This window comes from Thermobia domestica, chromosome 10 (genome assembly GCF_964235325.1).
Source record: "Thermobia domestica chromosome 10, izTheDome1.hap1.1, whole genome shotgun sequence".
Lineage (NCBI taxonomy): Eukaryota > Metazoa > Arthropoda > Insecta > Zygentoma > Lepismatidae > Thermobia > Thermobia domestica.
This window is the reverse complement of record NC_137463.1, coordinates 15,487,608-15,545,602: the sequence shown is the minus strand read 5'-3', so window position 1 is coordinate 15,545,602 and position 57,995 is coordinate 15,487,608. Positions and strand designations below refer to the sequence as shown.

The window sequence follows — 57,995 nt, the reverse complement described above, 5'->3', positions numbered from 1 at the left end:
AACAGATTGGGAAACACTGATTTTTTAAAATTTAATTTCAAAATGAAATGAAATCTTTGAGTTTAACGTTCCACGATTATGCCCTTTAGGTTAAGGGAAAGGATGATTACGGCAAGCGAATGATGACGCAAGAATTAGTGGAATGAGAAAGTGGGAGGAAATGGAGTACTCTGAGAAAACCCAAAGACACGATGTTGTCCACCACAAACTTACTTGGCCAGGAATCGAAACACGAACCTCACGCACCAGAGGTAAGCGCTCAAACACTAAGTCACCAAGTTATTTAATTTGATTAGAAATTATATTTCTGGGCTTTCGGCATCTAAGGCCATGTTAGCCCGTCACGTTTTGAGGCACGACGTCCTTCGGCGAGCACATTATCCAGGGAAAGGGAAGGAAGCGGCATGGGACCCATTCTGGCATTTCCCTGGTGTGAGTGAGGAAAACCCAGGAAAACCTCATTCAGGATGGCTGGCCGGAAAAAGCGTTTTACAGTTTTTCGACCGAGTGCCCCCACCGGTAATCGAGCCCGGGACCACTCACACCGAAGGTGAGAGCGTTATTTAATTTGAGATTAGGGTCCCGTTCAGTAGCGAGGCTATATTAAACGTGGACCTATAGCTTAATGGGATCGGAACCACATGAGCTTCCGCTGGGAACCAAACCCAAATATCTCGCGCCAAACGCATGTTCGGTCTCCACATAGCCATGAGGGAGCTCTTGGAAACCAGTGGACTAGATAACTGCCAACGTTGGCACTTGCGTTGCCGAACATTTGTCAACTCGAAAATTCTATATCAACCAAATAAAAATTGATAGGCAAGGGAAAAGAGTTAAAAGAAAAATAATTAATCTTATCACAGTTTATGCTTGTAAACTTTCTACCAGCAACCATTGCTGTTAGCTGTAATCGTCGAACAGATTGCAGGGACCTATTTAAGGGTCAGTGTGCGCGCTCCCTGAGTTATATATATATATATATATATATATATATATATATATATATATATATATATATATATATATATATATATATATATATATGTATGTATGTATGTATGTATACTGGTGTGTAGAACTTCGGAGGACAGATAAAGATAACAAAATATTATGTAATCGACCAAAATGAAAGAAAGCGCGGCACCATCTTGCCAGAGGTCTCCTATACATACGATGCATAACTTTACTATAGCGCCAACAGGGATAAAAGTGCGGGAGAACGCCGTCTCCCCACTTCGAAAATTTATGTACGGCGTCCCCCTAGTTCCTAAAAAAATACAATGGGCAAAGATAGACAGGGGGAACGCCGTGGCTTCATGCCGCTACATACCATCCCCCCACCTTTTCAGATCCATTTTTACCCCTGGGCCCGAACACACAGGATTTGGGTGACTTCACATGAGGAAGAATCGTCAGGAAACAGGAAGAAGAATGAATTATGATGAATGTGGCCTACGAGTTTGGTATTTCCCATAGTATTGCTTCACGTGCATGAGGAGCATTCCTAACCGCAAGCAATACTATGCAAAGGAGAGGTGGTGTTCAGCCACAATCAACTACAGCAGAGGTTAATTGCTACATTGTGAAACAGGCAAGAAGGGATAGACATCAAACAGCAGGTGCAATTACAAAGACATCTGAGAGGACTGCAAGTCGCCCAATCTTACGCTTCTCAGTGACACGTCGACTACAGGGGGAGGGTCTCTTTGCCGATAGCAATTACGTTGCATTCTGTTGACACCAACACATCGGCTGCACTGTTTGCCTTGGTGCTAAGAACATCAGGATTAAACCAAGAAGGAATGAGGTCGCATTCTCTTCTCCGATAAGAGCAGATTCAGTTTGAGTAGCGATTCTGGACGTAGGCTGATCTAGCGAGAGGTAGCGAAATGCAATAAACACAGACGTATTGTCAAACCTAATCATTTTGGTCGTCCTGTGTTCTGCGTAGAGACGTATTGTTGCATGGGCATACAAACTTCCCAATTTTTAAACGCAGTATACTCACCAGGCATCATTATTGTGGCATACTGTACTCCTCCTTCACGTCTTTTCAGAGGTGCAGTCGGCCTAAACTTCTTTATGGATGATGATGTGCGACATCTTCGAACATAGCAGGTAGCGGAGCTCTTGTACGAGAGGATATTGGCGAGTAGACTAGTCTGCCTCTTCGACCAACTTGAATCTTATCGAGCACGTTTGGGATGAGGAGACGTCTTGCAGCACGTCCAGATATTCCAAGGACTACCTAGCAGCTGTTAATAGCGCTGATGGAGTAATGGAACTTCATATCACAACTCGTGAGGAGAATGGGAGCACGACGAGAATACCATCGTAATCACTCATCCTTTAAAGGACCATTTCACTCCGGCAATGGTAAGGCGTACATCATGAGTCACAGTGCTTTCAATGTAAGTTAGGGTCCTTAAAAAAGTACAATTTTTGTTCTAATCACGTTTTTATTGTTGTTGTTTCCAGTATTATACTGTAGTACTACTTCCAATGTATGGTTCAAGTTTTACCAATCTATGACATTTGGGTGTGACAGCATGCAAAACTTACTTTCGTTGTTAAGTTTTGCATATATATATATATATCAGTGGCGTATTTAGGGGAATGGCTTCCGGGCTTAAGCCCCTCCCGAAATATTATTTAGTATAGTAAAGTAAATGAAATATCTTGCAGAATTTTCACATTTCCAGGCAAAGCCCCTCCCGAAACAAAATCGTAAATACGCCACTGATATATATATATATATATATATATATATATATATATATATATATATATATATATATATATATGTCTTACTACCCTTTTAACAATCTACACGGATGCACTTTCATTAAATGTGAGATGGGCGATGCACATTAGATAGGGAGACACTGTTGGGAGTGACATACGGACGGTCGCCATCTTGGATTCGAAATTTTTATTATGACCGATATATGGGTAACGTGATAGACGTCCATGGGCTAGAATTTTCTCAGGATGTCAAATGTACCCTTATTACTACCCACTGTACTATGTACTTCACTATATATAACTTTTGTTGACTGGACTTCCTTAGGTTCTCAGTATCTCATACTCTGCAGTCTTGCTTGTTTACAAATCAACGAAGGGACGTCAGAAAGTGTTTCCCCTCCTCCCTCCGTTAAATCCTAAAGCAATGAGGCACACAAGATATCAGTTTAATGCGAGAACCATCTATACGTCAATTGGTAACGTACGACCTGTAGATGATACCAACATAATGCTAGTAGTAGTTTCGGATGAGCAGCCCATTCTGTGCAGGGCAAGTATGGAAGTTGGAACAGACAATACTCAGCGTTATTCTCAAACACTGACAAGACGAGTGTGTTATTTGCAGTAAGCGGCCTGGCCTTCTTTCGGAAGACAATGCAAGACAACACTCGTCGGCAGCAACACACAATCACCTTGTCACCCTTGGTTGATAGTACCTTGCAAAATCCGCCGTATAGTCCCGACCTTGCGCCCAATGGCTTCCAGCTCTTCCCGGCACTGAAGAAAAGTTTCAGGTGGGAGGTACTTAGTAACCAATGACGAAGTGAAGGCATCTGTTAAGGATTTTTCCGTATGCGAGACGTGCAAATGCACCATCCCTGCTTCTTAGTGGAAAAATAAAGTAAGTTGTGTTTTATTTTCGCTAAATATTCTTGCATGAACATCTCTAGCCGCCACGAGAAACTTATTTCCCTACTTATCTTCGTATTTAAATTAAAATGAGCTTATTGCTCATCAGGTATTCCTCGAAATTGTTTTTTAGAGGTCATTTCTTGAAGGCAAACAGCTACGTTGCACATTGTTACTTATCTAATTCTTTGAATTCATGCATGGATTACATATCGTATCTATACATGTATAAATACTTTAAAACTTGAAGGACTTCGAAGATATTCCAACACTAGAAGAACAGCTTCGAGTTGATGTTAGGTTCTCGCAATGACCTGAACATGTTGAACACTAAATTATATTGAACATGTTGTTCGGGGAGAACCGGTCGTCCAGATCTTGCACGATGTCTCACAGATGATCTTTTGTCGAAAACATCCTACATTAAAATGATGCTAATAAGCCTGTTGTATCTAGATTATTGAGCGATGTTCTGTTTATTTACTTTTTAATTAATAATATGAAAAAACAAAACTAATGATGCTTATTAATAAGGCTCGGATTTCTATGACCTAAAAACTTTGAAAATATGTATGTATTTATGCCCTGAAAAATGGCAAATCATTACCTAAATACGAGGGGAGTGCGAAAATGTTTCCCCATATGACTGTGGACAGAGTTGAGGATGCAAGGAGAAAAAAAAAAAAAAAAAGATGTGACTTTAAAGAACAGACGTACCTTTATTTTCCCACATAAGTACCGCGTACATCGAGACATTTGTCATAGCGGTCTATAAGCTTCAGAAACTCTTCCAAGAAAAAATCAGAAGAAGCGTCAAACAGCTTCTGTGACTTCAACATAGCTTCCAAACTGCTTTAATCGCTTGCGAGGATCGCGGGCGAACTATACCCACTTGTGTCTGGGTGTTCTGCGTACAACTGCTGCCTTGTTTCTCTCATTGCTGTTCGCTTTTCTGGGGAAAACGAGAGGGGAAATTTTCGGACTCTACTTCGTATAACCTAAAAAAAAAAAAACAAAGTCTTCTTTGGGGTTGCAGTCGTGGGGGAGGGGAAAAATGTGAAACTAAATTATATTGAAGTCTTCCCCTCCCTTCATCCAAATGTTGAAATGACGCTACTGCTAAAAAGGACTCAACTTCACACTACTAGAGCACTTGACTTGGTAGTGAAACTACTTCGTAATGCCAGATTCTATCACAGAAATCCCTTCAACATTTACCAAATATTTGTCATATTCAAATATATATACATACACTCAGTGTAAAAGGGTCTTAACATAAATAGCAGTGATAATATCAGGAAGTATTCCAGGGAAAAGTTTTTCATGTGCCATATCTCCGATCTTGCTCAATGTGGATTACCAGTACTGCGAAAATGCTACTACTTTTATCTCCCAAGTGTTTAAGGATGTGTATGGAAATATTTCCCACTAATATGCAACGAAGAAACTGACTTCGGGTATTTTTGCAGTTGAGAAGAAAGATAGGAAACATGGACAGATAGAGGTTGAGGTGGCGTTTTCTCTTTTCAAAGTGATTGGAGCTATGGCAAGGTCAATCATTTTGACCGTGTTACACTGTACGGTATTCCTTAAAATCCTGTTACACGAGGTCAAATATTTCTAAGAAAGAAGTACTAAATATTTTCAGCAATAAGTGAAATTCTCCTAAAACCTCTCATTCTCACTTCAGGCTCTAACGTGACCTACAGCTAGAATATGGTTCAAATATACATTTGTATGATGAATAAAAACCGTATCTGCGTGTTCATAAGAGTCAGGAATGTGCTTATACGAGGCCTAGAAAGAAATATGTGCCACAATGTTTTATCCTTGCGTAGGGATTTTTGTTCGACTTGCTGTTACCAACACATGTAGAGCTATACAACGCGGGTGGCTGAGCTGCAGTAATAGTAGTGGAGTATGTTGAATGTAGGTTGTCAAATTGCACCGCTCTAAAGGAGATGTTTTCTAATTTAGAACAACGTGCATGGATAAAGATCGAAGTCGCCTGTGAAGAAAACATCAGGAAATGTCAATCTGGAGTGCGTGAATCATGCGGTAATGACGCATTGTCGTATGGGACTGTGGCACTTCGTGCAGGACGTGACAGTGTGCAACAGAACTAGGTGGAGGTCGACATGGAATCGAAAACTAAGTCATTGAATTGATTCAATCTTTGCTACATGTGGATAGGAGGTGGACTGCCAAGGAATTGGCTAACGAGGTAGGAACATCCCACACTACAGTGTTGAATGTGTTGCACAATGTCTTTAGTTACCGAAAAATTGCATCCCGGTGGGTACCGCACTACCTTAAAGACGTTCAAAAATGACACAGATACGCCCTTGCTGGTGATAATTTGGCAGGTTACAGACCGGAAGGTCACATGTTCCTGGACAGGATCATCGCACTTGATGAAACATGGGTCCGCTCTTATGAGCCAGAACTTAAGTGCCAATTAAATAAATGGCACAACCCATCATCTCCCCGACCCAAGAAGCTGCATCAAGAACCTAGGAATGTGAAGATGATGCTGTTAGTGGCATACGATGTAGTAGTGTTGTATTACAGCATGCAGTTCCTCCGAATCAGACCGTAAATGCAGTGTACTATCGCAGGTTTCTGGAACATCTTCGCCCTGCATTACGCAGGGAACGACCCAACTTCATAAAGGATCCACCAGTGCAGTTGGCATACATGACAACGCCCGTTGTCACAATGCAGTTGCTGTGAGACCTGTTTGCACAATGGGAGTGGAAGATTCTACAGCACCCACTCTACTCCACGGACTTTCATCTGTTCACTAGGATGAAAGAACCACTGCGAGGGATGAGTTTCCGCACCAGAGATGCCACACTTCGAGTATAGGGCGCTTTCTTGCAGACATCAACAAAGATGGCACTGTTGCTGGTATCTCACAACAGGTGCAACATGCTGCAGGGGATTACGTTGAAGGCCTGTAGAAGTGTCATGATTGTAGAATAAATGATTCACAAAAGATTTATACGTTGCCACTTGTTTCTTTTAAGCCCTCGTATATAATTCGACACGTAAAAAAATGCAGATAAAAAAAAAAAAAAAAAAAAAAACCGACGTCATGGAAACACAACCCTTACTCTTTAATGTACTACACTTTCGATGACTCAACATGTTATAATTACAATAATTCTTTTAATATTGACGGCCAGGTTATGTGTTTGGAAAATGTATTCAAAAGAAAGAAAAAAAAAAAAAAAAACTAAAAAGATCCGAGAAGCATTTCCTAACAAGTTCATATCTGTAACGAGAACTGTACAAAGCAAAAATAAGTTTGAAACATAATATTTCCATTTTTTTAAAAAAAAATCATTATACGAGGATTAGGGTTATCATTTGGAGGATATCAGTGAGTACACAAGATGTTTTGTATATTAAATATTTTATATTTACAATAATATTGTAAAAAAGCACTTGAATCTTATTATCTGAGCAAATATGAAAGTATCTACACTTTTCGAAACTAAAAGATAGCTAAGAAATCGATATTAATAAAAATAATGGTAAAGTAACATCTCTGTTAAAGCACTAAGATTAATACATTGGCTGCCGGACATGAATCACTCAAAGTTATGTACCGAGGCTTTTTCCAGGTATATCTGGAATATGTGTATCAATTTGATACATATGGCAGCCAATGTGTTTAAAAAAATCTGATGTGTGTAATACAAAATATATGAAATATGCGATATAGAAAATAAATACATATAATGGTTTCTCATTTTTATTACATTTCAGTAAAAAATAGTCGTGCCAACTATTTTCTACATGTATGTATGAATGCCTCTTTGTGTAACACAAATACACGTACAAACATTCATTACGGTCTACTCAGCTTATAAATTTATTACTATTTCAGCATCAAATTTCCAAGTTTATACACATATAATTGATATATATATATATATAAAAAAACAAGACATTACAAATACCTGACAGTACCAATTAACTGTTTTCATTGGAATGTGTTAAGCTTTTAGCAACTATAAATTTCTCTGTTGCCAAATGTTTTCCTTTTCGTTATTGATTTATTTTACAATCAAAAAAAAGTACATAAAAAATAAAGTAATATTATTTAAAAAAATAGTCAACTCCTAATGTTACTTCTCCAGCTTTTTCTTTCCGGCTGATATTTCGTAAATAGCCTCTCGTATTCTTTGTAGTGATCGAAGTTCCTCCTGTACTTCTTTGATATGGTTCTCCTTATCCTCGATCGTTTTCTCATGACTTCGACACAGTAGCTCCAATGTATTATATTCCTGCAAAACAAAATGAAAGCATTGGTATATTGTAAAACCTTAACAATGGTACATATTGGGCTTTAATATGCATCAATCTGGTAATAACTGTGCAATATTACGAGGGTGGATTGGAAAGTTCGTGGCCTGACTAGGAAGGAAGCAATTATTCTATGTTTGTATACATTAGCTGCGTAGTTATATCCATTGAAAGTCACTCTGTAAAATTTCATCTTTCTATTGTTTCAGGTGAGGAGTTTATAAGGTGACGAGTCGGTGGAAGTAACAGAAATTTGTGACAAGGAGAAAATCGAGCATTGAGCTGCATACAAAGGGCTTAAATACCACAGGAAATTCATATGAACAAAGTACAGACACTAGGAAACTCTGCGCCCTCGTATTTCATGATGAAAAAGTGAGTAGCTGAATTTAAGCGTGGCAGAAACAACATTGAAGATAACCCCTGCATTGGCAGACCTTCAACGTCGACCACTACAGAAAATGTCAAGATGGGTGGTCTGATTTTGAATGACCGCAGGATCAAAATCCGAGAGATAACTGAGACTGTGGATATTTCCTGTGAGTGAGCAAAAAAACGTTATGGAAAACGAATTAGGGTTTTCTAAGGCGTCCATGAAATGGGTACCCAATTTGCTTTTAGCTGAACACATACATAATCGACTCATCTTTTCCAGTGATTGTTTGGAACTGTTTGAAAATGATCCGGAGGAGTTTATTGGCAGATTTGTGACTATGGACGAGACGGGTGCGCCATCATACACCGAAATCAAAACAACAATCGAAGCAATGGAAACAACCTGAATCACTTGTCCCAAGGTATGACGTCAATTTTGGGGTATGGTAGGGGCATTTTCCTGACTGATTTCTTGAGAAAGGGAAAGACTATCACTTCTGAATGCCACTGCACCCTTCTGCAACGTCTGCGTGACGAAATCAGAATTAAAAGGCTAAGAATGTTGCGAAAAAAGGTGTTTCACTAGGACAATGCGCGCGTTTACACGTTCCTTGCATCCATGACAGAAATCCATTCCTGCGGGTTAAAACTGTTGCCGCACCCGCCCTATTCGCATGATCTGACCCCCACGTACTTTCACTTCTTTAGAAACTTGAAAAAGTTTTTAGGGTTTCAGCGATTTTCTTCGGATGCAGAGGTGAAAAGTCCTGTTCTGGGAAATTTTGAAGGGCTCGAGGAATCAATTTTTAAAAAACGGTATAGAAGCGTTACCGGAGAGGTACGTAAATGTATCTCGGACAAGGGAGGATTACGTGAAGAAATAAAACATAACTTACCCAAATATTTTCTAATTCTGTAGGTCAGGCGACGAACTTTCCAATTCACCCTCGTATTAGCGCTTAACGGAAACAAAAATGTTGGAAAACGTGACATATACTATTCGATAGATCTCATCCAGCTGAACACAATCAAATAAGTGAATGTAAATCTTCATGTGTAGTTTGCGAAAGAAAAAAGAACTTTTCATAAACCTAAAAATTGAAGCTGTACGATACCGTCTCTATCTATTAAGTTTAAACTAATACTGAAGTACACCTTCATTAAGCCATCCATTATGACACTAGGAAGACGACAGTATGCAGTATGGCTAATGAACTAAAGTCAAAAACTGTAACTACCTCTTGAACTTAAATTTTTGTTTATCTATAATACTGTTTAAAAGCAAGACAAAATATCAATTAATAGACGCAAATTTGACTTAAAGTACTCAGCGATTAAAATAATACGTTTATTGAAAAAAATATTGACGTGTGACAGTTTCGCCAACTATCCACTTTGGTTTCATCAGACACTATCGAGACAAATGGAAGCAGGGGAGGAGGATGGAGATATCTAAGAGACAGCAAGTGTGGTTCCTGAGGCAGGAGTGGTAAATGAACGCGCCATACTCCGTGAAATTTCGTGCCGGTGACAATACTGAAAAATTGTATACTACCAACACGTTTTGATGAGCTCTTCATAGAAAGTATATAAAAGACGGCAGTGTGGCCAGCCATGATGTATTCACTAGAAACAGTGGCGCTAAAGAAAAAGAATATAACTAGGATGGAGGTGGCAGAAATGAGAATGCTGAGGCGATATATGGAGGAAAGGGTCTCATCAGGAACGAATACATCAGGGGATCGGACCACGAAGAAAGAGGACGGAATGCAGTGGAGAACCTGAGACAAAAGGTCTGACGCCGAAATGACATTCAATAGATCACTATGGCGAATTCTCATCAAAAACTGCGACCCCGTGTAAGTGAGAAAAGCTGAGAAAGACGAAGTACAGTTTAATGACAGATGTGACACGAAAAACTTTATATTGCCTCTCCTTCTGTAAAGGTTTCTTATGGATACGGACTCTGATCACTCATTATATTCATTGTCAATTGTACCATGAGAATTTCTTTTTCTTTTAAAGGAATCAGAATAAATATTTCACAGTAGCAAGAATTTATATGGTTTAAGGGAGAGTGATTTCCAATCGAAAGTAGATATTTTCTATTTAGAAATTCTATATGTTATTTTAATTCTATTCTGCGTATTAAACTCAAATTAAAACTACAATTGAATTTGCATTCTTCTTGATCTACACGATTCTGTATATTAATCTCAAGTTTAAAAAAAGAACCAAAAATAATTCTCCAAAAGGAAGAAACAAACAAAGAAAGGTAAACATTTACAATCACACTAACATCTTTAACTCCAACTGTTTTTTTAAAGGGTTTTAAAACGGACTGAGAGCCCAGGGGCTATGCCTGGTAGCACAGGGATAGCATAAAAGATTTATTCATTTTGAAAAGTCTATATTTGCTATAGTATTACACGTACACACATAGAAGATACATGAAAAGAACCACAAACTTACCAAGTTTATTCTCTCTCTACAAATGTTCAATAAGTGCTCCTTTGGTGACATGACACACGTCCAGACAATACTCGAGTTCATTCCATACATTTTGTAGCATAGTCCTGTCAATTGTCCATACTGCAGCACTGATGTGTTCTTTGAGCTCGACTAAGGATTGCAGTAGTGGAGATAAGTAAACAAGGTTCTTAACGTGCTCCTACAGGAAGAAGTAGCTGGGCGTTAAATCAGGAGATATGAGAGGCCAGGTGCTTTTCCCTTTACACAAGCAACCAGTGTCCTCCAATTACCGATACCACTGCAAAATACTTTGTTTACATGGCGGTTCTTTTCCATACTCTCTTCTGAAAGCACGTTGCACAGCTATAACAGATGAACATCTGGCATATTCAAGCACACACGAACTTTTTTCTTGTTTTCCCTCCATTTTTGACAGGTACTAACCTCGTACTGTCAACCCAATCGGAAAGATAATGGACACGTGCTGTCACACAGTACAAACTTGGTGAGTTAGTGGTTCTTTTCATATTCTTTCATGTGTGCATATGTAATTTTTTTTTTCTGAAAATATAGCCTTTTCCAAACGAATGAATCATTTATAATAACCCTGTATAATGTGGTATCCGACCCAGAGGCGTTCCCCCAGAAATTCTCACCAAAAGCCAATGAGTTAACCATTAGCTATAACACAACCCAAGATTTATATTTTCATTTCAAGTATAACAATTATAAGATTATTATGAATAATAATAATAATAATAATAATAATAAAATCAACTGAAGCACCATATGAATGAACACTTACCGATTTCATATGATCAATATTCTTCAGCAGTTTTTCTATTTCCCTTTCAAGTTCCTCCTTCTCCTTCTCACGTTTGCGAACTTTCTCCTCCAGCTTTTGAGTTCGCATAAATATTTCTGCAAAATACAAATACAAGTTTATTATATCATATTGCAAAGAAATAACTCTCAATACATAATAATAGTAACTACCTAAGTCTATGGCCTATGGAACCCGGACATTCAATGTCGCGTTCCAAACGCTCTGCATTTGACTTCTGTCCTTAGCCAACTGGATCCAGTTTTTACTTTGTATTTCCATTTCCTATTTCTATGAGATTTATCTTAATATTGTTCTTCCATTTGTGTCAAGGTCTTCTTACATCAATTATTTATTGATTTTGGAAAGACTTAGGACTCGGTTAAGAAGGGAACATTGTACATCATTCTTACAAAATTTGGAATACCGAAAAAGTTTTTGAATTAATTAAGATGTGTTTAAATGAATCCCAAATTAAATACAAGTAGGAAAAAGTTCTTTTTCACGAACTTTCGCGTCGAGAATGGCCTAAAACAAGGAGATGCGCTGGCGCCATTATTATTTAACTTTGCTCTGGAGTACGCTATTAGGAAAATCAAAGACTGCAACTAGGGCCTAAAGCTGAATGGTAGTCACCAGATTATGGCGTATGCTGATGATGTAAATTTAACAGAAGATGATAGGACAAGAATAGAAAGTAATGCAGGTCTTATTAAACGTTTGTAGACACATGGGTTTAGAAGTAAATGCAGAGAAAACTAAGTACATGGAAGTTCGTCGGGATCGTAATACGGTAAATTATGGATGCAAAGTGATACTTTCAAATATCTACGATCAATATTAACAGACGAAAACCATATTCACGAAGAAATTAAATGTCTATTAAAAGCAGAATATTCGTGTTATTACTCAGTTCAAAATCTTTTGTCTCTGCGAATCCTGTCGAGGAATTTGAAGCTTAAAATATATAAAACGACAATTATGCCTGTTGTCCTGTATGGTTGAGAAACATTGTCGCTTGCTCTGAGGGAAGATCATAGACTGAAAGTACTTGAGAACAAGATCCCGAGACAAATATTCGGACTCAAGAAGAACGGGAATGGGGAATGACGGAAACTTCATAACGATGAATTACGTACTTCATACCGTTTACTAAACATTGTTAGGGTCATCAAGTCAAGGAGGCTCAGATGAGCAGGTCGGCAGGTCATGTAGTCGGAATGGAAGAGAGTAGGAACGGTTTCAAAGTTTTGACCGGAAGTTCAATATTGGTAACTAGAAAAAAAGAGAGAGAGAAAAAAAAAAAAACAGAAACACAAAGAAGGACCAATCATAAATGTTGTGGTTGTAGTTATACGTGGAGGGTTTCTGTAGAAAGGGACAACTTCACTACGATGTTACCATCTTATACCACGTGTTATTCATATGTACAAAGATAAGTGATTAGTCTTGCAATATTTTGGTACATAACAATCTTGTATTTATTATAGTGTAATAAAAGTAGGTTCACGTTCAAAGTACATCCCCTCCTGTGGGACTGTCCGGTCATCATCCTGCCAGTTCCTCGATATCAATTGACACCATGTCTTATACTTAGATACAAAGAAATTAGTCACTGCTGTTTCCGCCTGCTGCTGGTTGGTAAAGCATCGTGATTTCAGGAAGTGGGCCACTGACCGAAACAAGTTCTAATCCGAAGGGGCAAGTTCAGGACTTTATGCCGCGTGTGGCATCAGTTTGATGTAATGAAATTTCTGAACTCTTTTGGTTCACCAATGCAAGATATTTTTTTGGCGTAGTACAGCATATATCCACTGCAATTGTTCGAAAATAAAGGTTAGCATTGATGATAACACTGTTAGGAACGAACTCGAAGTAAATTACCTCCTCGTAGTTCCACTACAAACAGAGCATGATTTTACGCTCGAAAATGCCCTGTTCTGGAAGTTGGCCCCTGATCAACTACTAATTTTGCACATTCGCATTTCGGAAAAAAAAAAAAAAAAAAAAAAAAATACCCACTTTTTGTTGAATGTTACAATCAGTTTCAGGAAAAACTTTGCAGGATGGATGTCGCCATACATCCACTCTCTTCTGAATCTGAGCTGGGGTCACCTTACGTGGCACAATGCGACAGTTTTTTTTTTTTTTTTTTTTAATAGTTCGTGAAGGTAACTATTACAGTGAACTGGAACATCTTTGAGTTTTACGTCCCACGGTTATGCCGGTTAGGCTAAAGGAGACGGTGATGATGAGTAATGAATGAAATAATGGAATGAAGAAAGTGGGAGGAAACGGGAGAACCCCGAGGAAACCCACGCACACGGTGTTTGTCCACCACAAAGTTCACTTGGCGGAACAGAACTGGAACATGTTGAGTTGATTTGACGATTGTATGTTGGTGGATGGACTTTTTTGAATGGCATACTGTATGACTTCAGAATTTGTTATCCCGAGCGGCCTGTCCTTCACATTTTAGGAACCAACGAGTTGTTAGGCTGTGGTCCACTGCACCTCCTTCTTTCGCACTCATCGTTACTGTCACTAAAAGCTGACGGCCTTTGTGTCAAATAGTCCGCTTGTCACACTAGCTCTTGAGCCAGTTTGACCTTATGCTTATGGTCGACCACGGCGTATACACGTACCTGTTACTTGGACTGTAGAAATATTGCAAGACTTATGACTCGTCCTTGTATATATATATATATATATATATATATATATATATATAAAACTTGTAAGGCTGGGTTGTAATGTTTTCATTCTTAACTAGTAAACGAACCTTAATTATGACGTAAAGGTGTTTAGACGCACCACAAAGGATTAAATTCAGCGGAAGCCCGAGACGCTGACTCTCCACCAATTTCATTTCTATGGGGCTGCAACTTATGTCAGCGTTGAAATATCAAATAGTATTATCGACAAAGTAGATACTTTAAAATATCTAGGATCAATATTAACAGATCAAAACCATATTCATGAAGAAAACAAATGTCTACTAAAAGCAGGGAATTCCTGTTATTATTCAGTTCAAAATATTTTGTCGTCGCGAATGCTGTCAAAGCAGCTTAGAATATATAAAACGTTAATCATGTTTGTTCTGCTGTATGCTTGCGAAACCAAAGGTGTCCAAACTCATGAGGTCGGCGCTCATGAGTTTGGAACCCACGCTCAATTGACCTCAACCTCATGAAGTGAGCGTGAGGTCAGACTGGTTATGTGAGCGTGAGGTTGAGTGAAGGTGAGGTTAGAATGATGTGAGCGTGAGGTTGAGTGAGCGTGATGTCAGACTGGTTATGTGAGCGTGAGGTCGAAATGAGTTTGTGAGCGTGAGGTCGAGTGAGTGTGAGGTCGAAATGAGTTTGTGAGCGTGAGGTTGAATCAAAGTAGTCACCTGGTTCTTCCAATAGCAGGGAGAAGTATATTGTAATTCGAAAATAAACTGTAGATTTTTTGTTCTCTACACAAAAGCTTCTTTTTCTCTATCTGAAGATAACACTTGCTGTGAAACGACCATAGGTAAGCAGGGAGTATCTTTGGTCCGCTATTTTTTTTTTATTATTTTTTTTTTTTCATTGGCCAACTTGGGATAGAAGTTTTAGTGTCTTTGTCATCAGGTATTTCTTAGAAGCAAGTAGAAAATAATCATGGAATGTCTTGATGTTTTGTCAGGCACACTGGAGTATTTGGCCGCGAAATCCGGTCAAGAATATTCATAATTTAGTATCATAAAATAACCGATTAAATTAAATTGTTTTGTATTTACCTACATTTTTAAAGATGCATTACCGCCAAAACTGGTTTGAATATTTTCTTTGTCCCTTTAACTATAGTTTTCTCTTGTGATTTCGCTTGCCATTGTTTAATAGGGATTTTGTAGGCTAAGCCAGTGTTTTACTTACGAATTTTCTAGAGGGGAGGCAGGCACGTAGCCAGGATTTCGTAAAGGAGGGGAGGTCCGTAACATGAAATACTGTGGTCATCACACCAGGGCTCGATCATTCTAAACTATTTTACTGGAACATATAATGGTTTGTTTAGCCAGGATTTCGTAACGGGGGGGGAGGGGGGAATGAAATTCTGAAGGCCTAGGAGCTCGATCAATCTAAACTACTTTACTATTATCAACATATATTGGTTTGTTAGGACAATAAACTGACGATATGTTGATACGTATTTTATTAAACTATGAAGAAATCTCGAGTAAAATAATAAATAAAAAAATACGTATTGACAAAGATTATACAATAGTTACGTCCTTCCTCTGTTTATTCAAATATAACAATTTTCCTCTCATTATGACTTCAACTATTATAAAAAGTACATATTCACTATTATAAAAAATACATACTCAATAATGTCTTGTTCAATATTTTACAATGTATGTGTTCCTTTCTCTGTTGAATCAAATGTTTACAGAACTTTCTTTCCATACAAATTTATTTTTGTTCTGTCAACTACTGTCTGTTCCAAATGACAGGTTAAAGGAGAAGTAGAAAATTGTTTTTGAAATAACATGTTTGATACTGCAAGGATGTGATGACAAAAAATTATGATAAAAATTGTCCACGCTGTTACACAACGCCACTATGCTTTCGGAAGCTTGAAATCTCCCTGACTAGTAGCAGAAATTTTAAGAATTCGGTAACTTTTCTTTTTTAAATACTATTATTATTTAATTTTAATAACTGTATGTTAAAACTATTTTGTTTAGTACAAACTAAATACAACTATTATTTAAAGAGTAGTTTATAGGATTCCAAGACAACATGATACGTAATCAAATGCAGTTGAGTTCGTTCCCCTAGTCGATACATTGACTTAGATTTTGAGGCAAATGTTATTCTGGCAACACTGTAATTTCTATGGATGGAAACACTGAAATTTCTACAGGTTTATATTTTCTGTTGTAGAATAACATTATCTATGATTGTAGTAAATTGCATTTCATTATCTCTTTTCACTTATGAAAAACAAGCAAAAGAAAAATGGTAAATTTTGTATTATTTTTAGTATGTCAGGCTCTTAAGGCAAGTGAACGATGGAAGAATTGGTGGAATGAAAATGTGGAAGGAAACGGGAGTACGATGTTGTGCACACAAACTTACTTGGCGGGGGATCGAAGCAGGGATCCACGCACCAGAGGTAAGCGCTCTACCATTGAGCCACCGTGACCTCTTCAGGAAGAACTCCGAGAAAACCCACACACACGGTATTTGTCCAGCATAAAACCTATTTGGTGGGAGCTAAGATAGAACTAGGATCCCCATATGCCAACGGTGAACGCTCTGGCACTGAGCCACTGCGGCTCTCACGTAGTATTTTGGTAAGGACAAAGAAATAAATGGATATTAAAATTAACCCCTTATATTATATTAATCCCTTACATATATTATTTAACCCCTTTTAAATTATGTTTTTTTTAAAAGATAAATTATAGACTTTCAGTCAAGCAGCTAGAGCATAATTTCATTCTTTTCAGAACAGAATAGCCTTTCAAACAGTACCATTTACATGTCTCTATGTATCCGAGGCAAGAAAATCGCGATAAAAGGGATTTTTGTTAAAAATATTCCTTTTTTACCTTTTTGTCTCTCTGGACCCCCTGTTTAACGGAGGGATCTGAAATCTGAAAAATACTAAGGGGTGCTCTGAATGTGTGTGCAAAATTTCAATCTTCTAGGTGCAAAAGTAAGCCGACCAAAAAATAATAAAAATAGGTATAATAAAAAAATAAATAAATAAAGTTATGACGTCGTCACACCCTATGTCTCAACGCAGAAAGGCGTGAAAGCATACTTAACGTGTTCTACAATGTCTCCAGGCTTGAAACAACAAAATGAAGTAAAAAGCTTTATTGAATTTTTTAAATCGAATAATGATGATTCTACTTTATCGTGTAAAAATAGGTGATATAATTTAGAAGAGTTAAAAAAAAAAAAAAGTTTTGCTCATTTTGCATTTAGCGCTTCTTTTCGCCCCATGTTCCTTTTACACTTTAATACGAGATCCAAAATACCGTGAATCAAACTCAGGTCTAAAACTAATCCAGAATTTTAAATATTAGATATCATAAAAAGCACATTATTTACTAAGATTGTAAGCAATTCTCTATATAACTTACAGACGTAGCACGCAAATTTTACTGTACTTGCATAGTATAACTCACATGATTTAACTACAAAGGAAAGTTCTAAACCATATTTTCGCAGAACTACGAAAAAAACGCTAAATTGTAACTAAAGCACATGTAAGCTGACTGATCAAGCGAAGTACAATACCTGCTACCTGTATACTTGGCAACGCTCTTGTTACCACTAAGGCATTACTTTTGAACATACCTTGGGTCGATATTTCCAATTCCTGTATTTTATTTACAAGCACTTGTGTTTTGTGCTCGTGCTCTTGTGATTGACGCTTCATATTTTCAATTTGTTCTTGTAAACAAGAAAATTACATTGAGTAAAAGTAATTCTGCTATATGTATTTCAATTGCTACAATTCTCGTTACTATTTTACTAGAATTTAAATTTAATTTCTATTACACAAAGTCGTCTCTATTAAGTTGAGGCGGGAGGATGGATATAACATCTATATACAGTGAAACCTGTCTATGTTGGCCACCATTGGTTCCATTGAAAAGTGGCCAACTTACAGAAAATAAGTGTGATTGGTGTATTTTTAGAATAGGATTTCTAGTATTACTTGATTGTAAAATTTTAAGAAGCAATGGCACGACCGCTACTGTTAAATAATTTATGTTGAGTAATCATAACATACAGTGTAATTGAGCCCCTGTTTTTATTAATGTTTTCTACCGTAGATCTTGATACCCCAAATTGTACAGATATTGAGTGTTGACACACCTTTATCTATCAAATCTAACACTTCCTTTTTCATCTTTACGCACAATTCATTCAACTTTCAACGTTTCGAATCCGTTATGAATTCATGAACTCAACACGTCCCTTCCACTGAACACAGAGATCACTGAACACATACACACCGAAATCGGAAATCGCTCTTTTACTGTCTGCAGAGTAAGAAACTTTTTTCATCAAAACTGATTAAACAGTGACAAATATTTTATGGTGGTTCATACTAGGCGTATTTCTTTTATTCTTTTAGGGACATATGCACATTCTAATTTTGTAGTTAACTACCTCTTGTTAATGAGCTACAAGTGTTTTCCTCGGAGCGAAAGATGTTTTGAAAAAATCTTAAGGGAATTCATATCTCAACCCTCCGCTACCTTTCGACAAGTCGTCAGGTGCCAATAGTTGACAATTGAGACGGTTAACTTTAACCTTGAGAATTCTCCGGATTACTAAAGCTCCTCACTGATGAAAGGAACTAATATAGCTAATGGCTTTACCAAAACAGACATGGTAAACAATACGCACAACCATTTCCTGAATTCTTGTACGTGCTTTTTCTTATTCACATCTTCCTTCACCACCCCTTTATCAGGGTAGTCCTCTGGCCATTGACCTCCAAGAACAAATTGTGGGAATCCATGCTTCTTTGTCTCCAGTCACAAATATATAATATCTCTCTCTCATGTGGGAATACGAAAGTGTTAAGAAAACTTACAAAACGGTATTTTTGCGTGGCCAAGATACGCAGGTAAATTTACCAACTTCCAAGATAGACAAGTGGCTAACTTACAAAGTAATAAATGGAAATCATCCAAATAATAATAATAATAATAATAATAATAATAATAATAATAATAATAATAATAATAATAATAATAATAATAATAATAATAATAAGAAGAAGAAGAAGAAGAAGAAGAAGAAGAAGAAGACGAAGAAGAAGAAAAGAAAAAATGAAATCTTTAAGTTTTACGTCCCATGGTTATGCCGGTTAGGCTAAAGGAGACGGTGATAATGAGAAATGAGTGAAAATGGTGGAATGAAGAAAGTGGGAGGAAACGGGAGAACCCCGAGAAAACCCACGAGCACGGTGTTTGTCCACCACAAAGTTCACTTGGCGGGGGCTGGGATCGAACCCGGGACCCCAAGCACCAGAGGTGAACGCTCTACCACTGAGCCACCGCGCCCCCCTAAGAAGAAAAGAAGAAAAAAGTCTATCTTCTAATATCCTTGTCCTGGTAGACAAACGTGACAACTCCTGATGAATGAAATATACTATGTGAGTTTCTCTTCCTTTTTAGCTGCGACGGTAAAGTTACCAAGAATGGATAATTACCACGTTATAATCCATCCTGGAAGTGCGTGACTTCGATTTGGTCGGAAGTTTTGCCCTACGCAATTATGTTACAAGAGAGGGCCGCCACCGGAGATCTTTCGGAAAATTTTATAAGATAACGCACCAAGGCTGTGAGAAGGCATAGAAGACTTGAGCAAAGATATAAGTTGTTGAGTTTGATATGAATCCAAATCAATATTTAAGGTAGCAACTACGTTAATTATCAACAAAACAACTTAAATTAGCTGTAAAAGAATAAGAAATTAGCATTTCATATCATGAAGCACACCGTACACAGAAAAACACAAAATAATATGTTAACAAACATGATAATGGTATGAAATAAACAGTTGAATTATTAGCATAACACTAGAAATAACAGATAGCAATTTATATTAATCACATTATCAAATCAAAGATATATTACCATAACAGGATTGATGAGTCGTCCATGCATTAACATCATATGCGTGTAAAGGAATGATGGACAACAAACATTATGTTTGATTCAATAAAGACACTTGAGATACAGATAAATCCATAGGCATAAGAACAGTTATTGTTAACTTTGATTATCACCAGTATGTACAGCAGTTAGTAACTGGTTAATAAATTGATAATTGTCATGCTGAAGTAGGACGTTGCTGAGCAGTATTCTACTTCCCTTGCTAACTAAACAGTAGTAAGTTACAAATGTCTACGAGAATAGTGTATTATGGTGTTCAGCTATCATCGACATGTATTATTATTATACTCAAAATCGTGAAATACTGCGTGTATATTGTAAACTTTCTGGTAAGTAGAGCTAGGTTAATAAAATCAAGAGTCCGGAATCGACTCCCACTACCGGTTGATTTATAAAAATCCCCCAATAACAATAGTATTTACAGAATACTTTAGTACACTTTTTCTCTATTGTGAAGTAGAAATTAGGTAGTCCAAGACAGAATCTCTACAGAGCTCCGAAGCAGGCTAAGCCAAGAGGAAAAGAATAGCCAAAAACCCCGAAGCAGACTAGAGGCTTTGAAAGTAGGTTACTCCTAGTGCTCCATGGCAAGCAAGAGGAGGGAGACCAGACAACTGGTGCTTAGTCACTGGTTGCTGTCAAATATATAGGCGGTGGCGCTGCTGTTGTACTGTCATGTGACTTGTAGGAGGTGCTGATGGTCCGCCGTCTGCTTCTCGTAGTAATCCCACGTGGTGTGTAGTACTCCGACGTAAAGACATGTGGTGATATTTACAAACAGGAGCATATGACACTGTTTGTACACAAAAGCATTTGGCACATTAAATTACTAGATAAAGATTCGTTTTGTATGGTTATGGGCTATATATTATGCTTATTGAGGTAAATAAATGCATGAGCTAGCAACAATTGATTTTAATGAGCTTGTTCGTTCTAGTACCAAGCATTAATTTAGATAATGTTGATGTAAACTACTTGACATGAACAATTCCGTTTGAATTTCTAAGTGTAAGAAACAGGAATTTTGATCTAATTTAGCCTAAAATTAGATGCATATGCAGCCTATGTATACTGAATAACTACAGAGAATCAAACCTTGAAATAGGACTGCCTTAAAATTTCATTTTGTTAGTTTCAGCACCTTGTGAAAACAACGAATTAGTTAGGTTTAGAAATTAGCAGATTTAAATTACTTTGTTGCAGCTTTTTCCAAGTTCGTATTAACCTACGTGCAATAGCTTTACAATATAAACTCGTTCTTAATGTTTCGTAATCTTGACTGGCTAATACGATGCCTAACTTCCACGTAGATTTAACATTTTGGGCCAATAATTTCGAACTCGATGTTAATAAGAAAAATTTCACATGATATCGATTTCGACGTAAAAAAAAAAATGAATCTGTATGATTCACACCAATGTCGCTGTTACATATGTAATACCATATACTATGTACTGGTGTAGGATGGTTTTAGCACGTACATCATATTACTAAACAAAACAAAAGATGAGACAAACATTATACGAGGGAGGATCAGGAACTAAGGTTACAAGGCTTATATTTCTGGAGTTTTGTCTGTTATAAAGGAATGAGGAGTGCGCAGTAATTGTAATACATGCAGTTTGCAACTGTACAGAGTTTCAGCCCCTCACCCCTATCCGCACTTTCGGTGCTAGTTGTAGATAAACACAAATGGCAACTCGTTTGGAAAACTGGTTTCGCGAATAAGTCTGCTCAGTTATTCGATTTCTGTGGGCAAAACATGTAACCTAGTCTGAAATTCACTGACAGCTGGTATAGGTTTATGGAGAGACTGTAATGTTTCGTCAGCATGTCGCAGAATGGTGTCGAAAGTTTGCAGCTGGTAGAGAAGACATCACCGACGAGGAGCGCAGTGGCCGACCCAGCACGCCATCAACAGATTTGAACACAGATAGGACATCATCAACCACCCTCCTTTCAGCCCGGACTTCGCTCCAAGCGACTTTCACCTGTTCCCGCACTTGAAGAAGCATCTAGGAGGTCGTCGCTTCCCTTCAGACGAGGAGACGAAACACTTTGTAACAACGTGACTGAACACGCAAGGACAGGATTTTTACCAGGAGGGAATCTTCAAAGTCATCCCACGATGCGACAAGTGCCTCAACCGATACGGAGACTATGTCGAAAAATAATCTAATGTGTGTGCTCTCAGTTGGCTGTACTGGTTGTATGAAATAATATATACACGTTTCAGTGCACGGTTTGTTACCTTACTTTCTGATCACCACACATAGTAACTAATGGAACAATAAACAACAAAAACAAGAAACAATAATATATTATGTAAGACCAGCAATTGTGGGCATTATAAACCAATTACTCTCATTTTCTGTTACTGCAACATGTTTTTCCAGGCTGTACCATCTACCTCCGAAGATTATAAGGACAATTATGTTCTTTTAATCAAAGTATACAATCAAAAGGACAAGGTTGCAGAATAGCTACTATAATAGAAATGCCTGAATTAAATAAAACAGAAATGCTTTCAAGACAAAGAGAAATATGCCTACCTTCGTTTATCGCCTCTAATTCCTTAATTTTGGCGCCCAGCATCTGTATTTTCTGCTCCTGTGCTTGCATCTCGCCATTCATCATTTCAATTCGTTCATGCAGGGACTTGACTTCACGTTGAGAATTTTCTTTCTCTTTCGTTACTTCCGCAATCATTCCTTGGAGCTCTTTCGCTTCTTGCATTTTCTTCTTAATTTCCTGCAATACATAACGATGGAATTTCACTTATTTTCAGCAGCAACGATAAACAAATACCATATTTACTCGAATATAATGTGCATCTTTCTCGTCTAAATTTTAGCTTCAAAACTAGATCGTACCTAACCTAACCTAAGTATGCCAATTCAAAGGAATTTTAAGCCTAGACCTATATTATGTATTGCTATCAAGTCTGAAACAAGCTTGCAATTGAGGAACCAGCAAGTTTGCTATAGCCTTGGTTAAGCCTGTAAATACAAACTTGTGCAAGCCTACAGACGTAGTCTTGAAGGTTTGAGTAAAGCTATTGAAAGTGAAGAATGCTATCACGGATTTCCCGTTGCAACTTAGACAAACATCAAAGAGAACCAGAAAAAAAATCGTGATTGGAAATTATACAATAGGCAAAGTTCTGGACATTTTCTGGGCAAACAAGGCCCTGATTTTTTGCAAAGGGTTTGGACAAATTGAAGCAACGGTGAAAGAAATACCTGAATCTTAATGGAGATTACGTGGAGGTGAGAAAGGGTCCACCTACACATATATGTATAGTTTACAAATGCTTCAAAAATAAATGTTTTACAGCTTAAAGAAACATATCTTGAACGACTCATGTATAAAGAAGGAAAAAAATAATAAATAAAACGAATAAATAGTATGTCAAGCTTGGTGGTTGTAAGGTCCAGATAAAACAAATCATACATTAATTATTAATTAAAAAATTATCAGGCAATCGAAAACCCACCTAAAAAATCGAAAAAAAATATATAATAAGAACATTACTCTAACGTCATTGCCAACTTAGATTCTATGTACTTCCCCGACGTTTCGCAGACGCTTACGCGACGATCTAGCACGACGTCGTGTAACAATTGATAAATAAAAGTTGTAACGTTTAACTTCGATGCGAAAGATACAAATCCGACATGAAAAAGAGATACCCTCGTGCAATTAGAGAACCAAGTAAGTACATTTAATAAATAAAGCAATAATATGACTACAATTTATGCACCGTGGAAAATAAAGTTATTAGAATCATATAAAACATAGTTTCAGTACACATTACACATAGATTTGGTGTTGTATAGCTGAATCAGAAGATCAAAGAATAGGCTGCAAGTTAATCGTAGGACAATATTTTATAGGGACGTCGAATATTTCTCAGACAGATATTAATTTGAACAGCATATAGACACGACTCTGTGCATAAATCGTATCGGGGGAACAATACTATAAAGCTATGTTAGGTGTTTGGCGTTAACTGAGATCAGACCAGGAACCTTCGCACCAGAGCTAAGCGTGACCGGAAGAGTTCTCTTCAAGTCGAGACCTACATCAATATCACTTTCTCGCATTCGGAAAGGATTGGTTCATCCTGTTTTGTAGCTCATTTGTCTCCAAAATGAGCTATCCTAAAATTAAGACAGCAGCACCCTCATTAGCTTATTATCTAAATGATTTTTCCTCAAGTCAAAGCTTACCCAAATCACTTTCTCGCACCTGAAAATAGTAGATTTTAAGTCAAGATTAAATTAATAACTTCTTGCCTCCGAAAACGATAGATTCATCCCATCTCATAAAAATCACAAATCTCCCTGCTCTTAATGAATTGTCTCGAGGTTGATTTCTTCCCAAATCGATATCTAATATAATGCTTTCACGCAAATGAAAACCCAAAGATTCATCTCATTTCATGTAAGTAGTCAGCACACTAATGCGTTGTCCAGTCAAGACTAAACTAAATAAATTACTTTTTTGTATCCATATTTCATACACACATCCCATTTGATAGATAGTGTAAGATAAAAATGTAGATCAAACAACAAGACTGATTTTTTACTTTACACAATTTGAACCGATAGGCGAAAATATCATAAAAAGAAAACAGATGGAATTTTTAAAAGCATTAACTTATAATAACTAATGAATCAGGATAATTATGTACGAGGTGTGATCATAAAGTACGGTGAATAATTTTATTAGAAACAAAGTAATAAGCTTACATGGAATTTGATTTAATCTCCTTCAAAGTACTGTCCTTGACTCGCAATGTACTTATCCCAACGTTGAATCCATGACTAAAAGCATTTCTGGAAGGCTTCTTTTGGAAGAGCGTTCAGCTGCTCTGTCGTGGCTCTCTCAATGTCAGGAATGGTGTCAAAACGTTTACCTTTAAGCATGATTTTAATTTTGGGGAAGAGCCAGAAGTCGCATGGTGCTATATCTGGAGCGAATGTGGACAGACAGGAATATTTTGTCAGCCAAAAACTTGCGGATAAAAAGCAACGTGTGGGACAACGCTCTTCGTGATGAACAAGGAATCCATTTGGTCATGTAATCAGCGGTTAAAATACTTTTCACCGACCCATACGAGATGTTTAGTTTTTCAAAAAGCTCTCGATTAGTTGTTCGCCTATTTGAACAAATCATTTGTGCAACATTTTGCACGTTTTCATCTGTTTTTGACGTCAAAGAACGTCTCGATCGTTCGTCGTTTTCAACCAACTCCTTGCCGCTTTTGAATCGCTCATACCACTTGTAAACGATCTTCAATTCTACAGCTTCATCGCCATACATTGCAGCTTGGAACAAAACTTAATGTTGACGCCCGACAGACATTTTTAACACGTCCTCAGACTCTTCTGCCCCTGGAAGCCAACTAACGTCACAGCTCATTCAAACTTGACACTGACTGTACCAAAGATTTATGTTACCGGGCTTACTAGTTGAAATGGGTACAACATAGATAGATGGCATTGTGCACCTATATTCACCGTACTTTTTGATTAGACCTTGTATATAACAATATGGACAACAAAAAATGCTAAATAACACTGTCACTGGGACACTGAAATATATTACTAACCTGAGTTAGTATGTTTTGTTCCTTTTGTGATTGCTGGTGAACGGACTCAATTTTCTGTTGTAAGGCCTGTTTTTCACCTTGCGCCCCTTCGAAGCATTGCTGAGTGTAGTACAACAGCTGATGCAATCGACTCACCTACAAATAAAAATAATTAGAACCACTGTTCTCTTATAAGAGCGGCAAAGTAGGAAATAGTTTCTTCGAGACAGTTATTTCTATTTTTACATAGCAAAAATACCATTCATTTGTCAATAAACTCTCTTAAAAAACGTTCTTATGTATATTTTTAACACTCACTTTTGTGCTCCCTGACAACTGATATTTGTAAATAATCATTTGCAATATATGAATGAAAACTCAATGAACAGCAATGAATTTTCCTTTAAATATTATAGATGATTTTTTTCTTTTTTCAGAAATATCAGTCATCAGGTAACATATTGTAAAGTTCCACGTGTTTCCTACCATATACTAGATGTAAACACTCCTCAGACGACAACCACGAGGAGGATGTCGTTCACCATTGCTAACGATCGGCAAGTGACGAAGATTCAAGCACTTAGCAATATTTCTGCATAAAAGGGCGACAGGACACCACAAAAGCTATCAGTCCACCCCGGCTGGTCAACTAACAACTCTCTAAGACGCATGGTCATTGAGAGCTGCCTTTCCCTTATACTCTCTAAGACGCTCGGTTATTGAGAGTTCCTCTCCAACCTTTCTAAGACGCATGGTCATTTGGCTCCTATAATTCACCAACAAATTACCAAGCTATTTAGAGGAACTTATTATACTTATTTGTAATATTATTGTACACGAGAGGAAACTTTTATAATCAAAGGTGATGGGAAAGTCCAAACTCCCGTGTACTACCTTTTAACTCTACAGTAAAAGACAAAAATATTTACAATATTTACTCACCTTGTTCTTATAAACTATTATAGATCGTTCAAAACGTCCGTGTCAGCATTGTCAAGAGAGTAGGAAAATGTTTTAGTCGGCATAGAATGTATGTAAATTAGTTATATACAATAAAAGAAATGTTCACACTAGTAAATAGGAACCTATTTAGCGTATTTTTCAAAATATAAATAAATAAAGGACCGCGATGGCTCAGTGGTAGACTGTTCAATTCTGGTGCATGGGGTCCTTCATTCAATCCCAAATCGCGCCAGGCGAACTTTGTGGTGGACAAACACCGTGTGCGTGGGTTTTCTCGGGTTTCTCCCGTTTGCTCCTACATTCTTCAATTTCACCATTTCCTTCATTTCTCATCGTCATCGTCTCCTTTAATTTAGCCGGCATAACCGTGGGACATAAACCTTAAATATTTCATTTCGTAAATAAATAAATGTATGCCGTCTTATAAATAAGCTCAAAAGATCGTTCTCCAGCGCGAAGTTTTTAACAACATATGGTAAATTGAAAAGAATTACATTTACATTATGCCCTTTTAGGAAATGAAATGAAATGAAATATCTAGTGTTTTACGTCCCAGGGTTATGCCGGTTAGGCTAAAGGAGACGGTGATGATGAGTGATGAATGAAATGGAGGAATGAAGAAAGTGGGAGGAAACGGAACAACCGCGAGAAAACTCACGCACACAGTGTTTGTCCACCACAAAGTTCACTTGGCGGGGGCTGGGATCGAACCCTGGACCCCCAGCACCACAGGTGAACGCTCTACCACCGAGCCAACGCGGCCCCTTATGCCCTTTTAGGGTAGACGATATGGATGATTAATGAAAGTGAATGGTTATAAAAGAATGGGTGGAAACGGGAAAACTCCAAAAAAAAGCTCACAGACATCCCAATGACCACAAAATTACATGGTTTGAGATCGAACCACGGACATCTTACACCAGAGGTGGGCGCTTTACAACTAAGCCACCGTACCCCCATCATTTGAAAAGGGACAAATTTTAACACGGTGTTAAACTATTTTTATTGAGAAAAATAAAACAAAGAACTTTCTCTACAAAAATGTTACAACACAAACCTACATATTCAACATATTTTTCAACATGATAACATTACTGTAGTTAACTAATACACGTAAACCGTTTATTGATGTTCTGGAAATTTTTCGGGTAAATTTTTATGAAATTTTAACTAAATTTCTTCCATAATTTGAAGAAAATAGTAAAAAATAATGGATTAAGTCTTCGCCTTATTACCTAGTTATATCATAAATACTGTCACAAGTTTGAATGTGAATAACACCAACGGGGTTCTCCCGTTTCCTCCCACTTTCTTCATTCCACCATTTCACTCATCTCTTATCATTACAGTCTCCTTTAGCCTAACCGGCATAACCGTGGGACGTAAAACTTAAATATTTCAATTCATTTATTTTCAAAAACAATAAGAATTCAAAAGACAATATACCAAACCATGGTGAATTTTATATATTTACTAAGTAAAAGATTCCAAATATTGTTTTTTAAGTAAAGAAATATTCGGATCAAATAGATCAATTTTGAGAGATTTTTTTATTAATATTGTCAACACTAATAAATAGTGGAGAACCAACCAATTTATTGTATAATAATAATAATAATAATAATAATAATAATAATAATAATAATAATAATAACAACTACATGCACTTTCAATTTTGACACCACCTGCAGCAACCGAGACATGTTCACAACTGATTAGCAAGCAAATTACAACTGACGTGTCCAAGCCCTAAAGTCATGTGCTGCAAATAAATGTCTGCTATGCTCTCACCAAATTTCAACAAAATATCTTTTCACTAACAGTTTTTACGAAGATGTGCAACTAAAGTTTTGACTGGCCAACATAATATATTTACGTTTAATGTGTAGCATTTTGCGTTTAACTATTCATTGTTTTATCTATATTCATAAAAATAAATGTAATCATGTGTTTAATTACATCACGGTCAAATTTATTGATAGGAATATTAAAATATATTTTTAATATCTACTGGGTCTTTATCGTGTCACTTTCATTAAAACGCGTATTGTAACGAGGGCAGCGGGAGTTCAAAAGTTATGCCAAAATAAACTTTTCACGCCGCAATAATAGATTTACTATTACATTTAATATATTGTCCATTTTTCTTTTCATTCATTGTTACACGCCATACAATATATTCCACTGTTTCTAACGTAGAATTACAATATAAACCACACAATATCAGCGAGAAAACAAACAAACTTAGGGAGGAAAGAAAATCAAGCATGTAATGTCCAACGATACTAGAATTGCAGAGGAAGAAGACATCACATGGCAGCAGTTCGATAACAAGAGGAACGAGTGTTCGAATATTAAATGAAATCTTTGAGTTTAACGTCCCACGATCATGGCTGTTGGGCTAAGGGAGACGACGATTAAAGCAAGTGAATGATAATGGAAAAATTGGTGGAATGAAAAAGTGAAAGGAAACGTGAGTATCCAGAGAAACCCCACAGACACCATATTGTCCACCACAAACTTACTTGCCCGCGGATTGAACCAGGGACTCCAGAGGTAAGCGCTCTACCACTGAGTCACCGTGCTTTTCTTATACACCTTTCAAGTATTTCCCATAAATATAACATTATTTCCCTCATGCAAAGAAAGTGAGTTCAGCCATTTATTTATTTATTTTTTAAAAAGTTCAACTCTGTGGTGAAAATAGGCCATTTTCTTTTTCCATACTCTTCATGGTGAAAATAGACCATTTTCATTCGCCATACTTCGCATGATGAAAATGGGCCACTTTCTTTTTCCGTACTTCCAATGATGAAATTGGGCCAATTTCTTTTCCCATACTTCTTATGGCCAAAAGTGGCCATCTTTTTTCCATACTCCCTATGGTGAAAATGGGCCATTTTCCCATATTTTTCTAAGTAAAATGGGCCTTTTTCCATACTCTCCGTGTTGAAAAAGGACCATTTTCTTTTCCTATCCAAGCTGAAAGCATTTGAAATGTGGTGTTGGCGCAGAATGCTGCGCATTATCATGGACCGAAAGGAAAAGGAATGAAGACGTACTAAAGGAAGCTAATGAAGGTCGACAGATTATGAAGACAATAAGAAAGAAAAAAAAAAGAAAGAAATAACATGCTTGGTCATCTTACTTGGCACTCCGATTGGATCACCGTGCTGACAAAGGGAAAGGCAGAAGGAAAACCAGGAAAAGAAAGACCAAGGATAGAATATCTAGATACCGTTACGAAGAAGAGACCATATCGAAGTGTAAAACAGCTCTCCCAAGGGAGAGAAAAGTTTTAAAATTCCATGTTGCCCACCAACCTATAGTTGAGGTGAAGAAGACTACTCTCTAAGGTAAATCTCTTACGCATTTTTCCACTTCCTGTGCGATAAAAAACACAAATACACTGCAGAGTAATTAAAGAACAATCCAACTTAGAAATAAATGTCACTAAACATTTTAAAATAGTTTTAACCACTGTAGTTCTAAATTCTCGACACAATCAACAAAGCCTGATTCTTACCTCCGCACTTGATTGAGCCAATTTGTGTTGCAAGTGGGTGGCGTGATTGGTAGCCGCTTCTAGACTAGCCTGGAGCGCCCTCTCGGAGTGTCCCATTGCAGCTAATTTGTACTCATATAACTCCATCACAGCCGAAGTTGGAAGATCCTTAATCTTTATAGAGTTACACGAAAAATATAATGAAAACAATCAATATTAAAATTACAAGAATGACCTCACAACAGAGAATGTAATTCATTAAATATATAAACAAATACAATATAACAAATAACTTACCTCTCACCTAAATAGTGTTCCTTTCAGGTGTTCTTATAGCCGATATTTCGTGTTTCCTCTGAGCACTTTTCTTCAGGGTTCACACTTCCGACTGTCTTCTATGCAGGTATTCACATAGTTTCTTTTTGCTACAGTTTATATACAGATGGTGATCAGAAAAATGGAAACACCCGTAGTTGGCAAGACGTCAGATGTATGGGTTGGCAGTGGTGTCGTGGCGCCCGCAGCGCCGGACCGCTGGTGGTGGTGTGTTAGGTCGGTCTCCATACTACGTCAGGCGCAGTGGAACAGCAGTGTCCAGTGGCTGCAGCAGACGGAGGTAGTGTAAAATGGGAGACCTCTCAGATTTTCAAAGAGGGCAAATTGTTGGTGCGCGGTTATGTGGAATGAGTGTGACGGCAGTGGCTACTGTGTTAGGTGTGTCGCGTGGTACAGTGTCGAAGGTGATGACGGACTACATAACACACCGGAACACCACATCGGGGAAGCGGAACAGTGGGCGGAAGAAAATCATGAGTGACAGGTCACGCCGGGTATTAAAAGCGCATTGTCACGCAGAACCGTCGTGCCACTGCGTAGCAAGTGACGGAGGAACTCAATCAGCACCTCCCCCACCCTGTTTCGACAATCACAGTTCGCCGCGAATTACATGACATGAACTTACGGGGTCGTGTTGCACGGGCCAAACCGCTCATCAGGGACCATAACGCTTTCGCACGCCGCAAATGGTGCCGCGACCATGCAACTTGGACCGTTGAGGACTGGAAACGTGTGATATGGTCGGATGAGTCATCCTTCACCCTATTCCCAACCACGGGCCGTGTTTATGTGTGGAGAACGCCCAAAGAAGCTTATGATCTGCAGTGTCTCCGCCCAACTGTGAAACATATCGGCCGCTCGGTGATGCTGTGGGCCGCAATATCATGGTTTTCATTGGGTCCTGTGGTCACACTTAGCGGACGAATCACTGCCAACGATTATGTCGCAATTTTAGGAGACCACTTGCATCCTATGGTCCGGATGTTGTTCACGGACAATGACGCCATCTTCCAGGATGATAATGCACCCATTCACACTGCTGGCGTTGTTGCAGCGTGGTTTGAGGAGCATCGGGATGAAGTTCAACACCTCCCCTGGCCCGCCCAATCCCCAGATCTCAACATAACTGAACATCTGTGGTCCGTCTTGGAAACACGACTCCGGCGACGATTTCCACCTCCATCCTCTCACACAGAACTGACCGATGCCCTGCACGAGGAGTGGTGTAAAATTCCACTTTCTACCATTCACGACCTCTATGCCTCCATCCCACGTCGCATCAAGGCTGTTCTGAAGGCGAAAGGTGGCCCGATACCATATTAATCTGGTAAGTTGCAATTTCGTTCAGGTGTTTCCATTTTTCTGATCACCATCTGTGTATATATATATATTGTTACCCATAGGGTATTTTAGGTGATTATTTTAAGTTTATTCTTGTTTAAATTATATTAAAATTGTATTGTATTAAAATTCAAACCTTACATCTGTTAATTTGATGAAAAAACATGAAGAAATTGTGCAGACAGAAAAACATTTCAAAAACTCATTACGCGATGGTTTGTGTACATTTATGTAATAATTGGATAACATACACGAGACAAGATTCTGCAAAATTAAGTAACTGATGTATTGAGAAAAGAAATGTAAACTTTAATGAAGAAAATTCGTTGTAACAAGAGATTGTAACATCTTGTAAACACAGACACAATTTCGAGTATGACATAACAGTCAGATTTGCAGACACAGGCTGTCCGGGGATTTCGGTCATCGCGTGACAATGAAGAAACTGAAGTTTCTTCAAACAGATGGGACAACAGAGAGATTTCTAGACATGAGGTTGCAGATTCCACCGTCTGGAACACGAAATAAAAACCTTGTGAAGGATGGAACCAGGAAGGAGTTGAGATTGGTGGATCAGTGGAGATTAGTCGAGCAGTCGAAATTAATCCTAGTTGAGAGACAGTTCATTGTACCTAAGTCTTGAGTTCAATGAGTAGATCGAACGAGAAGCTACAGGAACTTACCACATAGACAGCACAGTTATGGTCTGTCTATTCTTCTCACTTCAGTAATTAAAATCAAGGAGAGTTATAACGTTTAGATGGTCAACTCCAATCTACGGAGAACTCATCATTGAATCTGGGGGCACGTGAGTTCCAGGATAGATCCAGAAGGTGGAACGTTCCAGTCATAGTCATCCAGGAGCAGAGAACATCAACAGGTATGTGTTCCCAGTCTGTACTGTTGCCTGTGATTAAATCATCAGATATGCCGGTCCTGTGATCTGACTGCGTATGACATACTTATTAGTCTATACAAATATTACACTACACCTGATTTAAAGAATGGAAATACACGAATATCCTAGTGAAATTGGAGTAATTGATTTAACAGTTCAACCTCTCGCAAAACAATATTACAATTAGATTTAAATTCCCATCCATTTCAGATAATGGATGGAAGGTGCTTTCTTGCGTCATAACTCTTCCATCCCCATAACTAAGGCACGACGCAGGGAAGTTCTCAATATATATATATATCCACTGATCAGTTAATTAGAGAGAGCAGGACAGATGCAGATGCAGAAACGGTCCTGCACAGGCTCCACTAGTGCATGTGAATGAAATGCATCGCGCGTGTACTTCTGCCGTGTCAGTGCAGTGTGTAATGGGCAAGACGAAGGGCCTGAGTGCATTTGACCGTGGTCTAATCGTAGGGGCCAGACGACTGGGTGGCTCTGGTTGCGGCACTCGGATTCTCAAATGCAACTGTGTCGAAGGTATATCGTGAGTACCAGGCTTCCAGTAAAACTGCAAGTGCACTGGCAAACTGCCGCGGTCAGGGGCGTGTCGACAAGAGGGCAAGCGCCAACTGGTCCGCATCGTAACAGCCAATAGACGGGCCACAGTGCGTCAAATCGTGGAGAGGTTCAATTCAGGACAACAACGCTGTGTTAGCAGCCACACAGTCCACAACCACCTACTCGCCATCGGGTACAGAAGCCATCGGCCTATGCGAGTACCCCTTCTAACTGCACAACACAGGAAACAACGTCTATCATGGGCAAGGGAACACCGCCTCTGGACTGTGGAAAATCGTTGCCTGGACAGATGAGTCACGTTTCACATTGGTACATGCCGATGGACAGGTAGTGGTGCGTCGGATTCATCATCCCAGCAGGGAACTGTGCAGGCCGGTGGTAGTGGTATTCTCAACTGAAACATTTTTACATGGACTGAAATGGGTCCCCTAGCACGTGTGACACGGTCTCTCACAGGTGAACGCTACCGTAATCTTGTGGATAAAAATGTCCTGTCATTAGCTCGGCTGCAACATCCGGATGGTGACCTTATCTTTCGGCAGGACAATGCGCCGGACCACCGCTCTAGAATAGCAGCAGACTGGTTTGATGAGCACTCCTCTGATCTGGCAATACTTCCCTGGCCATCATGGTCACCGGACTTCAATTCCATGGAACACATCTTGTACGCCATGGAACGACGCCATCGGCCTGTGGACCTTTCTTCCGACGAACCTGCAGGTTCTGTGGGAGACTTTGCAGCAGATATGGATTGAGATGCCATAACAACACTTTAAGCGCCTTGTGGAGTCCATGCCGCGGCAGATAGCCGCCCGTTATCAGAGCGAAAGATGGTGCTACACAGTATTAGGTAGGTGAATCTAATGCAACTGGTGATCAATGTATACATAAAGCCCCGATTATCAGCGAGTGCAGCGGGAAAAAAAACTGCTGCAGTCGCACTTAATTATTTTTCATAAGTAGTCACTGCGAACTGACACTCCGCATGCAAATATTTACTATATGTTATAAAACATAAAAATAAATTGCATTGTAAAAATCTATATTTTCAAAGTGCAACTCTTCTCTGATAAGCAGAAGCTGATTGTTGTAAGGTATGAACAACGGGAATTGGGAAGAGTGATTTGTATGGAAGTAAATTACATTCATTGTTCACTGCGGAGTAAGAGTCCGCGCATGACACTTGGAAGGTTAATTACGAAAATCAATTAAAAAAAAAAAATGAAGCCAACAACGGGGAAAATACAACAGGCCCTACAGTGCGAAGGTCGAAAATTACCGACAGGTTTACAGTACAGTATTGTTTATGTTCACTGTCTTTTATTTTAGTGATTTAGACGTAGAGCAAAGTTATTTAAAAGTTCTATAAAGTTTTTCGTATAACAAAACATAGATTTTATGCTGAAATACTTTTTTCGCGTCTGCACACCATTTTTAGTCTTTTTTCGGGTTATCCCCGGTGCCCTTGCCACCTAATTCCACAGATAATCGGAGCTTTACTGTATTTCAATATAGTATACTTTGGTTAGTGCACTAACAACTACGTCAATTTAATTAATTCTTTTATTTTTTATTTTATATTTTTTAGGAATTTTATCCTTTAATCTTGTACTTGCATAAAGTTTTGAGCAAAAGCTGTGAAGGATAGTGCTCAAAGGAAGCACTTGAAATATTGGCTTAAAAAAATGAAAGAAAAAAAAACTATTTAAGTGAGTTATTTATTATTATAATGGTCCTATATGCTCAATAATCAATTACAATATAGCTCTCTAGTTAACGAATTGCTTGCAGTTTCTTTGCTTTCTTTAAATGGAGATTTTCACTAAACAGGAATTTGATACAAAAAAAAGTACACATCATAAAAAAAAATACTAAAATGTAGGAAATTTTATTTTAATATTTTAACACGTTTCGCGTTTTTAAAACAAGAGATCTGAATCATTTTGATTTGCACTTTTAAAGATTCCGTACTTTAAAAAATCAAAAAATTAACACAAACATTGAAAACATGCTATAAACAGGCTGTTAAACAACAAAACACTGAATTTAACCTACTGTTCTTAAAAAGTACGTTTCTCGCATCTCAGGACTGAAAAATATTGTACTGAAATCCAAAGTAAAAATTACACAGCCACACACAAACAATAAAAGTTCTGTACACCGGCCATGTATTTTGTTACAAAGAATCCAAATTTTGAAATCCCTGGACGATTGACAGTGTCAATTTTGTTTTATGGGCGAAAAACGTGTATCCTTCCTCACTATACAAAATAGCTCAAGTGTTTCACCCATAAAAAATTTTGAAATTTGGATTCTGAGTAATAAAATACATGGAATCCATACCCTGGGATGCGGTGAAACAGAATTGTGTGTGTGTGTGTGTGTTTGGCTGTGTTATCAAATACAAACTATCAAAAACTTGAAGAAAAAGAATTGATAAGATTCTTTTAACTGAAAAGAATACTCCCAAGCGTTTGTATGATGGCCAAATGATAATGAAAAACGAATTATAACCATTTCTCTAGTCTGAGATGAAGCTTTAATGTTTGCAGTGTTTTGCCCAATGAACACCATATATATTACTGACATCAGTGCCGTACTGGCCACGTTGGCTACTTGGCAATCGCCAAGGGACCGAGCCCCAAGGGGCCCCGCAAGGATCACGAGGAGCAGGACCTGTAGACCTTCGTCGTAAACGTTTTCTTGAGTCTTCCTACCAAAAAGGTTGGGGAAGCCTAAGTTCATATTCCGAAAGATGTTTTCTCGGGCGTCCTTTGCTCATATCAGTGACTTCACGATTACTTTTGTTTGTCTCAGTATTATTTTAACTTTTGTTGCGATCTGTTTTGCACTACTTATTTATTCAATGCAGGAGATATGATTTTGTTACTTATGTTTTGCAACTGGTGTGTTAAGTTTATATATATAAACGCTAAGGGCCCTAAACTTGGCCAGTCCGGCACTGACTGACATAATTAATTATGTGTGTAATGTATTTGCTTATTACATACTGCATGCAAGAAGAAAGAAAACACAAATCATACATGAATTAAAAACTAAAACCGGAAGTAAGCTCAAATCTTGCAAACGGTACGAGATATTGAAAAAAATATCCCTTTTATGATATCCCTTGCCCGTCTCTCACTTGTGTCTGTAAAGAGACATGTACAGTGAGGAAGGAGATTCATGCTCATATGTGAATGATGTGCTGTGTAGAGAGCGCAGGTTCAGCTGCTGCTGCTGCTGTTAATAATAATAATAATAATAATAATAATAATAATAATAATAATAATAATAATAATAATAATAATAATAATAATAAGAAGAAGAAGAAGAAGAAGAAGAAGAACCGATTAAGATCGTGACCTGAATATTCATTGTAATTATTACTATTCATCAGCAATTACTAATAAATGTATTTCTTTGTCTTTTGACAACTAAAAGAATTTCCTCTGCTCGTTATCACAATTAACAAGCAACAGATATACTAACCTCCATTCTTGACATGTACTGTTCTAATTTTATAATTATTTGATCCAGTCTTTCTTCCTGTGACTTTCCGAACAAAGGCACCATATCCTGCTGAATTTCTGAGGTACTAACTTTAGTATTTAGCTTGGTGGCATTCAAAGGAATCATCAGCAACGGTTCAAGGTCTCCTAGTATCTTTGAAAGCCCTGTAATACTATAGATAAAAAATACATAAAAGTAGATTGTATTTAAAACTATTTACTAAATACTAAAAACTCTATAAACGTTTAAATTGTGGATGTGGAGAATTGAGAAAATAAGGGGCGAAGCAGGATTCACGAAATATTGAAAACAACAGGATGAAAGTAGCGATGGTGGAAATCCATATATGTATAGCGGTGTTTGCGAACAAAAAGCTTCAGATCCAAATTGAAAGTGACTATGTTTGTGACTCTTAATCTCTTGAACCACCCGACCGATCTCGATCAAATTTTTGAGGTAGATGCAGTTCTGGCCTGGCAGTGATTTTAGCTATTCACTTTGACGATATAACTTAGGGGAGGGGAAGGAGGGGGAATTATAAAAAAAATAAAATAAAACTTAATAACTCTTGAAGCAGACGACCAATCTTGATGGAATTTTTAACAGATGACGTTCGTGCCTGGGATGGATTTTACTATTTCACTTTGACGGAATACCGTAGGGGATGGGAAGGAGGGGGAGATATACAAAAATTAATAAATATAAAAATAAAAGTGACCATGTTCTTGAGTTTATAACTATTGAACCACCCGATCGATCGCAATCAAATTTTCAACAGAAATGAAGTTCGAACCTAGGAAGTTTATTGTTTCATTTTGATGTTAGAATTTAGGGGAGGGGAGAAGGGTAAATATATGAAAATGAATAAAACTTATTAACTCTTGAATTACCCGATCAAACTTTCAACAGGTTCGGACCTGGGATGTTTTCATCATTTTACTTTGAAAACACAATGTAAGAGAGGGGAAGGGGGGACATGTAAAATATAAAAATAAAAGTGACTGTCTTTCTGACTACATCACGCTTAAACCACCGAACCGATCTTAACCAAATTATCAACATAGATGAGGTTCGGACCTCGGGTGGGGTTTTTATCATATCCCTTTGACGACAGAACTTAGGGTAGGAGGAGTGGAGGGGAGAGATATATAAAAAGAAATAAAACTTAACTCTTGAACCACCCGAGCGATCTCGATCAAATTTTCAACATAGATGATGTCGAGCCTGGAAAGTTTATATATATTTCACTTTGACGGTAGAACCTAGGGGAGGGGGAGTAGATTCGAGGATGTCTTAAATTCGAGTAATTATCGAAAAATTCTTAATTAAAGATATTATTAACGTTTTACTATAACTACTTTGCTAGCCATAAATGAAGGGTAAGAAAAAAAAAAAAAAAAAAAAACAAGGAATGTCACAAAACTACATTTTTGAGAAAACGGATCTTTAATATTGAAAACCGTGTAGAAAATGAATAGGGTTGATTTACGAGAACGATCGCTTAATAAAGTTATTATCCATTCGTTATTGTACGCAGTGAAATAGTTCCAAGATTTACCAACAGATAGGCCAAAGCATTTGTTAAAGCACACACATGGACATTCCTTGTTTTTTCCCCGTTACCCTTCAAATATTTTAAATTTTGTATCATATTCAATCATTGAGACAACAATAGTGTCCTGGGCTTGCGGGTTTGCTAGTAATTTTTATTACTCTTCACTTATCGTGACTCCTCCCTCCCCTTGCACTCCGCACGCTTCTTAGATTCCACTATTTTGTATACTTCTTTCTCTCTTTCTGATGAAATGTTCTACGTAAGATTATGATGTACATAGATATAGATCAAAAAGTCACACAACACATGGCGCAAATATTTAATCTTTTTCTTTTCTTTCTTTTGTTACAAGAAGAAGTGAAAAAGTAAAGGGACTTTTCCAATTTCTTGTAATAGGGTTTGGTAACACTGTTAGTATCCAGCGGTGAATTAGTGTCGTCTGTAACACTTCTATGCAACATGCCACTCTTATTCCCGTAATAGTCGTTGGAGTGTAGCAGACCATTAAACATGGTGGCTCCATTGTCGATCTGCACCAAGGAGGAAGTGAGGGCAGTGATTCGCTTTTCGTTTGCAGAAGGTGTTAACCCTACGGAAATTATTCATCGAATGCAGGCTCAGTATGGTGACAGCTGTGTTTCGCGAAGCAAGCTCTGCGAATTGATAAGAGCGTTTCAAACAGGGAAGAACTTCTTTATGTGACGAGGAAAGATCGGGCAGGCCAACGACGCCAACGACTGAGGACTATTTGAAAGTCGTTGAGGGTATGGTGATTGAAAACAGACGAATCACTATATATCAGTCATGGTTCAGCGTATATCATCTTACACGACAGGGGAAGATTTGCAACCGATGCAAAAGTCATTGGTGCGGTACAATATTGGTTACTGGTGCAACCGAAAAACGTTTTTTTTTTTTTTGACAGAATAATAATAATAAAAAAAAAAATTGTGAAACGTTAGGAAAAGTGCGTTGAAGTGCAGGAAGATTATGAGATTGTGTAGAAAAATAATGTATGCTTCAGTTTTCTATCATTAGAATAAATGTACCTTTTCTCAGAAGTCCCTTTACTTTCTGACTCCTCGTACAAGTGGTGATAACTGAGGAAGGAAAAAAAAAAAAAAAAAAAAAAAAAAAAAAAAAAAAAAAAAAAACTTGTAGTACAGGATCACGGAACCATAGTGTAGACATTGAGGAAAAGAACTTTTCTTTCAGTTTAACGTTCTACGATTATGTCCTTTAGGCTAAGGAAGACGATGATTAAAGCAAATTAATGATGATGGAACGATTAGTGGAATAAAGTGGGAGGAAACAAGAGTACCCTGAGAAAATCCACGGACACGATGTTGTTCACCACAAACTTACTTGGCCGGGAAGCGAACCCCACGCCCCAGAGGTAAGCGCTCTACCACTGAGCCACCGTGCCTCTTTCACTCTGAACAGTATATAAGGAGTTTTTGAGTTATGAAAGCACTGACGCACGAAATGCACAGCCACATCCTGGGAAGGCATCTCCGAATAAAGCAACTATTAAACGTTTGTTACGATAAATTAAAGAAAATTAGGAATGAGTGTACTGTGTGCTATATCTCGAAAGAGAATTTTCATTCTCTGCTTTCGCATGACGATCGACAGTGAACGTTATATTTAGCTGGTTAGGCAAGATATTGGTAAGTTTGACTGATAAAGGAAAAGGTAAAGGGCATGGTTTCAATAGGACAGTGCAACCTCCCACAACCATTCATGTGACCATGGAGTACTTGGTATCAGTGTTACAGTGTTACCAGGGCGCATCATTTCAAAGCCACTGTGGACCCTCCGGTCTCACTTGACGAGATTTAAACTTACGGGCATATTCGAAATCAGTAACTTATACAAAATACCTGCATACTTTGGAATAACTGCAGACAAATATTCAACGAGTCTACACCTCACGTGTATCGTCCAGGACCGTATTCAGAATGAGAACAGCACACATTTGTGAAGTAGTAAATGGCAAATTTCAACAGCTTTTGTAGTACCTCCACGAGTTGCGAACACCTTTTGATCATCCTGTATATTTCACATTTCTTTATAAATAAATATATTAAAATGTAAGTTTGTCTCTATTACAAGATAGTAGACCTTATCTTGCTCTCTTTCGTTATAGTAAGGCGGTTTGAGTTATCATAAAAGAACTATTCCGGAAATTTGCTGGTGTAAATGAAGAAGTGTGTTCGGATAACTGGACAAAGAGGGCTATCATTCAACATTTTTATTGTCCAAAAGACAGAAGGAAACAATCGGCTACTGGATAAAACATTATGTAATTTAGGAAACAAGCCTATTACAAATAAAGAATCTAGGGCAAGATTTCTCAACCTGGCGGTCGCGAAGGGAGGTAAAAAAATTAAATGTAATTAGAATCTAGTAGCGGTAAAGTTTTCCCCTACATTCGTTTGCATGCACTATCCGTGAATGGAATAATCTTCCACTTAGCATACGACAATCTTAGTCAATCAATCTATTCAAGAAGTCGGTTGAGCAGAACATCTATGAATCTTTCAAGGCTTACCGATATCTGACAAAAATCTCATTTTTATTCTTACGTTTTATTTTTTTATCTTATTCCCTAAATGTATCTGAATCTATTATGTGTTTATTAGTAATAATCTGTGTGTCCGGGTATTTGAGTGTGTTTTCCTAATTATTATTTTATAAATATTTAATATTATCATATTAATCTTGATGTTTGCATGGTCAAGTGGGAGACAAGGGATGATTAGCCTTAACTTTGCCATGTAAAATAAGACTAAAATAAATAAAGTCTATTTATAAAGATTATTTTATTAGTTTTATTTTGATAGATATTGTATATAACTGTCAATACAGCAAAAATTATTAAATAAAACTTTAAACAAATAAAGAATTATTTAAAAAAACAATTGGTATAAAGGAGTAATGAAATAGGTGTAAAACCCATATTGAAATAAATAAATAAATAAATATGTAAAATACAAGTGCAAAAGATAAGTAGCATTAATCAGAAAGCTTAATACAAACCGGAAATTACTTACAGGCATTGCTTAAAAAAAAAAAAAAAGAAAAAAAAAGAAAAAGAAAAAAGTGGAGGTTGTGATATGAAATAAGTTGAAAACCTCTCATCTAGTTATTGTAATACAGAATGGACACTTATATATTTAAAAGAAAAGTACGAGGGAGGATCAGAAACTAAGATTACAAGGCCGATATTTCTGGAGTTTCTTCTGTTATAAAGGAATGAGGAGTGTGCAGTAATTTGAATACATGGAGTTGACAACTGTGCACTTTCAATCCCCCTCCCCTCACTTACGGCGCTAGTTGTAGACAAACACAAATGACGATTCGTTTGGAAAACATGTGACGCGAAGAAGTTGGCTCAGTTATTCGATTTCAGTGGGCAAAATATGTAACCGCGGCTGAAATTCACCGGCAGCTGGTAGAGATTTACAGAGAAACTATAACGTCTCGTCAGCATATCGCAGAATAGTCGAAAGTTTGCGGTTGGTAGAGAAAACGTTACAAACGTCAGTGGCCGATCACCCTCCCTACAGCCCGGACCTCGCTCCAAGAGACTTTCACCTGTTCCCGCATTTGAAAGGAGCACTTCGGAGGCCGTCGCTTCGCTTCAGACGAGGAGGTGAAATAATTCGTAATAACGTGGCTGAACACGCAAGGACAGGATTTTTACCGGGAGGGAATCTTCAGACTCATCCCACAATGGACAAGTGCCTCAACCGATATGGGGATTGTGTTGAAACATAATCTAATGTATGTACTATCTGTTGGCTGTATTGGTTGTAGGAAATAATATATACATGTTTCACTGCAGACTTTGTAACTTTACTTTCTGATCAACCCTCGTATCAACACTTCAAAATATATTTTGAATGTATTTGCTCTCCAACTTACCTTTCAGCTGTAAATCCCACCGTTCCAATTAAACCAAGAACTTTTCTCTTGATACTGGGCTTTCCTATGAACAAGGCAATAGCCAACACCATCTGGACTTGCTTATTTGATAATAATCCTGTATAGAGTTCCATCCAAGATCCTCCATGACAGGCTAAGCAGCAGATAAAATCCAACGCTTCTGTGTAGAGAGAAGTGATGTCCGTCTGGAACAGAGATTCTTCAAAATGTTCGACAGACAACAAGGGATTGAAAAGCACATGGAACGTCTCATGTTTCACGTTGCTTTCTATCCTCTGTCGCAGCTGCGGGCTCTTACAAAGCTGTTTGCTAAATTAAGGACATCTCCAACAGAATGATACAACATAAATATATCTATATCCTACAGGATTTCAATTTTTATATTCAAATCTATTAGTTTATTTGGTTTCATGTAACTTTTCCATATCAAGGTGAAACGTAATTTGCTACACTTGGTAAAGTAGGACGAAAACGTGAAGTTCAATCAGAAACCGAACAAAGATATCTCGCTCTAAAAACGAGAAGACAATACAGGGTGTTTCAAATGGAATATCGGATTTTAAGGCTTTGTATTATTTATTAATTTAACGCAAATGATAGAGCAATTCAGGCAGTTTTTTGCTACAAGTGTTCAATGTAAGCACCATTCGTCACACGGCAAACAGAATCGATAGACGAGAAAGACCCATAAACTTTCCACCGGGATATAGCATTAAACACATTCAATTTAGGGGAGTTTCATTGAAACTATACCATCTCGTGGGGATTTGCTGACCCCCAGATGCTAACATTATGAGTGTTTACATCACCACTTAGGTGAAATGTCGATTCATTACTGAAGACGACACTATCCAGAAAATCTTCGTCATCATGCAGCGACATTTCATTTATAAAGTTGGCACGTAAACTGCAGTCTGTAGGCTTGTAGCAACTGCAGACAGTAAGGACGTAGTTGTAAGCGTCTCCATAAAATTCTTCACACAGACAGTTGCACTGTAACTACAGATTCAGTCACTGCAAAATATAAAACACAAAACTTTCTGCTCATAGTCGCCATCTTTGCAACTAGCGCTTTCTAACAACAGACAGAAGAAACAGTGTATGCGCATGCGTGCGTACAAAACTGTTTGAGTTGCTCTTTCATTGGATGTATTATTTACAACTGTACATTAACTGTAATACATACTAAAAAGCGAGATATTCAGATTAGTGATTCAGCCTTCAAACCCAGATATTCATTTTGACACACCCTGTATTTAGACACAGATCTTTGAGATCTGCCTATGTTTGCAACCATTTATTTCATTCAATACAAGTCAGTTTACAGAAAGAGGTATATTTAATGGTTGCTGTTGAAGTTTAACGCCTCTTGTTAGTACCAAGGATAAATCAGACGTGGACCTACAGGTTAAAGTGGAATCCGTACCACAGTGATGTGTCCTAATTTTAATCCTCTCTCAGCAGGAGTCGACCCCGGGTCAACATGCACCAACGACGCACATGCTAGTCACTAGACCAGCAGAAATTGTTAAAGTGTATTTTGAAACAAATTCTAAATAACAGGCAACGTTTCTAACAATTACTTAAATCTGAAATCATGCACAAGGATTACATTTTAAAATCTATTTTGATAGGAACCTTCTTGTTGTACTGCATGTTCCAAGCTTTGAAATTATCTCGCTCGACAGTTTCGAATAGTTTTACACGAGATCAGTTAAGGATTACAAATTACCAATTTTTTTCTTTCTTACTTTCAACATTACAACGAATACGCTTCAATAAAGACTAAAAAACAATAAAATTATGAAGGTGCATGAAAAGATGATTGAAATAAACAAAAAATTCGTTACTTACCAATATATCCTCCAGTGGAAAAAGAATATTCTCCAGACGTATTGGAGCAAGCTAGTTTCGTCTTCACTGGTAGTAAGGATAAAAATGGATGAGGGAATTATGGTATGGAAAGGGAATGCATACCACCAAATAAATATAAAGTGAGAAATGAAATGAAATGAAATCTTTAAGTTTTACGTCCCACGTTATGTCGGCTAGGCTAAAGGAGACGGTCATGATAAGAAATGAATGAAATGGTGGAATGAATATAGTGGGAGGAAACGGAAGAATCCCTAGAAAACCCACGAACAAGGTGCTAGTCCACCACAAAGTCCAGTTGGCGCGAGCTGGGATCGAACCAAGGATCCCACGCACCAGAGGTGAACGCTCTACCACTGAGCCACCGCGGCCCCAAATATAACTTGAGGGATGGGTACTAAAAACAAGGAGCAGAGCACACAGTGTCTATGCTACATCACCATTGCCCGAATCCAGATTTAAAGCCGGTTATATTTATCAATAAAGAATTATTCTTTAATTACCTTTTTTATTATTATTATTATTATTTTCTCGTTTTTCCTATTGCGGATGGAACTAGCTTGTTGTTCAGATACGTTTGCAGAATATTTAGTTTTCCCGCCAGAGGATATATTGGTAAGTAACCAATTTTTGGTTAATAAAAAGCAATAACTTCATGGTTTGATTGCAAAGATGTATGATTGTTCACTGCAGTGCCAGTTGTTACGTAAATATTTTTGCAAAAGAATCATGAAATTATTTCTTTAGTTTATATGGAAGGTTAATCTTTGTAGTACTGTACTGGAAAGCAAGCATAAAATATTTTTTTATGAATTTTAACCATATCAATTACCTATAGAAGACTACAATGTACGCAGCCAAATCTATCGAGAGAAAATTTCAAAATTTGAGACACGACATGGTTAATTTAGAACTACTTAAATTGTCTGAACAAATAATTCTTTTCATTTTTACTTTGTACTTAAATTCAGTATTAGACAATTATAGTATTGGTAAAATATTTGTCTTGTCCCGAAATATCTTACTAAAAATGAAATAAATGACGCACGACTAAAGATGTTGGAATGATATTTTTTATCTATTAAACAGTGAGCCTTCTAGAACTAAGTTGCTATATTCTTCTTATAGGAGTCATTTGAAAAGTTCTTAGAATGGCGTACGGACCATGTTCTTGGTTTTTCGGTATAGTTCTTATTGTTATCCATCAGGTAGACTTAGTTTCTTTATTATTTGTTCTTAATGTGTTTTTACTTATACCTTAAACTCGGCACAGCCGAAGCAGGTAAGTCTATCAGCTAGAATGTTATACTTGATCAATGCAGGGGTGTATACCTACTTTTGGGCCATCCTGTATGTAAGAACAGAAGAAACAGTAACAAACAAACAAACAAATAAATTAAATAAATAAATAAATAAACATTCATAAGAAAGGATATCTTGTAGAAGCTCCAGCAAAGCCGTTAATTTTGTTCTCGTCTCCGCTGTGGCAGGCAACATTTGAGTTTCTCTCGATTTATCAAGCATTACCGTTAATCTCGGAAGATGTTCTTCAAGTTGCTTTAATATTTCTTCAAATACTTGCGAATCCTTTTCTCGCTTCCCACTTTCCACAGTGACTGTCCTGATTAGGGTCAGAGCAGGTCCACTAGCATTTTCTGTATTAATCCACCTCATAGCCACAGAAACAATTGACGGATACAAAGTACTAAGTCCTGACACGTCTAGGACCACCACAGCATGGATAAACTCAAACAACAACGCCATACACTCCGGCTTTGTCTTATCATTGGCATGTTGTAAAAGAGTACGAATTGAAGTATCAAATTTGTCGTATTTCAGAATAATGTCCTGCGAATTGGCATTTTCTTTCACATCCTGGAAAAAATCTACCATATGTCTCAGAAGAAAGACATCACCATCGGACAATGCCGAGCCAAACGCTGTAAATGTTAGGGACACAAAACTCAACAATTGGTTATCCGGAATGCTACCACAAACACGTTCTAAAATAATTAACAATTTCGACACCTGAATTTTGGTGTTCACATTATTGTATTCTAAATTCAGTAATGTTTTCAAGAATGCTTTATTTTCAGCACAGCGCAATAACGTATACACTGCGGGAAGGTTTTTGTGGCAAAGGTTCACCAAAATGCTCAGTGAGAGTCCCACATATTCTTTATTTCCGTTCTTTATATAGTCAACAAGGGTTGAAATAAGGAATGGCAAATGGCCCTCTTGCCACGAGATTTTAATTCCATAAGTGAGTTCTTGAAGAAGAGTCAACACCTTTAACGTTTTGTCTTTGCTTAAATGCGATCCAAGAAGTCTAGTGAGGATCGGTGTGAACTTGAATGTATGTATCAAGGCCTCACGTGCAGCTGGGTTGCTGCAAGCATGTTGTAATGCTGAAATCGCACTCCACGTGAGGACTGATCTTGCATCCAAACCGGAGAGTAGGTCGTGAAGACTAACGTAGAATTCCACAGATACACAGTGGCCAGGATCAAATATACTGACGTCAGAGATCACGCTCAGAATCTGGAAAGAAGAAAAGGATTAATTTCTTTGTTTCATAACCAACGATAATCTTTCCTATTTTTATTAACACATTTTATTTTAGATCTTAGTAAATCACCCTTATTGTACGCAAATTGATAACGGTATATTTTATTACTGGACCAGTCTGACGGAAGACGCGTACTGCACCAGAGATCAGGTCAAGAATTGCCATACCAAAGGAGCATTCAACAAGAAAAGGTCACTCTTAACTAGCAGCCTTAATATTGGACTAAGGAAGAAATTGGTCAAATGCTATATTTGGAGCATTGGACTATATGGTTCAGAGACTTGGACATTACGGAAGTTAGAGAAGAAATATTTAAAGAGCTTCGAAATGTGGTGTTGGAGGAAGATAGAAAAGATAAAATGGACAGAAAGAGTAACAAACGAAGATGTTTTAAAACTTACAGGAGAGAAGAGAACGCTTCTAGCCACCATCCTTCGTCGAAAGGCCAATTGGATTGGACACATCTTGCGAAGAAATTGTCTTCTTCATATCGCCATAGAAGGAAAGAAGGAAGGAAAGCGAGGAATAGGAAGAAGAAGAACATAAGTGATCAATGATTTGAAAAAAGAAGAAAACCAGACCCTAACTGAAAATTAAGAAGACAGAAAAAATCCTCATTAGTTCCAGGACCTGCTAAAAGGCAGAATAATAATAATAATAATAATAATAATAATAATAATAATAATAATAGTAGTAGTAGTAGTAGTAGTAGTAGTAGTAGTAGTAGTAGTAGTAGTAGTAGTAGTAGTAGTAGTAGTAGTAGTAGTAGTAGTAGTAGTAGTAGTAGTAGTAGTAGTAGTAGTAGTAGTAGTAGTAGTAGTAGTAGTAGTAGTAGTAGTAGTAGTAGTAGTAGTAGTAGTAGTAGTAGTAGTAGTAGTAGTAGTAGTAGTAGTAGTAGTAGTAGTAGTAGTAGTAGTAGTAGTAGTAGTAGTAGTAGTAGTAGTAGTAGTAGTAGTAGTAGTAGTAGTAGTAGTAGTTGTTGTTGTTGTTGTTGTTGTTGTTGTTGTTGTTGTTGTTGTTGTTGTTATTATTATTATTATTATTATTGTTGTTGTTTCAGTACTTTAATCCCCAGAGACGCAGAGAGACTAAGTTTTCAGTTTTAGCGTCCCTTTCAGCAGCGAGGCTACAGCTTAACGTGGAACCCGAACCACATAAGCTCCCGCCGGGGAGAGGCAGAGAGAGATTGAAGGAGAAAAGCTTCCTTTTTCTTTATATAGTGCGACAGTAGGGTTCCAAGACTGGCTTTTTACGGCCCTAAAAAGCAGCCTACCATAGGAATAGCCATGCCTGTTGAATGAATGCAGAAAGTTTAAATATCAAACAGGAGAGACAGCAAATGTCAAGTTGCAAAGACTTCGTCACGAGATTGGATCCTTCCTCAGATTTCCTCAAAACCATTGTCACAGTGATAAAACATGATATTTCAAGTACCATGTTTTACTAAATGACAATCGTGGATGAGTCAGTCCAGGAAAGCCAAGAGCAATCAAGGTTCGCATGCAGAAATCAAGAGTCATTGCCTTTTTTGATACCAAGTGTCTCATTCACCACGAATTTGTTCCAGAAAGTCAGATCGCCAATGGCAGCTTCAATCTAGAGGCCATGAAATGACTTCTGCAGGAAATGAAGCGTTTGAGGCCATAATTAATTAGATCTTATACCTGAAGTCTCCTCCACGACAATGCCTTCTCACACAACTAGACTATTAACATCGCCAGATTTTTTTTTTTTTTTTTTTAAAGTAATACAGAACCATCAACTATACTCATCAAATTTCACTCTAGTGAACTACGAGGGGAGTCCGAAAATAAGTTTCCCAAGGCGACAGTGAACAGAATTGGGGATGCAAGACCAAAAATAGCATGTGACATTAAAGATCAGACGTCGTCTATCAGAAAAGTAAATGTATATCTGTTTTTTGAGTCTGGCATTCCTGCGCTCTAAACATGAAGAATATGAGAATTAAATCAATGAAATATGTAGTAAGGGTAAGGAGAAAAGTCTAACCTGAATAAGTCATTGCAGAGGGGCACAAACTGTGAATACGAATAGTGCATAGTGTAAATAAAGGACGACATCGAATAGAAAGCCAGAAACAGCTGCTAAACGTATAAAAGAGTAAAAATTGTCAAAGTGGGAACATAAATTACAAATACAAGCAAATACGCCGATAACTAAACGTCTACCAACCAGTGATCTTGGTGTAGACGTTTAGATGCTGGATTACAAATGCAAAGTACGTCAGTTCGAATCCACTCCAAAAAGAACTTTTTTTTATTTTTAATAATGCATACAGCTCATGCGAGAAGGTAAAAATTATGATTACCAGCTCATGAGAGATGGTAAAAGATGGTATTACCCGTTTAATATGCTAAGCGAAAACGAGATAAAAATTTCAGTGACATGTATTAGAGACGTGAAACCATGAAAACGAGTATCAGAGGGTGGTGATCGGAAAAACGAAATTTTCCCGAATTTCGAAAATGTGAATCTCTACAATAGGCAAATTTCTTCAGAAATGTGGGACCCGATTAATCACCCAAAGAAGGTTCATGCCCTTTCGCTACGGTCAGTTTTTTTTTTTTTTTTTTTTTTTTTAAAGGGTCGGAAGGATATGTTTCTATCGGAACAAGACGATTGATAGTTAGTGATAATATGAAGTTACACATTGAAAGTGAAGCGAACTTGTGCACTTGTGAAATGTTTTATTTGAAAGAATAGTATAATAAATATGCTTTCCCCTGAGAACATGGAGACCATAAAAATGACAACGACGAGGGAACTGAATAGCATCCAAGAAGATAATTCCCCGATAGTTTTCAGTTACTGTACCAAAGAAAAAAGGGCGTCAGGTGGAAGAGAAAGAGATGATTACGTAGAAAGTTGAAGGAACATTCTTTGAGGTAGTATTCTTTGCTGTATATTAATGAGGGAACTCTACTGTCGTGTATATATACATACTCTAACTATGTATAAACTACATGAACTGATATAAAATAACAGGTACTTCCAGTTGACACGGAAAGTTGAAATTTGGCATGACTGTAGCTTTTCGGGACTAACCCACAGGAAAATTGACAAGAGTGAATATTTTTAATTTTTTGGGAGCCTAAACGTGGGATGAAGAAAATCCCTATGTTACTTTTTTTTTTTTAACCTATAATCGCATATTTTACGTACTTGAAATTGGAATAAAATCTTGAAATTCAGAGACGCAGAGAGACTAAGTTTTCAGTTTTAGCGTCCCTTTCAGCAGCGAGGCTACAGCTTAACGTGGAACCCGAACCACATAAGCTCCCGCCGGGGAGAGGCAGAGAGAGATTGAAGGAGAAAAGCTTCCTTTTTCTTTATATAGTGCGACAGTAGGGTTCCAAGACTGGCTTTTTACGGCCCTAAAAAGCAGCCTACCATAGGAATAGCCATGCCTGTTGAATGAATGCAGAAAGTTTAAATATCAAACAGGAGAGACAGCAAATGTCAAGTTGCAAAGACTTCGTCACGAGATTGGATCCTTCCTCAGATTTCCTCAAAACCATTGTCACAGTGATAAAACATGATATTTCAAGTACCATGTTTTACTAAATGACAATCGTGGATGAGTCAGTCCAGGAAAGCCAAGAGCAATCAAGGTTCGCATGCAGAAATCAAGAGTCATTGCCTTTTTTGATACCAAGTGTCTCATTCACCACGAATTTGTTCCAGAAAGTCAGATCGCCAATGGCAGCTTCAATCTAGAGGCCATGAAATGACTTCTGCAGGAAATGAAGCGTTTGAGGCCATAATTAATTAGATCTTATACCTGAAGTCTCCTCCACGACAATGCCTTCTCACACAACTAGACTATTAACATCGCCAGATTTTTTTTTTTTTTTTTTAAAGTAATACAGAACCATCAACTATACTCATCAAATTTCACTCTAGTGAACTACGAGGGGAGTCCGAAAATAAGTTTCCCAAGGCGACAGTGAACAGAATTGGGGATGCAAGACCAAAAATAGCATGTGACATTAAAGATCAGACGTCGTCTATCAGAAAAGTAAATGTATATCTGTTTTTTGAGTCTGGCATTCCTGCGCTCTAAACATGAAGAATATGAGAATTAAATCAATGAAATATGTAGTAAGGGTAAGGAGAAAAGTCTAACCTGAATAAGTCATTGCAGAGGGGCACAAACTGTGAATACGAATAGTGCATAGTGTAAATAAAGGACGACATCGAATAGAAAGCCAGAAACAGCTGCTAAACGTATAAAAGAGTAAAAATTGTCAAAGTGGGAACATAAATTACAAATACAAGCAAATACGCCGATAACTAAACGTCTACCAACCAGTGATCTTGGTGTAGACGTTTAGATGCTGGATTACAAATGCAAAGTACGTCAGTTCGAATCCACTCCAAAAAGAACTTTTTTTTATTTTTAATAATGCATACAGCTCATGCGAGAAGGTAAAAATTATGATTACCAGCTCATGAGAGATGGTAAAAGATGGTATTACCCGTTTAATATGCTAAGCGAAAACGAGATAAAAATTTCAGTGACATGTATTAGAGACGTGAAACCATGAAAACGAGTATCAGAGGGTGGTGATCGGAAAAACGAAATTTTCCCGAATTTCGAAAATGTGAATCTCTACAATAGGCAAATTTCTTCAGAAATGTGGGACCCGATTAATCACCCAAAGAAGGTTCATGCCCTTTCGCTACGGTCAGTTTTTTTTTTTTTTTTTTTTTTTTTTTTAAAGGGTCGGAAGGATATGTTTCTATCGGAACAAGACGATTGATAGTTAGTGATAATATGAAGTTACACATTGAAAGTGAAGCGAACTTGTGCACTTGTGAAATGTTTTATTTGAAAGAATAGTATAATAAATATGCTTTCCCCTGAGAACATGGAGACCATAAAAATGACAACGACGAGGGAACTGAATAGCATCCAAGAAGATAATTCCCCGATAGTTTTCAGTTACTGTACCAAAGAAAAAAGGGCGTCAGGTGGAAGAGAAAGAGATGATTACGTAGAAAGTTGAAGGAACATTCTTTGAGGTAGTATTCTTTGCTGTATATTAATGAGGGAAGTCTACTGTCGTGTATATATACATACTCTAACTATGTATAAACTACATGAACTGATATAAAATAACAGGTACTTCCAGTTGACACGGAAAGTTGAAATTTGGCATGACTGTAGCTTTTCGGGACTAACCCACAGGAAAATTGACAAGAGTGAATATTTTTAATTTTTTGGGAGCCTAAACGTGGGATGAAGAAAATCCCTATGTTACTTTTTTTTTTTAACCTATAATCGCATATTTTACGTACTTGAAATTGGAATAAAATCTTGAAATTCAGTATGCTTGTAAGTTTTCGTTACTGTTACCTGAGTAAATCACCAAAAATAAAAATTTCCAACTTTAGAGTGGTTTTACGGGAAATGAAAAATGGGACATCTACACCCAAAATTTGTAGGCATTTCCAGTAGGATTAGAATGACGAAATTAGCATGATTTTAGCCTTCCGAGACTAACTCATAGGAAAATTTTCACAAGTGAATACTTTTAGTTTTTAAGGGGTCTAAGGGGAAAGAAGAAATTACCATGTTATTTAAATGAGCGTTTTCTTGGGAAACTAAATCTTTACCTTTTAGATAGCTGAAATAGGAAAAGAAACTTCAAATTCAGTAGAATTGTGGGTTTAAGAGATGTGTTGTCGTAGGCCAAGCAAACACGGTGACCTGGGGGCGGAGCCTCCAACTAACTAAAAGCTAGCAGGGTTGGCAAAAACCATGCTTTTATTGAAAAAGAAAACAGTTTTTTTTGGTTTAAACGCTTTTCTTATTTTGGTTTAAACCAGGTTTTTTTGATTATTATTATTATTGGTTTTAGTTTAGCGTCCCTTTCAGCAGCGAGGCTATATGAGACGTGGACCTACTGATTAACGTGGAATCCGAACCACATGAGCTCCGCCGGGAATCGAACCCGGGCAGGTTTTTTTTTGGTTTAAATAATTTACTCTATGTATTTATATTAAATATGGACAGAAATTAGTTTGTTTTGCGTTGGTGTTATCATGCAACAACAAGGTTATGCTGGAAGGGGTCACATAAGATTAAAACGGAATCCAAACCGCTTCTCGGCTTACATCCAAGAGAAATTGTCCATTTGGACACGAAACCGGGGCTCATTGGTCACAAATGCGATTGCCGACTCACTCACAAAGGACTCCTGATAAAAATACGTTGTACTGATCTTTACATAGGCCTACTTGTTAATATAATTGTCAAGAGTCATTGGGGCTCCACCCTCTCTGCTAGCACTAAAGTACTGATTGATTCATTATTGTTGTGAGTGGGAGAGTGGGGGCGGAGCCCCCAGAGACCAAGAGTATTTTGAATGAAATTAGAGAGGTTAAATGGCTTGAAAGATAGTAAATACATTTTCATCGAAGCAGAAATTCCCGGTTTATTTTCAAAATTCCCTGACGTTACCATTTTTTCCCGGTTTTCTAGGTGGGTGACCACCCTGAGTAAATAAATAAGGTATTTACCTCTGTATAGCGCTCACTATTTATTTCTTGATATTTTTCGGAAAACAACCGCTTCCTTAGTCTTTTTATTTATTTATTTATTTATTTAACTTTTGAACTTAAGTAATGAACTTAAATGTTGTGATAATTCTTATAAAATACAAAGATTGAAAAAAATGCACATTTGGACCAAGAATCGAACTTGGATCTCCCGCTTACAACGCCACCCACTTCTCTCTTTCAAATTTGATTCCAGGTCTTTTTTTTTTTTTTTTTTTTTTTAATCTTGTACACTTATGTCCAAAATGATTGTCGCATGTCTATAATTGTCTTCTTGTAAAAATATAATTTGATAATGATTTTGCAGGGTACTTTTAATACTGATACTATGTGTATAATCGCGAAATGTATATTTGTGGTAAATTTCATAGGAAAAAATTTTACAAATACGAAAATTAGAATGAATAAAACAAAATTTTGCTAAATGGACAAGAAAGTTCTATATTCGTTTTATTCCTCTTATTTACTACTCTTTTGACATGAAATTTGCCATACATGTCTTTGCCAATTATACACACACTAACATTATAAGAAATACCGGGCAAATTCGTTATCAAATCATATCCCTACAACAACATATTTATAGACATGGGACAATAATTTTGGACATGAGTCCAATCACTGATCAATGAATTCAGTTAATACCGTCATTTATCATTAGCTATAATTTTTGTTTGCTTTATTGTAAACATTCTTGGTAGTTTAGAAGTTGGTTGAAGTCACAAATGATAGGAAGGTAAATTGTGGAAAACTGACACATAAAATTATTCTTTTACTCATTCACCAAGAACTTTCTATCGTTCATAATCAGAACTAACTTCCATATTGCTGAGAATGTCTGGAGTTAAAGTACATAAAAATTATGGCCTATTAAAGGTTATAAAGCTTTTTTTTTAAAAAAAAAAAAAAAAAAATCAGGGTTATCAGGTGTGATATTCATTTTTCATTACTATGCCAGCAAGTTTTCAAAATGACGCTTACCTGTAGATTACGCTGCAACGTTGCTATACTTTTGTCATTTCGGTTTCGTGAGTAGTCCAAAGCAGCAGCAATAAAAGCTTTAATATGATTAATTGCTTCCATCCTTCCTTTAATACCTCCCACTTCTATCAAGTAATAAACTGAAAAGAAAAGTCCATATTAGTGGCTGTTCATTAATTACAAAGTTACACATTAAAACGATATTAATTAAACACTGCTTATCCCAAAAGCACCCAAATAACTTTTTGACATGTTTATATTTAGACAATTTTGGAATAAGCATCTTTTAATAAATATTCAATATGTGCCCTTTCAAATCAAGCAGATAAAACTATGCCCTCGCTGCAAACAAAATCGGGAAAACCATTACATGTACACACTTTCAGTTGTTAAAAAAAAAAAAAAAAAAAAAAAAAAAATAGCTGGATCTTTAATACTACATAAGTTCGGTGCAGAGCGGTCACCTCTGTCCGAGAGTCTCTGGTTTGATACCAAGCCATATAAGTTTGTTATGGACAACATTGCAATTATGGGTTTTCTCGAAATTCTCCTGTTCCCATCCACATTACCATACCATTTCACTAATTCTTTCAATATTAATCACTTTTATTGAGCATCCATCTCTTTTAGCTAACCTCTATGTCTTCACGTAAAATATTTCTGTTTTGATATCGTCAATCAGTTGCAGTCTTTTTCGCCCCCTCCCTCTCTTTCCTGCCATACCCTCTAGCACACTTCTCATGATACAACTTCTCCTTAACCAACGTCCAAACCAGTTTCTCTTCCTCTTCTTAATGAAATCTAAAATTGTTCTTTCTCCCCCACTATTTCTAATATTCTCTCATTCGTCTTCCGCTAGACCCAGTTAATTCTTTCCATTCTTCTCCATATCTACACTTCGAAAGCTTCGAAAGTTTCACACAAAAGGTGCAAACCTAAGGTAGCTTAACGTAACCTGAACTTACCTACCCTACCCTACCCTAAATAATGGACCTCTTCTGTGAAACTTAACGCCCAGATGAAAGCTTAACAACTGCGTCCCCCCCGGGAAAAAAAAGACACATGAAAACTTTGGATTGCAAGTTGGTTACGTACAATTTTATTCACACTATATTCAATAGCAGCTTCTGTTTACATCATAAACTAAGGAAATTTCGTATCTCGTTATATTTGGTTTTTCCATGTTTACTTTTTCCTGATTCACTGTTTCGATTGCATTTGTTTCGCATAACCATTCAAGAATGTAAAACACTTGCAATTGGAGCAGTGAATTGGAACACTAAAATTAGCAGTCATTGTTCTTTGAAAACTTCGACTACGTAACCAGAGAAAATAATATGTTGTTGCAATAATACTCCATAAAGTGTTTAAATGACTTTTAAAAAATGGTTACGGATATCCCACTTAATTAAAAATTCGATCAACGTAAATAAAAAGCACAATACTGAAAAAAAAATCCTATCAAATCATTATTTAACTGATGCTCCAAAATATATATCTAACTGTAAAAACTATTTACATCTCAAAGTAGACATTAAATCACGGTTTTGCACGCAAAAGTAATTTGAAAATTAGAAAGAAAATACGGTGTGGTACAATACCGTAGCAATGGTACCTCTAAAAGGCTTAATCATGACCTAGGAATACAATCATATTCAGTTTGTTAATAATCTAAGTGCATTTAAGATTAGGTTTAATGATAACAAACTAAACAGATTCTTATAATTTATGCCAATACTAAATACTTACGATCTTACGTTATGTATTCACAGCAACATCGTGCGTATAAACACAAACTAGATATACAGCAAAAAACAACCGCCTTTATGCCCCGATTCAATCAGTGCTTCAATAAATACATTAACTATGAAAGACTGCTATCCAGTAATTAAGAATAGTGCTTTAAAAAAATAATTATAAACACTTGGTACACTACACTTTCACTCGTTCTGTCTAAATTAATTATTTTGAGTATCATGAAAATTACTCCCTTTGAATTTTACCCCTACCCATAAATCCTCTAATATGTCAACAAAAACAACACTGAGAATGGTCAATATTGCCAGGATCTGATATATAAAGTTCTTTCTCAAATCTAAATTTCAAGTGTCAGTAGTGGAAGCTCAAGAGTCAGTAGTGTGAGCTCATTATGTAGCGGTTTGCGTCAAAGCAAAGATAATTTTAGTTGTCTTTAAACACTTACTGCCTTATGCAGAGTTGTTCTGAAGCGTATTTAGTGCCATACTAAAGAGTTTGTCTAACATATGCATCCTGCAGTAGTCAGGTCTTTAGTATGACGCTAATCAGACGTCAAAACGACTCTGCATAAGGCCCTTATTGCACATTTCGCGTTGCGTTGCGATTAACATATTTGCGAAAAACGATACAGAATGAGGTTTCTTAATTAATTCATCGTGAACCGAAGAATCTAGTATAAAACTAGAAAATGACACTACACTATCAGACAGATTGGGAAATGACCAATGGTGTCATTCAGCCGGATGCCATCGCACGGCTTCGTCTGAACCGATTCGTAAAACTTCTCAGGATTATGGAATCAGTTGTTAAAATTGTCTTTCGACCTGCAGATTCAGTATTTAAGAAAAAATAAGATAATTGTTTGGTATTACTTTTGAGAATCCAATATTTATTATTTCATATTCAAATCACAATGGAGACATGGGGTCGTATAAATAAAAACGAGCATTTGAACATTTGCTCATGAGCAAGCTGAGTATCGAGCACCTGCTCTTTGTTTTGGTATTAACAAAACTTTCCTCTACTCGTTGAACAAATGCTCAGTGACAAGTAGCAAGTGCTCAATGAACTTACTGTCTTTTCTGCTTTCTACAATAGTGGAAACAGAACATTTTAATTTTAAACATTCACAAATAATTACAAATAAAGCCGTTTTCGAGATACAAATTCCAAAGTATTTAGCAATGTATACAAGATTTAAGGTATTCTATCCTCATTTATTCTGATCTTACTTTCCAGAATAGGAAATCTCTGTTTGAGCTGACCAAACCAAGGTTCTATTATTACTCGCTTCTTTCCAATTCATTTGTTGAAAGCTGTCTGTTCTGGAGTAGTAGATTTGTGATAGGGGGTCATTAACCAAGGTACAATCCCATATCAAGAATCACCTAATAATAGTGGGTTAGCGGTATTATTAGTCATTACCCTAAAAACATCCGAGTTCTTCCATATACGAGACTCGTGCCCAGAGCCAGGTCAAGTGGCATCTACGCTAGTAAATATTTCTTTTGCATCACCGGTGGCCTGCACATTAATACATGCAAACCATTTTCGATTTCTATATTCATCTCTAAGCACTTTCGGCTTCTTTATTATTATACTTTGCAATCTACTGCAACAATAACATCCCGGAATGTATACCGTTGGGATGATTCATTTTTAGCTTCCTGAA

At 37.2% G+C, this 57,995-nt stretch overlaps 1 protein-coding gene across 2 annotated transcripts; it reads right to left on the bottom strand.

The window, feature by feature from the left end:
• Positions 1-7,400: 7,400 nt before the first annotated feature.
• LOC145662310 (uncharacterized) lies at positions 7,401-56,605 on the bottom strand. 2 transcript variants are annotated; one of them, XM_081727755.1, is made up of 11 exons: positions 56,315-56,605; positions 54,566-54,705; positions 45,867-46,971; positions 42,538-42,862; positions 37,032-37,224; positions 30,404-30,556; positions 25,936-26,070; positions 22,871-23,069; positions 17,980-18,075; positions 11,621-11,736; positions 7,401-7,949 (listed from the first exon to the last, which is right to left on the bottom strand). In XM_081727755.1, the coding sequence occupies exons 2-11, from the start codon at positions 54,665-54,667 to the stop codon at positions 7,791-7,793; spliced, it is 2,583 nt and encodes an 860-aa protein (XP_081583881.1). In that variant the 5' UTR covers positions 54,668-54,705; positions 56,315-56,605; the 3' UTR covers positions 7,401-7,790. The 2 variants fall into 2 exon arrangements, with proteins under 2 accessions (XP_081583881.1, XP_081583882.1); XM_081727756.1 differs by lacking the exon at positions 17,980-18,075 and having other exon boundaries at positions 56,315-56,604.
• Positions 56,606-57,995: the final 1,390 nt, after the last annotated feature.

Coding starts and splice junctions, on each gene's coding strand:
- LOC145662310 (XM_081727755.1), bottom strand. CDS start 54,667: ATGGAAGCAATTAATCATATTAAAGCTTTTATTGCTGCTGCTTTGGAC. Junction 30,557..37,031: donor AGTACATGTCAAGAATGGAG/GTTAGTATATCT, acceptor AACTCTATAAAG/ATTAAGGATCTTCCAACTTC. Junction 11,737..17,979: donor ATTGGAAATATCGACCCAAG/GTATGTTCAAAA, acceptor TGTATTTTGCAG/AAATATTTATGCGAACTCAA.